General features: G+C 35.4%; 5 protein-coding genes across 20 annotated transcripts in view; 2 read left to right on the top strand and 3 right to left on the bottom strand.

The window, feature by feature from the left end:
* LOC110785690 (4-coumarate--CoA ligase-like 1) overlaps positions 1-3,518 on the top strand; it is a 4,304-nt gene extending 786 nt beyond the window's left edge. Inside the window, exons 2-6 of the mRNA XM_021990174.2 lie at positions 666-1,256; positions 1,854-2,055; positions 2,365-2,510; positions 2,629-2,696; positions 2,947-3,518. Coding sequence (XP_021845866.1) covers positions 666-1,256; positions 1,854-2,055; positions 2,365-2,510; positions 2,629-2,696; positions 2,947-3,178 — 1,239 coding nt within the window. The 3' untranslated portion in view covers positions 3,179-3,518. The remainder of the gene's footprint in view (positions 1-665; positions 1,257-1,853; positions 2,056-2,364; positions 2,511-2,628; positions 2,697-2,946) is intronic.
* Positions 3,519-18,058: 14,540 nt separating this feature from the next.
* Positions 18,059-23,255, top strand: LOC110785706 (squamosa promoter-binding-like protein 2). 3 transcript variants are annotated; one of them, XM_021990195.2, is made up of 6 exons: positions 18,059-18,274; positions 19,826-19,953; positions 20,170-20,895; positions 21,052-21,188; positions 21,916-22,167; positions 22,582-23,255. In XM_021990195.2, the coding sequence occupies exons 3-6, from the start codon at positions 20,237-20,239 to the stop codon at positions 22,893-22,895; spliced, it is 1,362 nt and encodes a 453-aa protein (XP_021845887.1). In that variant the 5' UTR covers positions 18,059-18,274; positions 19,826-19,953; positions 20,170-20,236; the 3' UTR covers positions 22,896-23,255. The 3 variants fall into 3 exon arrangements, with proteins under 3 accessions (XP_021845887.1, XP_021845888.1, XP_021845885.1); XM_021990196.2 differs by lacking the exon at positions 18,059-18,274 and adding an exon at positions 18,988-19,476; XM_021990193.2 differs by lacking the exon at positions 18,059-18,274 and adding an exon at positions 19,571-19,727.
* A 2,986-nt stretch (positions 23,256-26,241) lies between these two features.
* On the bottom strand, positions 26,242-51,677 carry LOC110785705 (uncharacterized). 13 transcript variants are annotated; one of them, XR_002532664.2, is made up of 12 exons: positions 51,501-51,662; positions 48,777-49,838; positions 48,346-48,682; positions 43,921-44,034; positions 41,675-41,718; positions 41,007-41,019; positions 30,315-30,574; positions 29,553-29,744; positions 29,317-29,378; positions 28,537-28,845; positions 28,398-28,444; positions 26,242-26,568 (listed from the first exon to the last, which is right to left on the bottom strand). XR_002532664.2 is itself a non-coding variant. In XM_021990192.2 (5 exons), the coding sequence occupies exons 2-4, from the start codon at positions 49,809-49,811 to the stop codon at positions 43,964-43,966; spliced, it is 1,443 nt and encodes a 480-aa protein (XP_021845884.1). In that variant the 5' UTR covers positions 49,812-49,838; positions 51,501-51,662; the 3' UTR covers positions 26,242-26,568; positions 43,921-43,963. The 13 variants fall into 13 exon arrangements, 4 of the variants coding, with proteins under 4 accessions (XP_021845884.1, XP_056686607.1, XP_021845883.1 ...); XR_008922613.1 differs by lacking the exon at positions 41,007-41,019 and adding an exon at positions 26,854-26,986 and having other exon boundaries at positions 29,497-29,744; positions 30,315-30,550; positions 51,501-51,661; XR_008922614.1 differs by lacking the exon at positions 41,007-41,019 and adding an exon at positions 26,854-26,986 and having other exon boundaries at positions 30,315-30,550; positions 51,501-51,661.
* Positions 51,678-53,077: 1,400 nt separating this feature from the next.
* LOC110785704 (uncharacterized) lies at positions 53,078-59,163 on the bottom strand. Of its 2 annotated transcripts, none has more exons than XM_056830607.1 (4): positions 56,882-59,163; positions 56,662-56,791; positions 54,949-55,236; positions 53,078-53,465 (listed from the first exon to the last, which is right to left on the bottom strand). In XM_056830607.1, the coding sequence occupies exons 2-4, from the start codon at positions 56,678-56,680 to the stop codon at positions 53,422-53,424; spliced, it is 351 nt and encodes a 116-aa protein (XP_056686585.1). In that variant the 5' UTR covers positions 56,681-56,791; positions 56,882-59,163; the 3' UTR covers positions 53,078-53,421. The 2 variants fall into 2 exon arrangements, with proteins under 2 accessions (XP_056686585.1, XP_056686589.1); XM_056830611.1 differs by having other exon boundaries at positions 54,949-55,233.
* Positions 59,164-59,299: 136 nt separating this feature from the next.
* Positions 59,300-61,563, bottom strand: LOC130462420 (uncharacterized). The gene is made up of 2 exons (XM_056830604.1): positions 60,439-61,563; positions 59,300-60,344 (listed from the first exon to the last, which is right to left on the bottom strand). Exons 1-2 carry the CDS (start codon positions 61,561-61,563, stop codon positions 59,538-59,540), a joined length of 1,932 nt encoding a protein of 643 aa, XP_056686582.1. The 3' UTR covers positions 59,300-59,537.
* Between the last annotated feature and the right edge of the window lie 10,526 nt (positions 61,564-72,089).

Below are 72,089 nucleotides of genomic sequence, written 5' to 3'. Positions count from 1 at the left end.
TAATAATACAATGTACATCTTAACACAGTAACCTGTAACCAAAACCTATTAAAATATAACGTATAATTTCTACCAATTGTCTGTTGGTTAAGTGATGATTGAGGCTGAACTTGGTAGGGAGGACCCGTGTTCGATCCCCCACTACGACAATTGGGAGGGGACTGAAACCTATCCACTCAAAACTCGCCTCGAATCCGGATTAGGCCCTAAGGGTGAACCGGGTGGTACACACAAAAAAGTATAATTTGAAATTAATTGCATAATTTATTAAATACTTATTTTTTATAATTTTGAGAAATTAGCAAGAAATTACTTCGTAGGTTTTAATTTCTCATTTTCTTTCGTACCTTCTAATGGAAAAGTGAACCTTCATAATTTGTTTCTCCGTAATAAAGTATAAACCGCAAACCAAGCCGGACCAAAGTTTTGATCCAGTTTAGGGACTTGTATGGTCCGGTTTGGTTTATAAAAATGTCTCGAAACGTAATTACGGTTTGGTGTCAAACCGGACCGTGTTCCTAGGCGGATCGCCTAACATTCTTTCGGATGAAAAACATACTCTTGTAGTATAGATGCGCATGCATTTGGCAATCTTTTGCAAACATAACATTTTGATTTTGAGTAGAAACTACACACTAACACTAAGTACTATACTTGTATAACAGGTGAAGGATTTGAGTCTACCAAAAATAATCCTAGGAGAAGTAAAAATCGGAGGAAATTCAGGTGCAATCTATTGGGAAGAACTCCTCCAAGCAGCCGACAAGACCAAAATCAACCTCGACTCTGATCCCATTCATGAAAACGATCTTTGTGCACTTCCATTTTCATCAGGAACAACGGGACTTTCTAAAGGAGTCATGTTAACACACCGTAACGTAGTCGCTAATCTGTGTTCTACCCTCTTTAGTGTCCCTAAAGAAACCATAGGGAAAGTCACAATCCTTGGACTAATGCCCTTTTTTCACATATATGGTATCACAGGAATATGTTGTGCTACCCTTAGAAATAAGGGTAAGGTGGTTGTTATGGGTAGGTATGAGTTAAGGACATTTTTACATGCCCTAATAACTTATGAGGTTAATTTTGCACCTATTGTGCCACCTATTATACTTGCTTTGGTTAAAAATCCTATTGTGGATGAGTTTGATCTTACTAAGATTAAGCTTCGAGCGATTATGACTGCGGCCGCTCCTTTGGCACCCGAAATCCTTAATGCCTTTGAGAAGAAGTTTCCTGGTGTTCAAGTACAAGAGGTATGATTAATTACGATTGAGTCACATGTTGCGCTTTACGCCTTTACTTAGACCTGATCAAAAGGCGGGTTGACTCGGGGTTCGGGCTGAGCCATGATCCAAAAATTTTATGCCCAATATATCTGGCGGGCCAAACTTTGGGCTGGTTTACCTAGCCAAAATCCACTAGTTTGGGTCAAAATAGTGGGCTTTTGGGGCAAATTTTACAACTAAAATTCTAATTTAAGTTTATCAAAATGTGGGTCGACTCAGGTTTTGGGCCCATTAGGTAGGGCGGGCCAAAACTTGGGCCGTTTTTCCTAACCAAAACCACTAATCTGGGCCAAAATAGCGGCCTTTAATTTGATCGATTTTATAACTAAAATTCTAATTTGAGTTGCCCAAAATCCAACTAAAAACTTTTAAAATTGGTCTGGATCCGAAAAATTTGCCTAAAAATTCTGCCAAAACCGCTATTTTGGGCCAAATTCAAGATGATCAAGTCTAGACTTACCTCCTCCGCGATGCTCGAGTTGCCTAGCGGTGGGGCCTAGGGGGTGAGGGTTTCGCCTTTGAAAATGATGATTTAAGGGTTAATTTTGTGTTTGTTTTTGCTAGGCATATGGACTTACAGAGCATAGTTGCATAACACTAACACATGCTGAACCAAGTCAAGAGCATGGTGGAATTGCAAAGAGGAATTCAGTAGGGTTCATCCTACCAAACATCGAGGTTAAGTTCATCGATCCCGAGTCCGGCCGGTCCCTCCCTAAGAACACCCCTGGAGAACTATGTGCAAGAAGCCAATGTGTAATGCAAGGTACATAATTAACAAGTTAATTAATTATCTCATTAATCCGTATTAGAGTAAGTCGTATCATAATATTAATTGATCGTGTTTGGGAATATAAATTGTAACATGGCTAGCTATTAGCCTATTACAAGAACGACGAGGTTATCCCAGTCACCCGTATTGGAATAAGTCGTATTATAACATTAATTGATCGTGTTTGGGAATATAAAATGTAACATGGCTATTGCAAGAACGGCGTGATTATCACAGTCACCCGTATTAGAGTAAGTCGTATCATAATATTAACTGATCGTGTTTGGGAATATATGTAACAAGGCTATTACAAGAACGACGAGGCGACTCAACAAACTGTGGACATGGATGGATGGCTTCATACTGGAGATATTGGATTCATAGATGATGATGGAGATGTATTTATAGTTGATCGTATCAAAGAGTTAATTAAAGTCAAAGGCTTCCAAGTAAGATTTAATTAGACTTGCATATATACCCTAACATATGGCTAACAGCATGTGAACTACATGTGTCGATTATATTATACGAAGTATTATCTTATGGTGTATGATCTTGATTTTATAGGTTGCTCCTGCTGAATTGGAGGCTATTCTTCTGTCTCACCCTTCAATTGAAGATGCAGCCGTTATCCCGTAAGTACTCGTAGTTAGACTTAGTTATTGGACAGAGTAGCATAATGATTAATGGATATATTCGGTATAGGGTTAGAGTCATGTTAATAGTTTTAGGACAATAAGAACCTAACCTGACTCGCACAGACCCTGATCCAACCCACCCTGCCTCTTAACCATGTCTACTCGTAGGTGTTAATAATAATGTGCCTTTAGTGACGTGTGAACTACATGTGCCGACCATAATGTCTTTTGTTTTTTGTTTTTGCAGATTACCAGATGAAGATGCAGGGGAGGTTCCCGCTGCTTGTGTCGTAATCAACCGAGACGCGACAGAGAGTGAAGAGGACATAATGAACTATGTTGCATCTAATGTAGCAAGTTATAAACGTGTTCGGTCGGTTCATTTTATGGAAACTATTCCGAAATCGCCGTCCGGGAAGATTATGAGAAGGATTCTTAAAGAGAAGATCACCGAAAAGATCAAGGCGAACGTCAAATAAGTTTCAATAAATTCTACTACGTTTCACATAAGACTACAGAGATATACGCTAGATCTGATTTGAACGTCTCTACTACTTAATTTGTTGAAGTTGGATTTATCAAAAGTTTATATCGTTAATTATTAGAGGTTCAATCTGTGTCAAAAATGACAAACAATTAGAATTTGCATTATTTAAATTAAAATCAATATTTCACATACTCATATGTTGAGTATGTGAGAAGAAACTAATAAACTATAGGAGTCGTGGAACCTTGTGCATAATAGATGCTCCGTGTAATTGGAGCATTTACGCGAATCAATGGTAATAAAGCGAAATCTATCTGTTTTGAGTAAGTCAATATTTTCTTACTAGAAACTTAGAAAGCCAATATTTTTTATTTTATTTTATTTATTTATTTATTTTTATTTTTTTTTTGCGTGTGCGAATGAGTTTCGAGGGCAATATAAATTACAAATTGGGACAGTGAGATTCGAACCTGAGACCTATTGTACACAGACCCTCAGTTTTAATCACTAGGCCAAGACATCACTTGTCTTAGAAAGCCAATGGGTGAATGATGGCTTATTGTTTGATTAATTGCCAATTCGAGAAGTGAATCTTAACCTTTCAATACTAGGAAGAGGCATCTTAATTAAACCTTAATTACCGAATAATTAAACATTAAGAAAGCGAAAAGGGAGGAATCAACCTGGATCATTACCACATTTGCTAAGTTGCTGACATTATTAGCCCAAAGAAGAAAAGATTAACACTACAATAATTTGTATCTTTTACGACAACCTAATTACGACGGGTCAAAAACCCCGTCGCAAAAGCCTTTTGCGACGGGGCTAACAACCAAACAATGACGGGAATAACCGTCGTAAATGTCTTTTACGACGGATTTATAACGGGTTTACGACGGGATTTTCTATTAACGACGGCCCCCTTTTATGACGGCTTCGCGACAGGAAATCCCGTCGTTAATCAACAATTATTGGCCTTTCGCGACGGGATTTCCCGTCGTTAATAGTACAATTTCTTGTAGTGTAAAGGAAAGATTATGTAATTAATTAGAACTGTTTCCACGTGATTAAGGACTAACCCAATCATCATGGGTAGCATAAGGGAGTTTAAGGCTTGCATGTAATTCAATTCAATTGTCACAAGTTGAATTGTGTAAGAGTTGGGAAATAATCGTGGCCGCTAATCTTATTAATCTAATGGTCCTTATTGAACCAATAACCAGGCCTAGTTGCTGAACGTCACATTTAAAATGTCACTTATTAGAAACTTGTAAAATCCAGTCCGAACTGTTCATATGTAAAGCCATTTGAAGAACATATAGACCCAAATAAAGCCCAGTACGGCCTAGCCCGGTTGATTCCGGCCCGGCCCAACAAAAATTAAGCTAGGCCCGGGTCCAGGCCTGTTTATTTTTGTTTCGGTCCGGTGTGGCCCTAATCCGACCCGTTGAACAACTCTAGTCACAACTAAGGATGGAGGTAGGTCGTATTAGCTCGTGCCTCATGCTAAACCCGTGTAGTTTGAGTTTGTTTAGGCCAAGCCCTGGCGGATTAGGAACATGCCGAAATTTTCAAAATGGAAGTTTAGGCACGGCTCTAGCCTATGTGGCTATGTGTCATGTGTCTGGCGTGCATATCTAAATCAAATGCGCCCCATGTTAAACTTATGTTTTAGCACACACAATAACGCGTCGTGTTATGTTGTGTTTTTTCATAATGTCCTAACCCAGGCCCACGGGCCCAGTTCTATCTTTAGTAAACCACAGTCCACAACTACCTTTGTCACGCTAATGTGTAGCTTTCACTCGACATTAATTGTGATCATCAAGGTATCAAAAATAATTTTGCATTATAGAGAAAATCTTTATTTGATGAGATTCTTTTTTATTATTATTAATTAGAAAAATAGCAATATGTTAATACAAGTTGATTTTTATTAATAATTGATAAACATATCTTGATTAGGAGACTAATTGCATGAGCTAAAAGGGGAATACTGCCCATAAAACAGTGGGCTAAGAATTAATTAATACTTGGCAGGTCTAATCTGATGTGGGAATAATTATAATTAAATCCCACTAATCATAATTAAATAGCACAATAATTAATTCCAAAAACCTGGGCGAAAAACTTTGAAGGGAAGTACAAGTTGCTTAAAATAAAAACAAGCATATCATCAGCAAAGTGTACTTACCTAGGATAATATTTGCTCCATCCTTAAACAATGTCAATCCTTAAAAAATGGAGAGAGAAAGATTCATTTGCCAATTTGTTGATTTTTATAATTGCATTCCTATTATTTTTATAAGTTTTATCAATACAATTATGTGCAAATGAGCGATAAGGCATAAGGGCATTAATTACAAATAGAAAATGGAGAATTTAAATGTGTGATTTATCGTACAAAGACTCTTCAGTTTTAATCATAAGTGGCTAAAAAAAACTAACATATCATCAGTAAAGTGTACTTACGTGGGATAATATTTACTCCATGTCTCCATCCTAGATTAAAGAATAAAAAAGAGAGAAAGATTCATTAACCAATTTGTTGATCGATTTTATTATTTGCATAACTATTTGTATTATACTACGTATGTTTTAATTTTCAGTGCGATTCTGTGTTAATGAATAACAAGGTTCAAGGGCATTTCATGTAGAAGATGGAGAATTTGAATACTCCATATGTGATTTATGGTAAACAAGGTCTTCAATCTTTATCACAGGTTACTAAATTAAATTAACATATCATAAGCAAAGTGTACTTACCTAAGATATTATTTGTTCCATCCTAAATCAAAGAATAAAAAATAAGAAAGAGAAAGAAAGATTCATTAGCCAATTGCCCAATTTGTTGATTTTAATATTTGTATTAATATTATTATACGTTGATTAATTAATAATTATATCAAAGTTAATATATAATACTACATGAAACTAAAGCACATTATTACATTGACATACCTACCTTTTCACATGCACTATAATACTTTATAGGTGAATCTTCTAATATGAACTTCTCATTGTGTTTTGGCCTTTGGGGGATCGGGGGAGGAAGGCAAGAGAGCTATGTGTTGATTTTTTTTTTAATACTATCATGTGATCTTGGTCGAGAAATAATAGTAGTAACTACTTTATCCATTATTTTTTATATATATATATATATATATATATATATATATATATATATATATATATATTTAATAGATAAGAAGAAGGGACCCTAACTGAACCAGCATCTAGCATAGGTTAACCAGCTCAGCTCCGCAGGTCATCGCTTGAGCCACTCCCAAGCATTTTTGTAGTTGATGGGGCTCGAACTTGTGACCTGCAAGTCACAAGGTGAGTTCCCCACCAACTCCACCAACTTATGTTGGTTAACCCGTTATTATAATATTTAGTTGATACATTTTTTTGGTCGTATTTGTCAATATATATTTTTTATAAATTTTTAATATTTTGAAAATATTTATCAATAATGATTTAACAAGAATCCACATGACTATAATTTAACTTTTGCATAAATAACAAAATCCGATCAGATGAAGATGTGATAGTAGTGATAAGTCAAATTGTGTCAATTTCATTGGGTTAATGCATGGTAAATTCATTTGTACATTTCAAAATATAATAGGAATGTGTAATAAAAATTCACGAGTATGTTTATGATATATTTCGTATGAAGTACTCATATGGTAAGAACAACAAGAATCAAACAACCACGTATCTAAAATCACGCATAGAACTATAGAAGTATAGGACCCTAATACGTGTGTAATACAATTTTTGTTTTTGTTTTTCGACATACAATAAAAGTGCGGAACGAAATTTATAATAATAATAATAATAATAATAATAATAATAAAGTAAGGGTGCGATTATGAGGGCTTCTTCAACGTCCATAATCCGGGGGGTCAGGCTTCGGTGGTTCAGGCGACGGTGGTCGTGGTTTCAGGCGACGGTGGTTTCGGGCAACAGTGCGCAGGGTGCGGTGTTTCGTTCGACGGTGTTGTTTGTTTTGATCAGGTCCGTGTTTGTTTGATCGGCGTTCGTTGTTCCGGTGGTCGTGTCTCGACGGTTTTTCGGTGGTTGCAGGTTGTTCCGGGTGGTTTTTGCAGTGTGTTCGTCGGTGGTTCTCTAAACCTTCAAGCAGTTTTTTCAAGCAGCTTTTCAAGTTGACGGGTGTTTGCAGGCGTTATCACTCAGTTTCCGGTGGTACAGCACGGCATCAGTTTCGCCACCTCAGTTTCACTCAGTTTTGTTTTCCGGCGTTTTCAGTCTCCGGCAGGATCAGTCAGTTTGGTGAGTTCAGTTTCAATTCGAGGTTCAGTTTGGTGATTTGATCAGGTTTTCGGAGTGATTATTGCTGCAGTGTTGGTGTTATTGTCGGTGTTGGTGTGATTGGTGGTGTTGGTGTGTTTCTTGCTGCAGTTCCGTTGGTGTTTGGTGTGATTGTTGCGGCAGTGTTCAAGGCATTGTGATTGTTGATGTTCGTTTCAGCGTGGTAGTGTGTTGATATTGTTGAGGTCAGAGGGTGTATTGTTTCAGTGTTATTTTAGTGCTGCGTTGTGTTTGGTGGCATTGTGTGGTTGGTGCGTTGTGAGGTTGCGTTTCTTGGTGGAGGTTTCAGGTTCAGTGCGGTTGAAGTGCTTTCATATGGCGGCTTCCGTGGAGAAATTTCATTGCCCTTTTGTGGGTCTTAACGGGTGCCAGGATGGAGGTGGGCGTGGTATGGTAAGGAGTTCTCTGATCACTCACTTACGGGATCGTCATTGTTGTTCTGGTGTGCGGGATGTAACCCGTCATTCCCTTACTACCAATCCGCAGGTTTTTTCTACGGCTGAGGTGACCTTTCGTCGTATGGGAATTTGGCTGTGTGGAGATTGTTTCAAGACACATACTCATCGTACTAGGTGTCGACATGGCAGTGGTTCTAGTACTGTTTTTGTGGACCCACCTAATTCTGGGGATGGTATTATTCGTTTTATTCTCTACGGTATTCAAAAGCCTCAAGCTCCTACTGTCGAGCTGTCTTCTTCTGATGCGACTCGAGAACATCATTTTTCTTTTGATGTTTCGCTTCTAGACACTTTATTGTCTAAGCGGTTGCGTTCTGTGAAATCCATCCCTCACAAATGTCGTTTGGGTTTTTCGCGAGTTCTAAAAGGGGCGCTTGATAAGGTGATTTGCAGACCAGATGACATCGCTTGTTGGGTTCAGTTGCTCGTGTTGCCTCTTTGTGTGTTCTCGAATTTTTCTCCGCGAAGTAATCGTGAGTGTTCCTCTGGTGTTAGGCGGCGACGACAGGAAGAGAGTATCACCTCTGCTATTCGTTCTTGGGGTGAGCCTGGTGGTTCTGAGCAACTTGTTATCGACACATTGGCCAGCGTGTCTCCATTGGATGTTGACGAAGACCATGATTTGGTGGAGCGTAATATTAAGCAATGCAAGAGAAAGATTTCTGACGGTCACTACACTGCTGCGGTTAGAGTTCTTTCGTCCTCAGGTCTTGCCCCTTACAGTGATGCTACTCTGGCAGATTTGCAAGCAAAACACCCTTCCTTTCCGGACCCTACCTTACCGGATATCCCTGTTGATCATCATCTGACTGCTACCTCCGTTGTTGTGTTGGAGCAGATTAGGGGCTTTCCGCGGGGTACTTCGTGCGGTAGAGATGGCTTGCGTGCTCAACACCTTTTGGATTGCTTGGGTGGTGCTGCTGTAGCTGTTTCTGATGAGTTGGTGGATGCTATTACTCAGGTAGTTAATCTCTTTCTTGCTGACAAGTGTCCTGGTGTGCTTGGGGGATATATTGCTAGTGCTCCTCTTACGCCACTTGTTAAGCCTGGTGGTGGTATTCGGCCTATTGCTGTGGGCACTATGTGGAGGCGCCTTGTTTCTAAGGTCGGGGCTGCTTTGATTGGTCCGCGTTTAGGAAACTACTTCGGAGGGCTTCAGTTTGGAGTTGGGGTTCCAGCAGGTGGTGAGGCTATTCTCCATGCTGTCAATCGCTTGGTTGAGGCTCGTGGGACTGATGTTGGCCTCTCTATGTTATTGGTGGATTTTCGGAATGCGTTCAATTTAGTTGATCGATCGGCTTTGTTGCGTGAGGTTCGGCTACATTGTCCTGCTCTTTCGCGTTGGGTTGAATTCTGCTACTCTTCTCCAGCGCGGCTGTATTATGGGGAGCATACATTGTGGTCTTGTCAAGGTGTGCAGCAAGGGGATCCTCTCGGCCCTTTGCTTTTCTCTCTGGTTCTACATCCTCTGGTGTGTCGAATCAGAGACTCTTTTGATCTATCTCTTCAGGCTTGGTACTTGGACGATGGCACTATCGTTGGTGACACTTTGGTGGTTGGAGAGGTCTTGGAGTTGATTTTGGAGGAGGGTCCTCATTTAGGTCTCCATGTTAATGTTGAAAAGACAGAGGTTTTCTGGCCTTCAGAGGACCCACGCAGTCGTCTAGAGGGTGTCTTTCCTTCAGATATTGCTCGTCCGGCGCTTGGTGTTAAGTTGCTTGGTGGTCCAGTCAGTACGGATTCCTCTTTTTGTAAGGAGTTGGTTTCGCAGCGTGTGTCGAAGACTGTTGTGTTGATGGATGCTGTAGCTAAGCTTAATGATCCCCAGTGTGAGTTGTTGCTTCTTCGTGCGTGTACTGGAGTCTCTAAACTCTACTTTTCTATGCGCACTTGTCCGCCTCATCTTTTCGAAGCAGCCCAATTATCCTTTGATGTGGCTCTTCGGGCTTCTTTAGAGCGTATCGTGACTGCTTCGGGACCTGGGTTCGGTGACTGGCAATGGCGTCTTGCCACCTTGCCTTATTCTTATGGAGGATTGGGTGTTTATTCAGCTGGTGATGTTCGGCATTATGCTTTTCTTGCATCCCGTTTGCAGTCCTCTGGTTTGCAGGATTCGCTTCTTCGGCTTTCAGGTGTTGATGGTCGGGGATCGGCCTTTGAGGATGCTCTTGGTCTTTTTAATAGGACCGTGGATACCGACCTTATGAGTAGCCCTAGTGAGATCGTTGCCCCCACACTCATGAAGAAATTGGCAGACATATATTTCACGAAGGTTACTGCTGATGCGGTATCCGCCTACTCCTTATCTTCACGTCATGTTGCCTTATGGAAATCACAGCAGGGGGATCACTCCTCAGCTTGGTTGCGGGCAGTCCCCATCTCAGGTTTAAGCCAGACTATGAACGGTAAGACTTATCGTTCGGTTCTTTGCTATCGGTTGGGTATTCCGTTGTTTTCTGATTCGACGCCGTGTTCTGCTTGCTCTCGGGTTTTTGATGGGGACATTTATGGGGATCATGCCGTGTCTTGTGCTGGGATTGTGGGTATCAAACATCGACATAATGTTGTTCGTGATACCCTTTTGGATATTTGCTATCGGTCGGGGATTTCTGCTCGCAAGGAGGTTGATGTTGGGCTGACTAGTGAGGGTGATGGAGCTCTTCGTCCTGCAGATATATTGCTTTATTCATGGGATGGCGGTCTAGATGTGTGTGTTAAATTGACTGGGTCTTCCCCTATGACGCAATCGGGGTTGTCAGGCTTCGTTCCGGGTCGGGTTGTGGCTGTTGCAGCGCAGCGGAAGGTGGATAAGTATGCGGCACGGTGTAGGGCATTGGGTTACGGTTTCTTTCCTTTTTCCTTCTCTTCTTTTGGGGAATTAGAGAAAGGGGCTGTTTCTTTGCTGAAGCGGGTCCAGACGTACTCCAGGGCTCAAGACATTGAGGCGCGGGCAGCTGCCCACATTTTCAGCAGGATCGGGTTCGCCATAGCTAGAGGAGTGGGGGCCCAGATTGTATCTCGGCTACCCTCCAACTTCTTGTAGCTCACTTGATCTTTGTAGCTTGTTAAGCTTGTAACGTTTTGGTATTTTCTCATAATAATAATAATAATAATAATAATAATAATAATAATAAAAATAATAATAATAATAATAATAAATTTTAAAAAAAAAAAAAAAAAAAAAGCTAGAGTAAATGTAGCAAAGGTTGCACCTTCGTTGATTGATATCTTTGCCAAAATATGTGTCAAACTTACATGATCACGGCCACCTTACAATTGCATGTTATAACCTCTATAGTTGCATGTTAATTTGAACTTTTTAGAGGTCTAATTAATTAATTCGTATATAGATTTATAATGTCTCACAAGTGAGTGACAATTATGTAATAAAGTAATTCTCTTTCAAAGTAGGAAAAACTTGTTTTTTCATTTTAAACCGAAATCGCGCCAAGTGTTTGTAGTAATTTGGACTAGATATTGAGTTTTATTGTTATGAAAACCTAAAATTAAACTTTTTAAATTTTACATTTTTTTTTATCACGGTGTTTATAATATTTTGACTATTTACTTTTCAACTTTCACTACAAGAAATTGATTAATTTCTGACCGTCAAAAATAGTTGGTAAAACACGAAAAACGGTTGGTAAATATTTTAGCGACCGCCAACGGTCGCAAAAGGGCGGTCAGTATTCACCTGGGCGGTAATTAAGGAAACTCCGACAAGAAGACGGTCGCTAAAAGGAAAATCATAATTTATTTAGACCCCATATATAAATTTCTGAATCCGCCCCTGACTAACAACGAAATATTTTTTCCTCACTGCAGCATTACTCCCTCTGTATTTATTTAAGAGATACACTTGCCTTTTCCGGCCGTATTTATTTAAGAGATACAATTGTCATTTTTAGTAACTTATCAACCCCACCATCTATTTAAATTATATATCTACACCCCACCCCCACCCCCACCCCCACCCCTTAAAATAACACGGTCCCTACTTATTTTATTTATTAAAATATTTACCAGACCACCCCACTTATTTTATTATTTTATTTCATTCAATTTTTCTTCTTAATACCGGTGTCTGACTAAATATATTTTTAAATAAATACGAAGGGAATACATTAGTCGTCCAGTGGAGTTGTATGTCCGTACAATTCCCGGGATGAGATTAAACACAAGGAACGACCACTATTTTTGGTCAGAGAAGAGTGATAATGTAGTACGAAGTACTGTATAATCTAATAAAATAAGTTATCCAATATATGGAAAGAAATATAGACCTAGTACAAGTGCAAACTTTTGCAACCAAAAATGAATGAGTTGTAGGTGGTACTAGAGCTGTCAAAAACTGACCCGACCCGAAAACCCGACCTGAACCGACCGAATTTGTAACCGACCATGACCCAAAATTACGGTAAAATAGGTAACCCGAAACCCGACCTGTACCCGACCCGAAAAAACCGATAACCGATTTTAACCCGATGTTGTAACACCTGAACCCGAACCCGACACCCGACCCGAAAATGACCGATAACCGAACTGACCCGACCGAACAATGACCCGAACCCGATTTGATACCCGACCCGATGTCAACCCGAAACCGATTGTAACTCGATGAAACCTGCTATTGACCCGACCTGTGAGAACCCGCTACTCGATTTACCCGAGTTATCAATGACACGACCAAATATTAACTTCATTGATATATCTATTTTAATTATTTATTGCTAAATATTGAAAAATTTAACTCTAAAATAAGTTAAACAAAATTTTTTAGAATATAAAATCCTTAAAATGTATAGGTTAATTATCAGACCCGAGTTTGACCCGTCCCTGAGAGTGACCCGATCTGAATTCTATTTGATCGGATTATTATCCGATCCAAACTAAGACCCGAACCCGAAAATAACTGTATTGCAAACCGACTTAAACCCGACTCGATAAGACCCGAACTCGAAATTATCTGCTACAAACCGACTTAAACCCGACCCGATAAGACCCGAACCCGAAATCAAACCTGACCGAAATGTGACCCGACTCGAACCCGACCTGAACCCGGGATAGGAAAAAACCCGATATGACCCGACCTGAAATCGACCCGACCGAACCCGAACTCAACCCGAATGAAATATTGACCCGACACGACCCGACCTGATCATGACCCGAAACCCGAGATGACCCAACCCAAACCCGACCCGATGACCTGTTTTGACAGCTCTAGGTGGTACCACCAAATTTTGCAAGATTTGGAAACACCAGAAAGCAATGAAGATAAGCTATAGCCCTATAGGCATGGAGTACAACTATGGACGAAACAAACAATGTAATTAGAATTAATCAACTGAATTGGAATAATAATACACGAAAAATAATTGCTTCTTTGGTTAACCTTAAAGATGAAATTCATGAAAATTGGTAAATGACCGTGATTTTTTGGTTGACAATAAAATATGATAAGGAAATAGGCATTCACGAGGATTATAACTGTTATAACAGACGAGGGAATCAAGGGGGAAACAGAATGAATAACCCACTAAGGTTACTCCGTATAAACTACTATGTATAAGCTTTTTACTTTATTTTTCCATGCGGGACACAATTACTCACACTTACTTTTTAACATTAACTTCCTTCAATATGTAATACAGTAAGAATAACCGAGTCTAACTTCCTTCAATATGTAAGGTAACCAAGTTTAACTCTGACAATACTTTTAAGACAAACTTACTTATCTTTGTTTATTTTACAAATTATCCACTTGAGGCGAGGATTTCGCCTTTTATTTTGGCGGAACCAATGTTTTAAATGTGAGGTGTTGCCAATTAGCAAAATTATAGAAACTACTCCCTCTGTCCCTTAATAATCGCACCGTTTTGACTTTTTGCGCTATTCACATAATTTACTTTGAATCTATTTTATTTCTAGTATATGAAAACAAATGATAGTATATAATATATTGTTGGCTTTATCTTAATATACATTTTTAAAATATTAATATTTTATAAGTTTTTATAATATGTAGTTAAAAATATTGGTGGTTAAAGTTGTGCATTGACAAACGTGTTCAGTCAAAACGGTGCAATAAGAGTATTGTCCCATCCATTATTCACTTTATGACTCTACTTCGTACTCTGTATGTTTCTATAAGTGTTTTACTTAAATAAAAATGGAGGGAGTAATTAGAAAGAGTTTTGTCCCATAATCATAATTTAAATTTTTTTAGGGTGTCCCATGAAAATTAAGACCACCCAAAAGAATGAACAAAAAAGAAAAAATAAAATAAAATGAGGCTGTGAGTCACAGCCACTGACAATATGAGTCAGCTACACATGATTCTTCCACATGTCACCATCTTATTCAACACAAATTTCATGATTTTATTTTTATTTTCTGAGTCTCTGTTATTAAACCTTTCGGCCTTTCCCATCTCTCAATCAATCACCTTTTGGCTTTTGCAACTTGCATCCCTTTGGTTTTACAGTGAAGGCCCCCACACCTGAATATCTCCCATTTTCTTCATAAAAGAAAAAAAGAAAATCAATAGAAACTAAAATGACAAAAATGTCCTCGACCATGAAATGTTGAAAGTACAAAGTCTTAAAAGGGCAAGTTTGTTGAGTAAATTTAAGTTCACTATTCTTATTGAGGTTGCACAAACTTTTCAGGTAGATAATCTAGGTTCGAATTCCTCTCCCTTATACTTCATATAATTTATATTGTCAATTCAAATTATATTATTTCTCCGTATAATTTTAAGTTCACTATTCTCCGTATAATTTATATTGTCTTTGTGACTTATTTATACTACGGAGCATAATACATATATTACTGTATACTCTCTCCGTCCCTTAATACTTGCACCGCTTTCCTTTTCGGGCCGTCTCTTAATATTTGCACCGCTTTTATAAATGGAAATTTATATCAATATTATATTATTTCTCACACTTACTTACTAACCCCACTACACCCCTATTTCCTAAAAAAATCATTTAAAAATTCCCACCCCCACTCACCACTTTCCACCTCTTACACATTTCCCACTAACTATATTAAAAAAAATACCCCACTATCAACTAACACCCATTAAATTAATAAGTCAATTCAAATGTCTTAAACTCCGCACCGGTCAAACCGGTGGGAGTATTAAGGGAAGGAGGGAGTAAATAATATCGTGTCGTAATAATACACTTGGTTCCCTCAAACCATCACAATATTGTTTTTGTACTAGTACACAATTGAGTGAATACCCCTTTAACTCTTGCATCCACTTCCTTGGACTAGAATGGCATAGTAGGCATTTGGGATACTAAATATAGAAATCCCCCAAGCCTTATCGGCTTATCCATATTGTCTTTATACACATATACTCATGGACCTGTAAAAAAGTGTTGTATTTTTTTCAAAATGTCAAAATAATAAACTCACAACTTCATAAGTAATACTGTCTTGAATTATTCAATGTGACAAATGACCCTTTGTGTTTACGTTTGTCAGTGCATGACATCAACAATTAATGTTTTTAATTATCAATAAGTAAAGAATAGACAAAGATGATATTTTGAAAATATACATTAAAACAAATCTAGCAAAATCTCACATGACTATTTTTTCCTTATTTAATCACGGAATACATAAGATAAGCAAAGTAAAATATGTGAACAATGTAAAGTTCAGTGTGGTAAGTAAAATGAAATAGATGAGGTATATTTAATAGGGGTACTCTAAATTGGAATAGAGGGATTTATGTTGTTTATAATTGCTCTTCTGTGTTCATAATTCGTTAATTTTACTACTTCCTCCATTTTTTTTTATTATTGCACCATCTACATTGGGCACAAGAATTAAGAAAGGTGGTAAAAGGTGAGAGATTGACAAAAATACCCATGTGATTAAGTACAAGTTGTTGGTAAAGAACAAGTGGGGTTTGGTCCCCACCACCCATACAAGGATAAAAATATCATTTCATGTAAGTAAACTTACTAAAAAAGGAAATGGTGCAATTAATATGCAACTTCCGAAAAAGAAAAATGGTGCAATAATAAAAAAATGGAGGAAGTATATTAATAATAGAATGTAATAAAATAGTTATAGTTTAAACAATACTCAAGGTTGTATAAATTTTAAACTCAATTTGAGCTTTATGGTAAGTTGAACTTTAAGATTTAGGCTCGAAAATGCTCGAGACTTCGACCCAAATTCTGTACGAAGGTATCACGAGCCAAGGTCCAAGGTCGAGCAACCCCAATTAGCCCGATGTCTGTTTATCACTTCTAAATGCGGTAGGTTTTTTTTTTCATGTCATTTATAATTGAGTTAAGCCCATTATTGAGGTCTAAATTTTGCAATAAATCACCAATTGGGACCTCATTTTTTTTGGGTCAATAATTGGGACCTAAGGTTAGATTTTTGGTAGTTTAACCCACCTTTAACTCAAGGTTGACTATTCAAACTAATAAAATAAATCAAAAATAAATTATAAGAGTTATGACTTAATAAGTAGTATTATTTGCCAATTTTTTTAGGGGTTTTATTGGGTTTTGTTTTGTTCGTCTTTAAATTGTGATTTTTTGTGAGATTGATGATTGAATTGGTTAATTTTGTGATTTTGTATGATAATGCTGCTAAATTTTATTGTTTTTGTGTTGATTTTGATCGATTTGTTATTGTTTGATTTTTGATTTTTGATTTTGATTTTTTATGTTTACTTCGTGATGTTTATACCTTAATCAGTTTAAGGAGAGCAAAATTTTTGCATACTTTGTAAAGTGATTGAAAGTAAAATGAGGTTCGACCATTGTTTAAAATGAAGATGCCTTTTAAAGGGGTGACATACAATGAGAAGTATGATAGATTGATACAGACTACGAAGTATTTTTAGGATGTGACTCGTATACTCATTTTCTTTTAAAAAAACATGGGTCGGAACGGGCTGGGCTATGCTAAATAGGGCACTTGAACTGACTAAATATGACTTGTTTATGACCCGAACAGACCAATTTCATTAAGTTTGGGCCGGAGCCGCCCTTGACATGGCCCATTTTATAGCTCTATGTTAAAACATTCAAGGGAACATTTTGGTTTTGTTGGTTTCGAAGTAAAATTATGTAAATATTAGAAATTAGTTACTTAGCATTTTTTTTTATCAATTTATCGCTGAACTGTGAACTATAAATCTATAATGGACGAACTTCATTAATAAAGAAAATAGAAATTAATGTGGTGTTGGTAGTTTCCGATGATGTTTGTTCAAGAGGGGGATATTGGAGGTGTAAGAATAACAATTAATTAATTAAATTAGTTTTGTATTTTTACAAAAATAAAATGTTATAATTATATTTCTTATTTCTTAACCCAATGACTTAACATTTTTTTAACCACCATAGTTAACTTTGGCTAAAAAAAGTAAGATGAGGTCCCAATAATTGACCAAAAAAATGTGAGATCCCAATTGGTGATTTTTTGTAAAACTTGGACCCCAATCATGGTGTTAACTCTTTATAATTGGATCGATATGAGTACAACCTATCGAGTAATATATTTTATCCGGATGAAAATATATGTGTACAACTTATTAAGTACTCCCTCCGTCTCTTTTTGTTTTTTACGTTTGATGTTTTTCACGCGATTTGACGAGTATTTAATGTGCATTGAGATTCCTCAACTTTTTTTTATTTAAACAAGAAAAATTACGTTTATTTATAATGTTTTCACTTTTATCAAAAATCTGACATTGGGAAAATGAGAAATATTTAATGTCCAATGAATTTAATTGGTTAAAATAATACTTGGGCATAAATTTTGATAGAATATTAATGCATTATGTGATAATATAAAAGGAAATGTAAAGAACAAAATGAAACACCCAAAATGGAATACGTAAAAAACAAAAAAAGACGGAGGGAGATATATTTACTTATATGAATAGAATCGTTCTAATTTTATTAGATGCGTGACAACATTATAGTCCAAGCTAAAATAGTGTTACTAGCATTTTGTTTTTATTTTTAAAAAAAATCTAATTTCACACACCAATTGTATGATTATTATGAGCTGTCCTCACACAATCTCCCCAACCAATAATTCTCTTTCACCTGTCTCTCTCTCTCTTCCTCTCTCCTCTCTCTCATGGCGTCTTCTTGAAATTGGTGAAAAGTGGGATTGAATTTACAGAAACAGTAATTATTAAATAAACCCAGAAAATTAAAAGCAGGGTAAGATTCATTTGTGCTTTACTTTCCCTAAATTGATGAGATTTCTAGAGAGAGAACTAAAGGGGTTTTAGCTAAAAGGTAAGAACTTCCAGGTTACTCATTTTTTTTTTCTAAATTTGGGTTGTTCTTCTTTGTTTCTTTATTTATTAAACTAATAAAGTACTACTCGTATTGATTCTACTGTTATATATTTATTTAATTATTTATGAGTAATTTTTTTGGGTTATTTATTTATTCTCTGTAATTCTTCTGCTAGTTCTTTGTTTCAGTGTGTTTTTCAGTGCAGATTTGATGGATTGAGATAGTTTCTCATTTGGCCTAAACATTTTTTCTGGTTTTTTGTTTTTCATTTCCAATTTTGGTCAAAATTACCCAGAAGAAAGTAGCTGAATTTTGTTGTTAGTTTTTTTAATTTTGATTTCTGGGTTGTATTCATCGATTGCTGTGAATTTAGGGTACTTTATGAAGAAATATGAGTGAAAAACGATGTCGTTTCGCGTCTTCTCCTTTGATTTCCCCAAGTCAATAAATAAATAAAATAAATATTTTTTTTAAAACCAATTGAAGCTCTTGAAGTTGAGCAAGAGGCAAAACCCAGAATTTGGGTTTTTGTAAATCTTTTTTTTTAACGATGATTTGCGTGAACGTGTGATGGGTTTTTATTCTCTCCAAAAGCTGGGAACTTGACTTTTGACTAGTATTATTTTTTTAGAAATAAATAAATAAATTTGTGTTGGGTTTATGGGAAAGATCAAACTCACCTTGTAATATGTTTATTATTATTTTTAAAACATAAAATATGAAATTAAGAATCCACTTTGTTCATTCTTTAATGTTGTCAATTGGGTTTCTCAAGAAAGGGTAATTGTTTGATTAATAATGTTGATGGGTCATTGAGGTTTAAAAATCAATTAGGGTTTTTGGAAGATGGGGTCATTTTAGATCTACAATGATTTGGTGGGCATCCTGTTTTATTTTATTTGCCTGAAAAAGTGAAGGGTTAATTTTTTTGTTTGGTGGTTGATTTTTAGTTGGTAGTACTCATCACTCTTAACGTCACACTATAATAGGCCACATTTCTTTCAAAATATCAGTTGATCACTTGATCCTAAGGAGTAGTTAAAGTCTAAAGGAGGAAAGGTAAAAAAAAAAAGCTATCAATTAATTGTAGGGTGACTAGTTGCAACAAATAATTGGAGAGAGAGAGAAAGAGAAGTTTGTGGGGGTTGGATGTCCTGGAAAAATGAAACAAGTGAGGCAACTCTTCTCTGTAAAATGAGGTAAAAATGTCATCTTTCAAAGGTTTAATTAGGAATGGTAAAATTTCTATAAATGGGGTTATAAAGAGTACGAAAACATAGCAATTTGCATATAAGTAGTACCTTTTCCACAAGTGTGAAAGTGAGTCATGTTATGGCTGGCAGTTGTGGAACAGGGAAATTAGGTTTTCTTAAGAAGATAGGATAGAATTCATCTTCTTATTGTACTTCAGCTTGAGAACTTTGAGAAAAAAAGTTGAAGAAAATGATTGGTACTGTAGATTGTTTTATATTGACTTTGTGTTTTATACCTTGATTTTGTGTTCTTATACTGTATTAACCTTTGTTTTTGTGGGTTTATTGTAAATAGGTTCATTTAAGCCGTCTCTGAATGCTACGATGAATCGAAGTTTTGGTAAGAATTGAGGCGTCGATCATGAGGGATTTGTGCTGCACAACTGCTGATTGTACTCTTGCTCGTGTTCATTTGAATTAAAGGTATGGCTTATCCTGATAATTGATGTTTGGTTATAGGGATATACCGTTGTTGCGATTATAATGGTTAATTCCTGTCTGAAACATAAATTTGTTCTGCTGTTTCTTTTCTTGTTGCTCAACTTTTCACTTAAAGCTGTTTCTATGACCTGTTGAGAAACTTTGAAGATCTTGTTTGTTCTTTTTGGTAACTTCAATTTAATTTCCATTGATATGCAGTATAAATAGCCGAAAGATCTAGCTTGTTCAGTAGCTTCAGGATTAATCTGCTTTTCAAGATTGTTTCATGAGTGCGATTTCGATGATGGAATTGAATGCAAAGAGCCCCTTCTTGTGGGACTGGGAAAACTTAGTGATGTTCAACACAAAAGCAACCGAAACACCAAAAAAATTGCAGTTAGTAGAGTCTGAAATCGAGGGAATAGAAGGATTTGAAGTCGGGTCATTCTATTCTTCTGGAGGTCGTAGTGATGGTGGTACTGGTTCTGATCTGGGATATGCTTCTTCATCAAAATCAGCTTCTGTTGATTCATCCACAGATAGAGAGATCAAAGGAAACCAATTCTCACAACAGGATCTTAGAAGCAAGAGAGATTTGGTTAATAATTCTGGGACAACAATAGAAAGTTCAGTGGCTTCTGGTGAATCTTTGATTGCCCTGGAACTGGGGAAAAGGACATACTTTGAAGATGTTTCTGGGGTCAGCAATGCGAGGAATAATAATACTGCTCGAACTTCTTGTATTCCGCCTGATTCTGTAGCAAAGAAATCCAAATCTTCATCTCTGGGTACAGAAAGTCCACGTTGTCAAGTTGAAGGATGTAATCTTGACCTTTCCTCTGCTAAAGATTACCACCGGAAGCATAGAGTTTGTGAAAGCCACTCAAAATGCCCAAAGGTTGTTATAAACGGACTCGAACGAAGGTTTTGTCAACAGTGCAGCCGGTAAGTTTCCGTGGTAGCCGGGAATAGTATTTTTTTATTTTTTATTTTTCTGTTTATTGCATTTCTAGTTTGGAGCTTGCATAATTAACTAAACTTTTGCGGGTATTTTGTGGGATCACAAAACAATTAACTAAACTTTTGACCCTGTAATTGAAGGTTCCACGGGATGTCGGAGTTTGACCAAAAGAAGAGAAGCTGCCGCAGGCGTCTTTCTGATCACAATGCACGTCGCCGGAAGCCAAAGCCAGAGGTCATCCAATTCAACTCGATGAGGCTAACATCCTCCTTATATGGTATTGTTTGCAGCCTTTTTCCCCCTTAATTTTGATTTTCATGGTCATACATGCGCATATAGGCGATATAGCTCTCCAATTTCTTCATTGCTAGTATGTGAATAGTTCTCATAAGGGGATTCCCTTGTTGGAGATCAGTTATGACCATTTTAGTCTGTTTTATGTTTGGGTGTGATCTTTCAAGTACACGTGTAAGTAGTCTCTCAAGTACTGCATATGGAGTATATAACAGCAGATGGTGTATCTTAAATTCCTGATTCCCATTATTAAGCATGTTCAGTAAGTGTCTCATATTAGCTCTTGTTAACAACAGTCTTTGTGTTTGTGTGTAGTTGTGGTCTTCTCTAACCCGTCCGTGTCCATGCTCTCAATCCGAGTAATATAAGTCAATTTATTCCATGTGCAGTCATTTGTTTAGAAATGATTTGTTCTCCCCGGCACGCTTTTAATAATTTGTGGAATGTCTGATTCAAGTGATTCAGATTTATCACTCAGAACTTTCTGCTGTCATATTGGCCTTTGTAGGAATATTTTGTTAGCTCTGATCACCTTCTAGGCCCGACCTCATTGAGTCGCTGACTGGTTTGATGGGTCCCACATATGTCTGGCCCAACTTAACAATGTGCTGATCTGTTAAGTAGGTTTGAAAATGTAGGCAGGTTAATAGCGAGTGACACGATACTTTTTAACTAATACGAAGTACATGGTTTGTTTTTGATGGGTGCAGAGGGTAGGAATCAGCTGAATTTTGCTTTCGACCAGGTACCAATGCTTCAGAGTAGGCATGATACCTGGAATAGTGGAAGCGAATCCAAGGTGGTTACGCTGGCAAAACCTGGTTTTTTTACAACCATAAAATCCGGGGGTACTGATACTACTGATGAGCTGCTGCATTCAACCCACAATAATGGACTGCAAACCCTGGAAACCAAAATCTCTCCTCACTTATTTCCATCTAAGGGTGATGTCTTCCATCGAGGTATATATATATACTTTTCTTGTTAGATTTCCGTTATCTAAATTTAAATTTATCCTACAAGTAATTAGTTTACAGAACTGAGATTTTCATCTTTTAGCTCTGAGGTACAACTGAAGGGTGTAGCTGTAAATAACCCCCTAACTTTGTTCGCCGGTTTTGCTGGGGAAAGGGGTTAACATTGGGGCTCTTTTTTCAGTGCAATGGAAAACACAATTCCAAACTAGTTTTTCTTTGTTTGGTTCCTTGAAAGAAAATGAGAGAAATGAGGGGAAGAAGGGAGAGGGAGGTAAAGAAAAAAAGGAGGAAATGTGGAAAAGTGGGTTCCACCTTTGAGATAGTTATGGAAAATTGTTTTTCATTCCTCGCCAAACCTAACAGAGTTGACTGACTAATAGAGTTGTATACATGATGTAGGTGTAGCAGTGTCGGTGCCACCAGTATCCAACAACTTGGGTGCAGCTCAAGATTTCCGTGCTCTCTCTCTTCTGTCAACAAGTTCATGGGGTTCATCATGCAACCCAGAACCTTCCGCACTAAACCATCATCCTATGCACACAAATCACACCGCCTCTTTAGGTAGCCCGTCTATGCCTCTGCCTCTCGGTGGCCCGTCCATTTCATCGTCAGAGTTCTGGCAAGCTGCTGATCAGCCAACCGCCTCAGCTAGTCATGGATCGACTTTCCAGTTGTTCAAAGCGCCGAATGATTCCAGCTTTTATCTCTACTAAATTGCAGCTTATTTGTCTGTCTTAGTAGTAGTAATTTGCTCCTAATCCTAGACCATTAAGTGTATGGAGTTTTATATGGTTAGGTGTTGAGCTTGCTGGTTTATCATATTTTCTGAAAATTTAGCAGACTATTCTCATTTTCTGTATGATTGTAGGTGAGGTTTCCGGCAATTGGTTCTTGTCTGGTTTTTCAAGACTCGTTTACCAACTACATTAGTAGTAGTAGTAGTAACCCAAAGAAGATGTAGGGTTGTCGGGTTATTCTATGAACCATCAACTTTAGAAACTTGGACATGTTATGCTTTTGTGTGTTTATTCGTAGTTTTCGGTAACCTGTTTCAGTATATCTTGATTTGGTAACTGTTGTGTGCTATGGAGTATATTGTTTTGACACTCTGGTTGGCGGAGGGTGTCAATTGTCGAGTGTTTTAATCCTCTGATCATCCAACACGAAACATGATGTGACGATTAACACGAAACATGATGTGACGATTGAATATATAGTGGTTTTATATGAACTTTGTTACATTCAAAAGTGTTGGATTCTCCGATCTCTTATCAATCCAAATATATAGTGGTTTATAAGATTTTCCTTGGAAATTCATTGAAGGCTCCTATTTTGACCCATTTGTAGACTCGTTTGTAAGAGTCAAACTCATAAAGTCATATTCGCTTTCAAAATGTGCCCTGCAATTTTAGGTCGTAGGGATGTTAGGTCGTAGGATAGGGGCGTAAAAATAACTCATACACTAATCCAAACAATATCTAACATTGGATTCATTTTCTAGTTCGATTTTTTTTTTACGGTCTTTTTAAAAAAAAATCGAATGCTTTGACCTAGCTTTAAAATAACTCAAATAATCAAATTAGAACTGAACCGAACCAAACCAAATCAAATCGAACAAAACCGAAATTACTAATAAGTAATAACTCCTAAAATTAGACCCAAATTTAAACCTTAACCCAAAATAAAGGCCAGAAAATTATAACCCTAATCAAACAATAACCAATCTCACAACTCAACTCTCTTTTCTCTCATCACTCTTCGTCTTTATGTATAAAAACCAAATTCAACTCCGATTCGATCATTGTAAGGATTTCAAGGACTCGTATTTGTAGATTGAATTAAATTAATTTAAATTAAATAATAGAAAATCGCTCCGTACATTAGCGTCTTCTTCGTCCTCAAGTCAGTGGCGTCTCTGCCAACACCTCTCCTTCACTGCTGCTGCTGCAATTCTCGGTAATTATATTTCTGTTGATTTTATTTCTAATTTTGTTGGCTTTATTATTATATGATTGGTTTCAAAATGAGAATTGTGTTCTGTTGGCTTTTTTTGTTAGCTTTGTTTTGGTGTTGTGAAATTCTTATTCTATTTTGTGAAATTATGATTAATATAGTTTGGGAAATTATGATTAATGTAGTTTGTGAAATTAGTATATGTTTTTATTGAAGAAAAAGAGAATTATTTCCATTATTAATGTTAATAGCTGCAACAGAAAATGCTTATGAAATAAAAAAGTGCATTTTTTGCGTAATTTTAAATATGTTCCTCGTACTTGATTGTGATTTGGTTTCCCAATGTAGCGAAAACAATTTGCATAAGTTAATCTAAGTCTAAGAAACATACTTAAGTTTAATTTGTCATAACAAAATACCAAATATTAAAACTCAATTAGTTCTAATTGGTTAATTAAGCATGAATTATGCTACGTACGTAAATTACAAATTTAAACCTTGTTAATTTATTTTCATTTTTTTCAGGGAAAATTGAAAGGAAACTTTGTAGGTTTTTTTGGGATTATATTTAAAATTAAAGTTTTAGTTAACTAAATTGATATAAATTTAGAACATATATTGTACTGAAATACAACTTCAGTCTAGGTTAATACTCATGTTGTATGTTAAATTTCATATAATTTTATTATTGTCATATTTAGAATATATTTTTAAGCTTAAATTAGATCCATCTAAATTAACACAAGATATGTAATTTTTTATTTTATTTTTTTTGTGAATATCATTTGTCATTCATAATTATTATATTACTATCTAAGTAAAAATTTGTCAATATATTTTTGGGTTTAGATGAACACTTTTGTTATAACTTATTGAGTGTAAGTTATGAACCATACAAAACATATTGTAGAAACACGGTCAAAATTAGTACAAGATGTGATATGATTTTGGTAGAAATTTATTTGTCATTACTTATTATTTCACATGAGTATATTGTTGTTTTGACCTAAAATACGTCAATAGAATTTCGAAACTATGCTAGGACCCGCATTTTAAACTAAAAATGATACTACTTTTAATGTCCAGTGTATTGGTCAAAATATTATTTAAAGTTTAGGACAACTGTGTAAATATTTCAAATGTCAGATTGAAGCATTTTGGGAAAAAAGATATTCAAAAAAGTTTTTGTTAAATCTGACAGTACTTACTCTCATAAAATTTATTTCAATAATATGGGGGGAGAGGAATCAACTTGTATTAGTATCATTCAAATTCTTATTAGTTGATAATCTTTTAACACAAAGTATATTTTGAGAATGCAATAACACATAAATATGTATTTTTATTATTGTAATGATTTATTAAGATTGTAAAATCAGATATGTTTATTATACTCCCTCTGTTCCTAAATGTTGTTACCGTTTTCGTTTTTGGTGTTCTTAAATATTGTTCCCATTGTGAATCTTTACTATATTTAGCCATGTTTTTTTACCAAAATACCCTAAAATTCTTTTCTACTCCCTCCATATCTTTTTGTTCTTTACGTTTTCCTTTTTGGGTGTTTCAAAATGTTCTTTACACTTCCTTTTATAAATGCTTTAATATTCTATCAAAATTTGTATCCAATGATTATTTTAACCAATTAAATTCATTGGGTCATTTAATCTCTCACACTTTTCTCTTGGGACATTAAAATTTTCTCATTTTCCCAATATCAGATATTTGATAAAAGTTAAAACATTATAAATAAACGTAAGTTTTCTTGTTTAAATAAAAAAATAGAGGAATCTCAATGCACACTAATTAGACGTTAATAAATGTGCAAATTGCTAAACCTAAATAACAAAAAGAAACGGTGGGAGTAATTACCAAAAAAACCTTAAGATTCTACACATATTCTACCCTAAATTTCACCACCTTCCTTATTTTATTCATTCACCCTTCCCTATACACCCACCCTCCCTTATTTAATACATTTACCATTCCCCATACCCACTTTAATAAAACTAGTTGGTGGTCCGTGCGCTAGCGCGCACGACCCCCAAGATATTAAAAACTATTTCCCAAAATGTTGTATAAATCACGAGTTTAATTGCCCTATGGAAGTAGTTAAAAGCGTGGATATAGTAAATGATAAGAAATGTAGTTATTTCCTAGGAGCATAAAACTTCAAGTGGTCTATGTTCATATGAAATACCCTGAATTCCTAGACCACGTAAGGTAATCTAAATACTAAAATCATTCAACATAAACAATGTTGATTCTAAAAGAGTTATAACACACTGTATCAAAAGTTTACTGTATTATAATTCTTTAACATACAACCAGTGATTTGATTCATGACCAAATCTTGTCCAACTACATGTTGGCGGTTACAAAATAGCCGGGGTAATTAAATGATTTCCCTTCATTTTTCGCATCCCTCCTGTGTCACTGCAACACAAACAAAGAAACAAGGATTAGGGTTCTGGTAATGCTTTATGACACAAAATCTTAATCAAAGACTCGTGTATGTGTATACGAATGATATTTTCCTAGTTCGAGTAGTTCTTCACCAGTTTGACAAAAATATAATATTAAGCAGCCGAGATGACTCTATTGACAAAGTGGATCAGCTAGCTTTAGTAGCCTAGCTAGTTCTTCCCAGACTACTGTATGTGTGTCTATGCCCAATGAAACTACTGTCTACATAGGTAAAAAAAAATAAGAGTCTCTTACACTAAGTTTCACCCATCCTTTGGTAATAAGGAAAGCTAAAAGAACCAGGAAATTTGGCCAGTTTTAAGCTTTCTGATTCCTCTAATGCCTTGGAACCTTTAGTTTATCCAGGAAAACAAGCACATTATCCCACCTATCACCTCAGCAAACAATATGAGATTTTCTTGAAATGAAAACAATGTCAAAAAAAATCAGTTCATGCCAAATGCTCAAGTGATGGAAGCTAAACACCCAAAATGCACAAAAAACCTTTATCTCAGATATTTTATGTAACATTTTATGTAACAGACAATTTTCGTAATCTGGTGAGGCATGGACAGTAGATTACAACTCTTTTACACAAAAAGGCATAAATCATGCAAGAGAGTTAACTTTTAACATGAATCATGTGTTACAAAAGGAATATATCAGTTCAGAAATGATATTTGGAATAAAGACCTCCTAAAGCAACGTTTGGAAGTTCTTTTAACATGAAGCTATGCTAACATCAAACTATAATACGCAAGTATGAATATTGAACACAAGAAATAACACACATACACATAAATACATAGAATGAACCCATGCACTTGCAAATGTCGCACAAGGAAGGATGATAAATAGATGACCCTACCAGGCTGCCATAAGTCCCTCAACATTAAATAAACTCAAGATGGTTCCTAGCTATATTTACTTCTTATTTTGTCCAGCTAATTATAAACGACGTCACCTAGCTACTGTGTAGCTGAATCTTTCGAGCATCATAAAAACTGCATGAGAACAAGCAAGTTGTTGTCCACAAGAATCAACCAAGGAAGCAATTATATTCTAGTTCAAGTTTCAAACCCTAGTTCTAACTATGGGTCAACACCAACCCCATTAACACCAATTTCTAAATATCATACATCCACAGCTATAAAGATTACGATTTCAGGGTACAGTCATTGGAAGAAAGCAAGCTAATTCTACATAAATCCTTCGACCGTCATACAAAACAAGCAAGCTATTGGCTACAAGAATCATCCACGTAATTAAGTCTCCCTTCTAAGTTGTTACTCTTCTAAGCCCTAGCCAGAGTCTCTAACTATGGGTTCAAAACCACCCCCAATAGTACAAATTTCTAAATATCATACGGCATCCATAATTTTAAATTACGATTTCAGGTTACAATCATAGAACGAAAGGAGCCCCTCCCCCCCTTCCCCATAAGTTAGAGAATGAAATCATAGAACGATTTCAGGTTACAATCATTATTCGTATTAGATTCTAAACAATAAGCTTTAAGAAAATGTAAAAATTGCACTTGAAATTCACATCAAGATGTTACCAGTTCATCGAAAATCCACAAGTCTAAACAACCATACAAGTCTAAAATTGCAAAAGAAAATCTGGACCATGACCCAGGAATTGAAATCGGGGATAAGTGAAAAAAGGCTAAAATCCCAATGAACCAGAAATATGAACCTAATCAACATCCCAGTTGAGAAAACACATAGAAACCTACAAAACAAAACAATAAACCTATGAATTCTATACCAATTAAGCAAATCAGACAAACTCCAAACCTTACGAAAATTTGGTAATTGGTATTATCATCAGCTTCATCCGCTTCCTGTCAAATTTAAGAAAATTCAGAAATCCCTAATTAAATTTTTGCATAAAGAACCCTAGAAACTACAATCCTCGATAAGAAGAAAAACATACCTTAACCTCACCATTCTTTGAATTGTTATTCACTTATTACCGTCTTCAACTCACGTAGATCTCTCAAGGTATAATAGATTATCCTGTTGGGGCACGGTCAATCATGTGAGCGAGTCATAACCGGATAATAGATTATGGGGAGTCATAATCCAGCTTATGTATCCAGTTTAACCACTTTGAACCAACATCACTTGGGTTTGCACCACTTTGGATCTGCATCACTTGGTGGGTCTGAACCACTTTGGATCTGCATCACTTGGTGGGTCTGAACCACTTTGACTGCATCACTTGGGTCTGCACCATCAGAGCCTGCAGAGGCCACGTCAAATAATTTGCAACAAAGCAAAAAATACTTTGTCAGATGCACACTGCCTCAATTAATTAATTACCAGAAACTCCAAAAATAAAAAAGTGAACTCCTTTAACTTCATTCACATGCAGACATTAATTAATCAAGTAGAAAATTTGTAGTGGCAAAAGGAATTGATTAACCCACCGCCAAAATGAACTTCAGCACTAACTAACAAATTTCAGTAGAACAAAACATAAACTTGAGAAATATAACAACAACAGAATTGCCGATACAAAACAGCAGCAACAAACAGCAACATCCACAACACAACATATTCAATCAAAACCTAATCATATCCTATTAAAACAAAATCAGGGAACATAATTGTTGCAATATATGTAAACTCAGTCACCCTAACACCAATTGGATTTTATTTAAAAATTCTCCAAAAATCAATATAGTTTAGTATCACAGACCAGTAGATGTACCTTTTTCAACCCAAAAATATTATCTTCATCATCAATTAGCTCCCTAAAACTCAGTTTACCACCTAAAATTTAAGAAAATAAATTAACATTACTTTCAATAATTCAAAATCTTCATATTTAATCAATAAAAATATTTAATTCTAAATAGGACGACAAAGGAGAAAACATAAGATGCCCTGCCTGCATAAAAAGCTAAATGAATATCTCACTCAGGTCCATAATGAAAGAAGACTAACAAATCATTTTGGATCTGCACCACCTTGTGCCCGCACCACTTTGTCTGCATCACTTGGGTCTGCACCACATGAATTTTCACAAAGGTCTGCATCACTTAGTTCTGCACCACTTTGGATCTACATCACTTGGGTCTGCACCACTTTGGATCTGCATCACGTGGGTCTGCACCACTTTGTGTGCATCACTTGGGTCTGCACCATCAGAGCTTGGTCATATATGATTACACTAAAGTATGAAGATCTACTGAAGCTGCAGATTCATGACAGCTAAGACGATAAGAAGATGATGACGCAGACAAGCGGATTTGAAAAACCGGAGCACGGTATGCAGTAAGAGTCGGAACAATGCCGTTGCATCCTAAAATCACACCTCACAAAAGAAAATATGAACTTTTATTCTTCGAAAACACCAACTTCATATAGAATGCAAACGAACTAAGAAGATATATTTTAAGTACGTGAGATTAACATATGATCAGATTGATCACAAAACTAAAATAAAAAATTAAATCAATTTGTCCAGACTAATACATTTCCTAATACAAAACATGAAATTGGAAAAATTCAAAACTTTATTACATGAACTAATTAGACATGAACAAGTCAGATTTCATATGCTGTGTCAAATAATCAACTTTGGTGCATTCAATACAAGTTATAAATATTGCAAGAAAGTTAAAGCAGGAAGGTCAAGAACATGCAAACATAAATGTGGAAATCCGATAACATTATATCTTTAAAAAGAAATAGGGTTTTTCTTACCATAGGTAGATTTTCAAGCAGTTGAGACTGCAGCCTTATTCGATCTCGGCAACTGGAACATTTTCAGATACCTTCATCTGAGATCTCAGTCTTATAGAGCTAGAAGGCTCTAACTTTTGAAGAAAGTCTCTTCTTGGTCTGCATTGCCAACGTGTGGATGCTTTGGACTTAATATTCACCCCACTTGAGTAAGATTCCAAATACGGAGGTCGATTGAAAATCCTAACAAATGTGATCTGTGTAGATAGACAATTATCTGCTGAAGGAAATAATGCCCTTGGTCCAAGTATGCATTCTATGTTAAGTCTAATAAATGCGGTTCAGTATTAATTGACAAGTTAATAATTCAGTGAGATCAAGTGAGCTGAATGCCTAGCTAGAGGCCGCTTCAGTTCAAGTGGAATTAATGATATTAATCCACAGCTTACTCTTGACTGAACCCGTAGGGTCACACAAATAGTACGTAAACGGATCAAGTATCTAATGGCATTAGATACTCTATCTATGAATATTCGGAACCGACGGATCTTGGTTTCAGTGGGAGCTAAGATCGTCACAGGCAAGAAGTGAATACTCCGGAAACGATGATATTGCCGGAAACGGAAATATGGATCGTATCGGAAATATAAATATTATCCAAGTCGTAGATGTTGCCGGAAACGGAAACATGGTACGTATCGGAAAATATTATCGGAAATGGAAATATTGCCAGAATCGGAAATATTGCCGGAAACGGAAATATTGTCAGAATCGGAAATATTACCGGAATCGGAAAATAATTCCGGAAACGGAAATATTAAATATTTGTTCGAAACGGAAATTAATTCCGGAATCGGAAATATTAAATATTGTTCGTATCGGAAATGAATTCCGGAATCGGAAATTTAATCGGAAGCGTATCGTACGAATTAGCATCGGACGAGGCCTGCCGGACGAAGGCCCAGCACGAAGCCGGGCCATCGCCCAGCAAGCACGCGCGCCACAAGCCCAGCCAAGGCAGCGCCCAGGCCTACCGCAAGGCAGGCCCAGCGCGCGCCAAGGCCACGGATGCGTGGGCCGCGCTGCGTGGGCTGCTGCTCGCACGCGCATGGGCAGCCCTTGTGGCTGCCGTGTGTGTGTGAGTTTGTGCTCATGCGTGATTCCTAAATCTACAAGAGTTAGTGTATGATTAAATTCCTATTCCTAATTGGATAAATTAATTAAATAGAATTCATGTAGGATTCTAATTTCAATTAATTCGTATCCTACTAGGATTACGATTCCTTTTCCATAACTCTATAAATAAAGGCATAGGGGTCATTATTTATACACAAGTTTTAAGTATTCAAAACTAAGATTTTTAAGCAGAAAAATCAGCCAATATTCTTGCCTACCTAACCGAAAATATTAGAACCTTAAGGGCGATTCTAGTTGGTCAATCTTAAGGCGGATCCGGACGTGCTGTGGACTATCTACGGAGGGACGACACTTGGAGTCCTAAAGACTTGTTCTTGTTCGGTTCGGGCGCAGCTAGGGAAGGCACGCAACAAAGAGTATGCATCTAAACTATGCTAAATGATTATGTGTAAATAATATGTTTCCTGGCTTTATGGTTTTTCCGCATGATTTATGAACTGTCATATGAATCATAACCTAACAGTGGTATCACGAGCCCCTTATTATTTTCATAATCTAAATTGCATGAACATGGTTAAATATTACAAATTTGCAAGAATTAAAAGGGGTGATTAATTTTCGTAATTGTTAATTAATTGCAAATTGCGTTTATTTAATTATACGTACGCAGTTTTTCGGCAGTTTCTTCGTTACTCATCCAAATCGAGTGATTTTTGTGTCAATTCCGCATGTAAAAGGCATTCTAAAATTTTGACAAAAATAGTATTTTTCTGCCGAACCCAGAATTCTCAAATTCGAAGCCTAACTATGACTTTTCGAAGGTTTTAGTTTTTCGAATGCAAAATTTCGTAAATTTAAGATGTTAAATTAAATATTTGCGATTCTTGTTGATAAATCTTGAATTTTTGATTGACCTAGAGCATATGTTTAACAAGTTTGAATACCTAGTCTTGTTAATTATGCAATCTAATTTGTAATTATGATTAATTTGTTGAAAATTAGAATAATTTAGAATTAATTTGATTTTCATAATTAATTGTAATTTAATTAGAAACCTATGATTAAAAAACCACCATAAAAATTGTAAATTTACGATAAATTTTAAATTTTTATGACCTAGACTTGAATCCATAACAATCGGAAATCAACTGGATAATAAATTTTCGATTTTTTCGCCCTAAAATTATGAAATTAATATTATTTATTAATTTGTCATTAATTTTAAATATAAATTTTAAAATTTTATGCGATTCGTTCATATAACTTGCACGCACGAAGCAATGGACGCTTCGTGTTACCCTTAAGGGGTGTTGTATAATGCGGGCATGCGACGACGAGCAAGGGAGCTCGTCGCCCGTGCGGCACGAATGCAATGAGCAAAGGCGTAGTGCACGAGCACAAGGCAGCAGCCCTGCCTTGTGTCGTGTGCCACGAGCAATGAACGAATGGGCATGGGCGAAGGGCGAGCCAAGGCAGTCGCGTGTGGGCAGCAAGCGAGCTGCGCCACAACGCGCGCTGCCTCGCACAAGAGCGCGCAGCCTCGCGCGCAGCGAGCGCAAGCTCGCGTGCCACGAGCGCTGCGCCCAGCATTACTCGCGCGCACAGCGCGCGATGTCGCCCGCCCAGCGAGCGATGTCGCGCCCCAGCGAGCGATGGCTCGCGCGCACAGCGAGCGATGTCGCGCGCCCAGCGAGCGATGTCGCGCGCCCAGCGAGCGATGTCTCGCGCCCAGCGAGCGATGGCTCGCGCGCCCAGCGAGCGATGTCGCACGCGCGCACTGCGAGCGATAGCTCGCGTGCGATGAGCGCTGGCGCGCGCAGCTAGCACCAATGCGTGCGGAGGCTTGCGATAGGGAAGCAGCAGCTATGCGACGAGCGCATGGGCTGCACGCACATGGCCAGCAATGGCTGTGTGCGTACGGCCCATGGGCGTGCAACGCGTAGGGTGTTTTGCGTTACGATTAGATCGTTTTGAATGTTTAATTTGAAAATTTCAGTTCACGTAATTTTAATTAATTTTAAAATTAATAATTTGAATTATTTTCTTGGATTTTAATTTTGAATATTATAATTATAATAAATGTTATTTATTCTAATTATTTTACTAAAATTAAAATCATGAATTAATTTAAATACGACTGAAATTAAATTAAATTTTTGGATTCAATTATAAATTGATATGAGCTTTAAATTTTAATTAAATTTGTATGTTTCCGGTTGGACTAGAAATACATTTTTATGTTTGAAATTGGTAAAGCATATGAATTTATTGGTTTAAGTGGGAGCGCTTTTTAGTCATAAACTCTTGATTAGGTCTACAAATCCTTAAGGTTAAAACAACTTGATTAGAATTAATAAGGACTGAATAATTGGTAGATTATTGGTGCCCTTGATTAATTGCTGCAAATGTTTACGTGATGCATAATGTGTTTTACTAACCAGCTACGTGGGCCATTCATGATAATGAATGGGTGAATGGTATATATTGTATATGTACTGTTTTGCAGGTTATGAAGTGACTAGTATGGCCCAAATAGGATAGAAAATATGGTCTGCGTACCATTAATTTGAATGTAATTGGTCTAAAGTACCAAAGTTATTTTTCAATTCAAATATGGTCTGCGAACCATCAAATAGTTGTAATTAGTTATAGCTTATCCTATTTGAAGAAAATGGTGCCTCCCACGGAGATTTTCAAGACGGACTTTGAAGTCAAAGCTTCAAGATGAAGTCGGGCCATACTAGATCACAAATATCTTATGCATGTTTTAAGTTATTTATTGCTTTTAAATATGTCTTAAAATGCATGAGATCAAAAGCTTGATTATGTTGCATGATTAAGGATTTTAGTTCACTTAAAATCTAACCAACATAGTAAGAGCCTTAAGTTCCAAACTTAAAAATTGAGTTAAAAGGTGCCATGCCAAAATATACACTTGCTTGGATATCCTTTACATCAATCTAGTAATAGTTTTCGCTCAGCGAGGTGTTACTTATTGGTCCTAAAGGGGCAAGGTACACAAATAATTGTGAGTACATGTTAGTTTTGGTGAAACTCAACGATATAAGTAAGGAGTCCTTTTATGTCGTGGCAAATTCGATAGGTTTACCTAATAAGTTCTTAGACGTACCTATCAACCAAGAATAGTTTCTAGACTATTAGCAAAAGGCTTTTGCTTACCTAAGATGTTCTAGGATTAAGTCGACAAACTGTGCTTAGTTCTTCAATGATTTTAGGATCTTGGAATCATTTTATTCACACCTGCCGGAACACATAATTCGAATAAAATGCTAATGACTTGTTTAAATTGCATGATTGCTTTTATTTTCAAGTTATTATTCATGATAAATGTTTAGACTTTGCATGCTTCAATGTATGTTTTAATTATTATTTATAATTAAATATCTTGCACTGCAATAAATCCTTTTAGAAAGGTAACAGTAAATTTCCTCGATTGGTAGTGAATCCAAGAACGATTCACGGAAAAGAGAGAAAGTGAGCAATTTAAAATGTACGTTTCTTATAGCGACTTTTATGGTTGTTTTCGAATATCAAAATCGAATGGCAAACCAATTGGTGCTTGTGAATTCAAAATACACTGTAGTTTTGAGATCATGAAGCATTGAGTTTAACACGCTCAGCTTTACCAATGGTTAACAACCTAATATCTTTTTCCATTTAATTCTCGAATGAGTCTAGTCCCTAGACATTCGAATAGATCGATGCTTAGAGAACTTTAGAAGCTTCTGGTAAGATCATCTAGTTGAAACAAAATATTCAACATAAATGGTAAAGAACCTTGTTGGGGTGACATTGGACATGTCTAACAAAGTATAAAAGTCAACACTAAAGAATTCAATTCTTAAGACTATAAGAAAGGGTACAAGAAATAGGAAAACAAAGGAACAAATGAAAGGAATTTACGATTCCGGTTCTACCTATAAGTTTAAAGAGAAGTGACCTAGCAATCAAACTTCCTTGGTATCATATACCGCTTGAGGTTCTTACTTCGGTAATAACTCAAACAAATGAAGCTAGGATACACTAATGACCTACAAGTGGGAAATGAAGCATGGAAATGCTACATTAGTTGTAGGGTCATCTAGTTTGTTTTAAGTCCTTTCAAAGGCTGGAACTAAATGGCTATTTTATTCCATAATCAGCATACCTAAATTTCTGCTTCAAACACAGAAAGACTCACATTCAGAAGAACAAAAACAATGTTTGTTTGTTTATTTGAATGAAATGGTCAATTACAGGTTGAGTCAATATGCTTGATTAAAACAAACAACTCTTTAAAGAACTTTACTAAGGTTCAAATCAACCCCTTGATTTGAGTTCCACTAATCTTTGGCATTGTTGCTTAGACCATATCAACAAGTTAACATTCAAAAACTCTATTTTAATGGACTTTTGAAAGTTGGTTGATTTCTAGATCAACTTAAGACAAGCTAGTCTTACTTGTTGAAAGTAACAAAAGATGTGAACTATTGTTAGAACGCCTAGACAATAGAGTTCAAAGCTAAAGAAAGATTTTATGACTTTATTATTTCGCATGGATTTGAGTGAATGTAGGTTTATTTACTCAAATGTGATATAAGTTGAATCTGTTTGGCTAGTTCAAAGATTCAGAAGTATAAAATCCACTTGGCAAGAAATCATAAAGATCTAGGTTAGATCATGTTGATGATTACTTGAGACCAAATATGATCATCAATGATTGTGTGTTGTAATTTCACAATCTAGGTCCATAAGATATGGCATATCTTAGTTGGAATAATCGAAGTCAATTAGTACTTGATTCGATCAATGATGGATCATAAAAACTTTTCCTATAATTTCTAAAACAAAATGCTCAACTACCACCAAACTAAACCAAATTCGTCAAAGCTATTGAAAAGTAATTTCAGGATATCTTTTCAATTATATATCTAAAGAGTTGCTAAACTCAGTGGGAGCTTAGTGTTTGTTATTCAACAAACTAAGGCCCAAGTCTAGATATATGTTTCATTGTGATTTATTCAAATGAGACACAAGGGTATTGTTTCTACCACGAATTTTTGAGAACATAATGTTTGTTTGCTCGAAATAATGTCCTTTTGGAGATTCGTTTCCAAAATGACAAGTGGGAGAAAATAGACCTCGAAAGTTTTCGAGGCGAACAACAAACATAAACGGACATTCCGGAGGCTTTTCGAAGTACTTCAGAAAATCCGAACTTATTCTTTAAGGACTTTAGAAGTGGCTTTAAAGAATAGATATCTCTTAGAAGACTTTACAAGTGCTTCAAAGAGAACAGAATATTCAAAGGACTTTCAAGTGGCTATTGATATTCTAATGTTTGATGTTCTATACCCAAGTAGGCATAGAATTCAAGTCACTGAAACTATGAGATTCTTCTATTAGATAGTAAAGAAACATAGAGATCAGGTCAATGAAACTATGAGATTCTTCTATTAAATAGTGAAGAAACCTACAACTTGCAGTCAAACTATTATCATGTAGATTAATGAGTTTGTGACTTGTAAGAAAGCTATGACGAAACCTAGATTCCCTAAAATGGTTAGAGGCCATATATAGACTCAAATGTTTTAAATGGTTAGAGGCCATAAAACATACTCAATGTTTTGATGACAAAATTGAAATTTTGTTGATTTGCAAGAATGGGTTCACACCTATTGGTTGCAAGTTTGTTTTAAGGATAAAAACCATCAAACATGGAATTGTGTTCACACACAAAGCTAGATTAGTTGCTAAAGGTTACAAGCAAATTCATGGTGTAAATTGTGTTGAAACCTCATGCATAATCGTAATGCTCAAGTCTATAATTCAAGCAATGATTGCATATTGGTACATATAGCAATTGGATGACAAAACGTATTCCTCAATCAAATGTTGGAATAAACTATGTACATGGTATGTCATAGGATTTGTGGATCCAAATAAATGCTTGAAAGAGAAAACTAGCTTATAAAATCTAAGTACAGATTTAAGCAAGCAATTGGGAGTTGGAACTGTATTTTAGTGAAGCTAATAAGTATTTTAGTTTCATAAAATGTACATGATTCTTATAGATGTATAAGAAGTTTAGTGGGAGTACATAAAAACTTATTTGGTCCTATGTGTATCACACACATATCTCTCTATTGTGAAATAACATTCAAATGCTAATGACTTAGATTTGAAATTATTCATCAATGATGGACCATGGCGAAACTTAGTACATATTGGGTATTAAGATCTATTTACAAAGATCTTATAATATTGTTTTAGATTAAGTAATGGCATTTACTAAATCAAACACGAAAGTCTCCATTGGAGATATTCGACCCATGTGAATAAATCTAAGTAAAGAATGTTTGAACTATGTATAAGCATTTACTAAGTTAAACATCAAAGAGTCTAAATGAGATTCTTAACCTATATTATATGTCAAAGAATTTAGCTGGATTCAGTATCTACTAAAATTGAATGAGCTAAAGTTACATGAATAGAATTCAATTGGGAATTATTCTGCAAAAGAATTTATCATGTATGATATAATATGAGGATCGCCAAAAACGTATCGTATGACTTTAGGCATGACGAACATATACCAATCTCTATTGATCTAAGTGAAGATCAACTAGATTGAGATCAAGGATACTTATGGTACTTGAAAAGGTACATAGGAATAGTTCTTGATTCAAGGAAATAAAGATACGCTAAATATTGATGCTACACGCATAAACACTGGCAAAGGATCAAGCAAGACCCTTTGGAGTTAACCATTGATAAAGACGAGCTATAGAGCATCATGTTTTGAAATGGCAACATGGATTGGGGACCATGAGTTGTTGCGTGGGAAATTAAAATATTAATTTCTATGTTCTAAGATACAGCTGGAAAGTCTTCCACATATCTGTGAACTGCTTGGATAAGTAAATCCAAACAAAGCATCACTAGCAACCTACACAGTTGAAGTAAAAGTAATTATTGCCTAAGAAGCAATAAAACAGGGTTGTTTAAAGTTCCTCACTGAACTTGGGTAGATCACCTATCTGCTGGCTTGATGGTTCTTCATTGAAAAATGCGTAGAACCACTCTTGAAGCAAGAAAAACGTCTGCTATCTTGATGGTTCTTCATTGCAAAATGAGTAAAACCACCATCGAAGTAAGAAAGACTAGATCACATAATAAACAAACTCGAAAAGATCTTATCATCATATCTCAAAGAACATTCGATGAAAAGGATGTTAAGATTGGCAAAGCATGATAACTAAACCTATGCAACAAGTGAGAAGCAACACTCACATTGTCGCACTGGAAATCAAGCATAGCTTTGAATTCCATGAATTGTTTTAGAAAATGGGTTTGAGGCCCATGGTTGTAAAACATTGGGGTTGAACATTTATCATATATGAAATGTATTTTCATATTCCATTTAATCTTGGTTTAGTATTAAATGATGAGTCCCTTCAAATTTGACGAAATATTCAAGATAGACTGTCAGGACCAGTCCTGTGACTAAGAAATGTCTATCAAGTGAACTTGAATGTCAAAGGTTGAAAATGGTCCCTAGTCGGAGTTTTCTATAAAATTGGACGCATAGAAAACGTTAGACGACTAGAATGCAAGATGACTAGTAGTTCTGTTTCTTGAACTATGTGGACATGGCAATGTCATAATCATTTGCGTAGATACTTACTTTGGGAAGACTAGTATCGGACAAGACCTATGAAACTTTACTGTAAGAGATGAAAGTCTGTCATAAGTAAATTTCATTAAATTATTAGACACTAAATCCTCAATACCTGAGTGATTTGAGATTACTTGTTTGAGAACTGGTTGCTTTGACGTTGACCAACCGTCGCACCGTAAAAGGAGGCTATAAAGGCAACGCTCAGGTAATCACCTATCAAACGAAGTCTAATCTCAAGATCGCAAGATTGGGATTGTCCTCCCATAAATCGGGATGAGATGCTTAAAAGTTGTACAAGGCCACTCGGAGAGCTAGAAACTGTGAAATGCATGGCCGTGCTCGGATGAATCATAGGCTATGATTATCTGTTTATTTGATCAGTTGAACTCTGAAACCGAGGAACACCTCTGGACATAATAAGGATGACAACTCTTACCTTATGTTCAAGAGCAAGCATCGAGTGACAAAGGAATTAGGAAATGCACACTTGTCCCTAAGGACAAGTGGGAGACTGAAGGAAATAATGCCCTTGGTCCAAGTATGCATTCTATGTTAAGTCTAATAAATGCGGTTCAGTATTAATTGACAAGTTAATAATTCAGTGAGATCAAGTGAGCTGAATGCCTAGCTAGAGGCCGCTTCAGTTCAAGTGGAATTAATGATATTAATCCACAGCTTACTCTTGACTGAACCCGTAGGGTCACACAAATAGTACGTAAACGGATCAAGTATCTAATGGCATTAGATACTCTATCTATGAATATTCGGAACCGACGGATCTTGGTTTCAGTGGGAGCTAAGATCGTCACAGGCAAGAAGTGAATACTCCGGAAACGATGATATTGCCGGAAACGGAAATATGGATCGTATCGGAAATATAAATATTATCCAAGTCGTAGATGTTGCCGGAAACGGAAACATGGTACGTATCGGAAAATATTATCGGAAATGGAAATATTGCCAGAATCGGAAATATTGCCGGAAACGGAAATATTGTCAGAATCGGAAATATTACCGGAATCGGAAAATAATTCCGGAAACGGAAATATTAAATATTTGTTCGAAACGGAAATTAATTCCGGAATCGGAAATATTAAATATTGTTCGTATCGGAAATGAATTCCGGAATCGGAAATTTAATCGGAAGCGTATCGTACGAATTAGCATCGGACGAGGCCTGCCGGACGAAGGCCCAGCACGAAGCCGGGCCATCGCCCAGCAAGCACGCGCGCCACAAGCCCAGCCAAGGCAGCGCCCAGGCCTACCGCAAGGCAGGCCCAGCGCGCGCCAAGGCCACGGATGCGTGGGCCGCGCTGCGTGGGCTGCTGCTCGCACGCGCATGGGCAGCCCTTGTGGCTGCCGTGTGTGTGTGAGTTTGTGCTCATGCGTGATTCCTAAATCTACAAGAGTTAGTGTATGATTAAATTCCTATTCCTAATTGGATAAATTAATTAAATAGAATTCATGTAGGATTCTAATTTCAATTAATTCGTATCCTACTAGGATTACGATTCCTTTTCCATAACTCTATAAATAAAGGCATAGGGGTCATTATTTATACACAAGTTTTAAGTATTCAAAACTAAGATTTTTAAGCAGAAAAATCAGCCAATATTCTTGCCTACCTAACCGAAAATATTAGAACCTTAAGGGCGATTCTAGTTGGTCAATCTTAAGGCGGATCCGGACGTGCTGTGGACTATCTACGGAGGGACGACACTTGGAGTCCTAAAGACTTGTTCTTGTTCGGTTCGGGCGCAGCTAGGGAAGGCACGCAACAAAGAGTATGCATCTAAACTATGCTAAATGATTATGTGTAAATAATATGTTTCCTGGCTTTATGGTTTTTCCGCATGATTTATGAACTGTCATATGAATCATAACCTAACATCTGCAACACTGGATAAACTAACAGGCAATGCAAATTGATGAAAAATATGGCAATAAGATAGTAATGTTTAGAAAAAGATGAAGCGAGATGAAAAATAGTTGGATGTAAAAAGCTATTCAACCACTCCAGCCAGTAGAGTGAGTAGAAACTACAGTTTAGAGTCAATTCTTATGATATACTTCGTAATAAGTTAATAACTATGAACTGTCAGTAAGGCACGGTATATATGTCTTAATCTTATGACTTGTTCTGGTTGATCAGTTGCTCAAAATCTTTTCTACCAAAGGCCGACATGAAGGATCACATCAATATTACAGTCAAAATGACACCTCATATTATTTCAATTATCTAATGCAGACATTTAAAATTCGTACAGTTAGAGGAGACGGAAACCAACAAAACCAACTAACATGGGGCAAAACCTTGTTAAGCACTTCAGATTACTGTCTATGTATTTTCCAGTAATCCTGGGAAAAGTCTTGACACAATGAAATTTTGGCAGCTTACTGAACCACCCAAAACCAAAAAAGAACATGATCCAAACACTGCTGATTTATTTATAACTTCCTTTAAAAATAAACCAAAAAGACATGCAATTTGATCCCTTCAATTCTGCAAAAATATATATACAGCTTTTCCAAGCTCAATCTTCAAACAATGAAAGAGACTCACCTTCACGGTTCGTTTACTGAACTTCTCAATACTTTATCATCTTTCTGCAGCAGATATTAAAGCAGCCTTTTTTGGTTAGAGAAGTAATGTACAAGCTGGGCAGGAATTATATATATATAACACGAGGAAATGTTATAACTAATAAGGGTCGTAAAGCTAACAGTAAGATGAATCACACGGAGCTAACGGAACTGGATATGTGATAGTAGATTAGTAGATGTCCGATATCACTATGATACAGCTTCATAGACTATGCACAACAGCTATAGGAACTTTTAAAATGGGTGCAATAAATCATAATTCACTGCTGAAACTTCAGATTTACAAGAAAATTAGATCACTTGCTCCACCACCATTCTAAAGGACATGAGAAGCACTGAGGCCATAGGTGGTTACCAGCTATTGTTGGCTACTCCACTATTTCTCACGTCTTTACCTATAGCCTATATCCCGCCATACTTTCTTGACCGTGTTACACATCTACCTTAATAAATTATTAACATGTTACTGTGTTAGAGATCGAGGGGGAGAGGTTTGGAGACCAAAACATATGGTCAGCGATCCCTCCCTTTTTTTTCCTCAATCTTTTTCTCTATTCACACCCATGTGTCGAGGAGAGATATAGAGATAAATGGAAAAAGTGCATGTGTGATGAGGAGAAAAAGAGAGGGAGAGACCACAAGCAAAATAATTTATTGTCAAGAAATAAGAAGTGAATCAGTTGTATCAAAATCAATTGGCTTACAATGCAAAGCAAATCATACCATCATAAACATTATTCAGCTTGTAGATTCAACTAATGAGGGAGAAAAGAGGCAATCTTTCAGTCACTCGGCTTATTAGTTAAAACGGGATCAAAGTTTGGGAGCTCTACAGATCAACCAATGAGGTAAAAGAAATCACCTATAGAGCTATTATGACAGTGTTAATTAATGATTACTGGTCTAGGGATAGCATATTTAACCACATAAAGCTCTATCAGAAGGCTATCTACAAACCCAAGGAAACATGCCAGAACCTAAAGAAAAGGTATGAATAGTTTTAGCTCAGAGACTTGTATTATGCTTAGACTCCTAGAGATGTTATATAGAACCTGTCACCGACGATAACTTTTACCCCAATCTGTCAGAGTACTCACTACCATCCATAGTTCATCATAATACACCAATAAAACGAGACAACAGTAGGAACCAACAAAAGACATCGGGGGATCAAAACAGCCAAAACTAACAGCCTTCAAAGAGATCAAAAGTGAACATAACTTTTATCTAACCAGCAGGTAGATAGACTGAGTATATGTAGAAACATAACAAGTGGATCCTATTAAGGAAATAAGATAGCACATATCTTCATCTTTCTATGTAAGATTTTAAATGCAATCATGAATATCATTATGCCAGACTTATTCTATCGTATCCGCCAGTAGCAACTTTCGACATTTCAGAACTTCATATTAATACAAATACGGGAAAATTAGGGAGAACATAGGGAAAATCTGGCACTAAAAACAAACAAATTTTGAATATGCCCTATTTAAACTATTTCAACCAAATATACAATGGAGGCCATTACGGTCAAGTTCAATTGAATTTGATATCCAAACAACGAAAACCTAACTAAAACTCAATCCAACAACTAACAACTAAAGTTCCCAACTTTCAAACCAAACTTATCCACAAATTCAACAATGATGAAAGGGGAACGATCACTCCAACAAGAATTACAATACCCAGTTGAAAATCTAAAACTGTAAACTAAATAAATAAACAAAGAAAATCATCATCATCATATTAAAAACACAAAAAGCCAGAAAAGTTCATCATCAACTTAAACAACTGCCACTAAGGTGAGAAAAGGGATGATAATTTAACTTTTGTTTGTGTGGCTGTCAAAAAAAAAGAAAAAAAAGAACAACTTAAACAACGCAGACAAATTATCATTAAAATTCACAATAAAAACCAGACTATTCCACACTCCATGAAACTCATTCGAATTGTTAATTTCAACTCAACTATTAATTCCCTGACACTCTAGCTAACAGATAGGAAAAACCAACTAATTGCAACAATCCAAATCTAACCCGCTTGACTATAATCAAAAAATTAATTGATCAAGCAAGAAATGGCTTAACCAAACTTCAAATTAAACACAATAGACAATCTAAACACCAAATTTATCCAAGAAAAAAAAAATCGAATTCAAATATGAAATTGAATAGAACAAATATTTCAAGATCAAAAAATCACCTAAAAAAGAATCTTGATTCGTTCAAGAGGGGCTACGTCAGTTTTAGCGATGCCGCCGGAAACTCCACCGGCGAGAAGCTCCTTGGAGAAAATAGGCATGGCTCCGATAAACTCCTGCATATGAGAAAAGGAAAATCTCTGAGGCTGCTCTCGACATTTTGGCTTTGATCGGCGAAACTCAGCAGAAACTGGGAAGGGAAGATAAAAAAACGGAAGCACCAGAAGGGAGAGGAGGGAAGGGGGAAACCCTACAGAAAAAAAGAGAGGAAGGGAAGCATTGAAGATGGAGAAGTGGGTACACGTGGCACAATCTAGAAAGAAGGGCAAATGAGTAATATAGAGATATGAGTGGGGGCAAAATAGGCAGCACACTATTGCTGCAATAGTAACTACAAGTTTGTATGTTTTAAAGTGTTAGGATATATTTCATTTTCCTTATTTCTTTAATAGTTTCTCTCTCCTTACTTTATTCTTTACATTTAAAATCTCTTACACAGTTACACCCCAATCATTACTCATATCTCCATACAACCCAATATTCCATTTTTCTTAATTGACACCCATATTCTTTAGGGGAACAACTTAAAGGGAGTAGTTATTAGTAACATACAATGCAATATTAGGAAATCAATGGTAATAGCGCAAAGTATAATTTGTAAGTTTTCCCATGTTAAGTGATTTATATTTTTCATATCAATAACAACACATTATCTTTGATTCTTGCCATAATAAATGAATTCGTAATATTTCTTATCATATACTCCGTATATATTCTATAATATGGAAGGAACAAAATTAGAAAATATACAATTTTTAAAAGTTTATTTAATGGAGTAAATATTATAAAATAAAACAAAATAAAAAAAAGTCAAGGAAACACCTAGAGAAGACACGTGTCAGTCATGTTGTGTCTTTTAGTATATAATTATTGATGATTATGCAATTCCGTTAGTGCTACGCAGCGCGACAAGGCTCTCCACAAAGGACCTTTCACCCAAATCTACCCGAGACGTCAATCGCCATAAACGACAAACTTCTTAAAGTTTCCTTTTATTCAATTGTATATCACACGTTTCTCAACAATCGTCTCTTCATTCTTCACAAGTACCAAAACAAGTTCATTGTACATAATGAAAGCTTTGAGCAAGGAAATTTTTAGGAGTTTGTAAAAATTTAAATGCAGAGATGAAACTAAAACACATAGATTATTACCATTAAACTCTATAGAATATAGAGTAGTGTTGAAAAACTCCAAATAAACCTTAGAAATTGCATCAGGAAAATTATCATAAAGTTGTGCATCAATTGCTTGTTGGTAATTCAAACTTTGAAAGAACAGTAGCAAATGAAGCACTAATTCCTATCTCATCATAGATGATATTCTTGATTTGAAGTCTAATTTTGTTAATGTTTGTTGGTTCTATGTCAAGCATAGTGTTAATAATGTCTACAATAAGTTTGTGAACATCCGTTCCCTATTTCCCTTTCTTCAAACTCAAATGGAGAAAGTTCTGCTTCACATTCCCTTCTACCGAGTTAGTTGACATCACAGTTCCTTCAAATGTCAGAAAAAGCACTGGATCAACAAGTCTTTCCTCTCATAATCTCATTTTGTAGGTCACGTTTCTGGTGCAAGTCACTCTACTATCACAGAACACTAGTATAGTTTACTTGTGTATTCTAAGCTACCTTCTACACCATACCTTTGTTGCAATAACAGAAAATCTGTCAGAACCCAGTTTCTTATTCTAAAGCAGTTCATGATCCTAGGTGGGTAGAAGCTATGGGCAAGGAGTTTCAAATTCTACAAAAGAACCACACGTGGATTTTTATAGAACTTCCAGTAGGTAAAAAGACAATATATTGTTAAAGGGTTTTAGTAGTAAAATTTAAGGCCGATGGAAGCATTGAAAGATTCTAGGCTAAACATAAGGGTTGTAATCAGAAGTGGGGAATTGACTATGATAAAACCTTCACCGAAATAGTTCATAATTCGTAAGGATACCAATCAACTTGTGAGATTTTAGGGAATACCAGGATACCGAGTAGGAGGAGAGGGAGGAAATCAACTACTTTCTCCTCCCCGCAGCTATGCTCTCGCCGCTTAGATAAGTTCTTCAATTTTTAATTTAGAAGTTTTCATTTTTTGTGTATTGTTTATACGGATATTTCATGAAATACCCCCGAGTTTTGCCTTAATTCACCAAATGCCCATCAAGTTCCAATAATTCACCAAATACCCCTCACAAATTACTTAATACCCCAAATACCCTTCCATGACGTCATCATCCTCATAATCAACCAATTACGATCTAATTACTCACCTAATCCCTAATTAACCCACCCATTAACATATTAACCCACCCATTTAACCCATTAACCCACCCATTTCCTTTTCCTTTCTCACTCCCCTTTCTTCTTCCATTAACCCACCACCCACCTCAAGGATTTCCATGGCTTCCCCCCTTCTTCACTCTCTCTCCTCACCACCTTCCTTCCCCTGACCTTCCCGGATCTTTCTCTCTCCCTCCTTCCTTCTTCCATTTACGGCTAATTCACACACATCAATTGCAATCCCAATATACAACAATTCGGGTGAGAAAAATAATACCCAAAATCGAGCATTGAAGAATTGGGTGAAGAACATGGCTAATTTTGATGAAAATGAAAGGGGGTTTGTGCGAAACAGGTGTTTTTTGTTGAGAAAATTGAGTTTGGGATTGATGGAGGAAAGAAAACCCAACTTCGTTCATGTGGGTTGTTCTCTTTAATTCTTCCGGCGTCGATTTCGGTTGTTTGTGGTTCTGGGTTTGACGACGGCAGCGATTGTTCTCTTTGATTCTTCCGGCGTCGATTTTGGTGTGATGTTGTCGGAGGAGGATGGTGGTGTTGGTGTTTTCGGAGGAGGAGATCCGGCGTCGATTTTGGTGTGGTGTTGTCGGAGGAGGCTTGTGGTGTTGGTGTTGTTGGAGGAGGGGTGTTGTCGGAGGAGGCTGGTGGTGTTGTTGTTGTCGGAGGAGGAGGAGGAGGAGATCAGATGATGATGATGAGTGACGGCGGTGGTGGTAATGTAGGGAGGGAGGACGTGAGGGGGGAGGAAAAGGCGAGGGGCGACAAATGGTAAATGGGGGCGAGGTGGTGGCGGCGGTGATGGGGTCGAGGAGGGAGAAAACGGGGGCGATGTGGTGGCGGAAGAGGGGAGATGAAGAAGGGGTGGTGGCGGAAGAAGTGAGAGGAAGAAGATGAGTTAATAGGAAAAAATGGGTTAATTAGGAAAAATGAGTAAATGAATGGGTTAATTACATGGTAATTGAGTTAATTGAGGATAATGACGTCATGGGGGGGTATTTGGGGTATTAAGTCATTTGTGAGGGGTATTTGGTGAATTATTGGAACTTGATGGGCATTTGGTGAATTAACGCAAAACTCGGGGGTATTTCATGAAATATCCGAAAACATTTATAATTGCTTAAAGAAATCATCCGGTGAGATTTTACGACTCTGATATTTACTACTGTACAATTATTGGATGGGTGGGAAAGCTCACTTAATATTGAGTACTTGTGTGATATTTTGTATGTGCTCATTGACTTTGGTTTGAGCTTCACATTTAATTTACCAGAAGACAAAGCAGTGGACTTGTACGTATTTATGTACTTGGAAGGGAAATTAAATTATGCATTCTTCTTGTGGAAATGTGGTAGGTTATATTACAATATATACTAAGGCTTAACAATCTACCGAATAATCATTATACACCATAGAGAGATAAATATACACACCAAAACAAAAAACAATTGTTCAACCTTCAATAGCAAAAGGTAGATACAATGTAATCACTCTGAAGATAAAAGTTTGTGTTCTAAAACATTGCTCAATTTCTTTTCTTAAAAGTTTGTGTTCTAAAACATTGCTCCATTTCTTTTCTTTTTTTGTTAATAGCTAATAAATCAAATCATGCTTGACTCCATTTGACACTGATGTTTATGCGAAATAAATCTCCCTCAATAACTACATCATTAGAAACATTACCACCAACTTTGAATTGAATTGTGTCCTTTATGAATCCACTGAAACTCGGGCATTGGCAACTCAAATCTACTGCTATATGCAAGCAGGAATTGTGCGGAACAGCAAACACGTTTTTTGAAAGCTCCACATCCATATCAAAATCCTCCATACATGGGATTTCTAAAGGATTTTCTTTAGGCCTCTCAAAAATCACATTTTGATAGTATAATCTCTCATAAGTTGATCTACGCCCATACTTATCATTAAAAGCAACCAGACTCCCATGAATTCTGCTAATTTCATTAGAATAATGTTCATGCCCACCTTTGAAGAACAACTGAACTTTTAACGTAACCTTTATAGCATAAGCTATGACTGTGTAATGAACAGCAGCAAAACTAAGTTCATGCTTACCTTTAATAACAGAACACAAGAGCCGATTAAACCAACCACCTTGATGATGATCAATTCCATAACCTGACGATACAATCCCTTTGATTGACACAAGACCATCAACATCCTCAAGGTCCACTGATATCTCAAATGCATCCCCGCCTGCTAAAGTAACATTTGGGCCTTTTAGAGGTAACAAATTTCTGCCAGGGTCCAAGATAAACGGATCATCCTTGCATCTGTTAAAAAGTTTAAAACCACCCGGGCCACCGCCAAAGGCAACCATTCCATGGAGTCGCAAGGGCTTGTCAGTTTCCCGGCCAATAAAGATTGAAAACACCTCCACTGCATGAGGAGCCTGAACATAAATGCAAACAGCATTATAACAAGTTAGAAAAATGTAAAATTGACGGATTATAATTGAGAACAAAAGCCAAAGTAACATCACATACCCAAAAATGGGAATGAATTCCACAATTGATTGATTTTTTGGCGACCGGATCATCCAACTTGAACGGCTTCTCCCAAACAATAGTCACTTCTGCATCTAAATTACTTAGACCAGTAATGGTTTTCTCAGCCCTGTGGTTCGTAGTTTCAAACTTATTGCTGCCCTGAACAATTAGCTTCTTTGTAGCAAAATCCCATAATTCTACTTGAATTGTGAGAGATGAATATGCAGGCACTGCCACCACAGATCTAGACAGGGCGAGAGGACACCCCAATCTCACCCATTTAAAGTCATTAGAATCCTCCTTAGTCTCAAAAAGCATAATGCGATTAACTTTACTTTCCGAACATAAAAGATTATAACTGGCAGAAATTGTCCCGTAAACCTTAAATCCTTTCTCTTCCTTTTCTTCTCCTATTCTCCTCTTGTTCCCCCTTCCTTTAATGAGTTGGACCTCGACAGTGGCAAAAACACCAAAAGTTAGTGCAAGGTACTCCAACTCTGCGGAACAGCCAGACTCATGATGGCCATGAACCATAAGTTTGTTGAATTGTTCAAACGTATGATTTTGTTTTGCCATATCAACAGTCTTCACCAAAGGTTTAAAACCATTAACGATGGTTTCACCTACAACCCTGTCGAAGATATCAAGACCAATAAATGGTCTATCCATTGACATAATATCATCAGGCCCTGTGAGGCTTAAGGTACCACCATCGAAAGGGATTATCTCTGGTTCATGACCTTGAACATTGCGTTCATAGATAACACATTTGGTATTAGTCTTATTAGTCATACTATCAACAACAAAAATATTAGCATAAATTGCCCGTGATCTCATGATATTGCTGTTCTTATTAATGTTGCGGAGACTCACAGATAGAACCTCAACCACAGGTTCACACCAAACACCCACAGAATGTTTGCTAGCATCATTTCCAAAGCCTTCTATTTTACTGTCTGCTTCAGAAACTGTCTCATCCAGAAACACGTCCGTCATCTCACCCTCTTTCGGCACCTCCATCATCTCGTCCATGATAAATGGAAACACAGGAAATACTGCCTACAAGTATCAGACATAGTTCAAAAACAAGACAAATGTATGTGTAAATGATTACAGAGAGTGAAGGATGGTATTGTATCAACTATGAATAAGACATCGGGAACAAAATTGCTTAACTGACAGGCATGATTTGGTTCACAATACTGGAATGGACCGGTATAGATGACCATACAAAGGAGATATCTACTATCTATGGTGGAATGGAGGTTGGAATCTTAGGGGTTAGAGGGGTTGCAATTCATTTGTTGTTTAAAGATTGGTGAATAAAATATTCAGGGGAGGATCAAGGTAAATTCCCAATTTTCTCCCCTTTTTCCTCTTTTATCTACTCCATCTTCAATATGCACAAGAAAGTTATTGTTTTTCGAATTTGATTGGGGATTTGGTGGTGGCAAGTCACAAAATTAAGGTAATTTTCCATACATTCGAAAAGCTCAGATGATGATTTGTTGCTGATTTAAGTTTTCGATCTGTTTAGTTTATTGGAGCATGCTGATTTAACATCTTATGTGATTTTTTACATTTCTGCCTTGGTCTTATTCTGGGTTATGTGAGTTTATGTTTGATATCTTTGTGCAAGATTATTTAGTATTGACAATTCTTCTGTTTGCTTGTCTGTTTTTTGGTTAAGTTTACACTTTGCTTTGCTTACTTCCCTGACTTGTGGTAAACTGATTTCTCAGGACGTGTTATTATTATGGTGGAAGAGGCCGGCTTCTCAGTTTTAAGCGTGCAAAAAAGGCTCGTATATTGGTAATTATCCCTTTTCTTAGGCTAAGTTAAATCTGATTAAGTCGCACATTGAGGAGAATTAGGGCAGGTTGATTTAATTTTCCCCTGTGACTGGTATAATATAAGTGTGATAAGCACGGAGTAATTATGTAAGTAGGGCTTGATGTGACGATATATGTTTTTGTAATACGTAATGAGCATGATTCAACTCTAAGATTTCTGAGACCTAAAGCTTATAGGGTTTGCATGACAATATAAAATTTGCTTGCAATAGCCTTTATTCGCTCACTGCATTAAATATATGGTTTAGCTAAAGACGTCGTATACTCGTAGAACGAGGACTGAAACCGGAGAGGGAAGATATATCAATTCTTGAAAGTCGGTTTTAGAATCTCAAATCTTCCAGGAAGGTGACCTCGACTACCTAGGAAAACCGAACCTGATCCATAGACAAAACATCCTCTCTATTTTGGCAAAGCCATTTGTCTTCAATTTGATGGATGTTGAAACTTTTAATTTAATTTGTTTAGTAGAAAGTGGTATAGTTCAACATTAATGAGGAAAAATGGAAGCTTAATTGCGTATTTTTGCTTGTTTATTTTTTTGTTGGCACTAATTCCTTATTTTTGGCATTTGGTTGATGTTTTCAGATGCAAACAATTTTTTTTTCAACAAAAACCTATAATAATTACAAAAACTATATTAATCATAATTTCACAAAATATATTTTGATAACTGGGGGAACAGCGCGCGTTCGTCCAACAAATAGCCATATATAAAACTGATGATGATAATAAGAATTTCACAACACCAAAACAAATCTAACCAAAAAAACCCCAAACATAACACAGTTACTATTTAGAAACCCATCACTATATAAAAAAAGCTAATAAAATTAGAAATAAAATCTACAGAGAAATAGATAATTACCGAGAATAACAGCAGCAGCAGAAGCGGCGGCGGCGGCGGCGGTAGAGAACCGACTTGAGCAGTTAGGTTTTAAGAGGACGAAGAAGACGATAAGGCGTGATAGGATTTTCTATAATAACTTACCTGAATTTGGTTTTTTTTTTTATATGGTAGAGACGATTAGATGAGAGAAAAGAGGGTTTTGACTTGTGAGATGGGTGATTACGGAGTTCTGGGCCTTCTGGCTTTTATTTTGGGTTAAGGTTTAAATTAGGGCCTAGTTTTCCCTTTCAAAAAAAGAAAAGGTTGTTCCGCATTACTCATTTGGATTTTGTTCGGTTTGGTTTGATTTTTTTTTTTTTTTTTATGAAAACGGTTTGGTTTTGTTCGTTTTATTGCATTGGATTACTATTATTTTTTAATTCCACTTTAAAACGATAATCAATTTTTTTATTTAAAAAAGACTGAATAAAATACAAGAATCGAACTTAAAAAAAATCCAATCCAAAGTCGATTTTGCTTGTACTAGTGTAGGAGTTATTTTCATGCCCTTACTACCCTTACAATGTAAAATCGTAAGACGCATTTTGAAATAAAATATAAATACATGATTTTATTAGTTGCCTTTTTCAAATGAATCTACAAATGGGTCAAAGTAGGAGCCGTCAATGAATTTCCAAGGAAAATCTCATAAAACCCGTGTTTTTCATCAGGTCCGGGACTCTGGATAGAGACCAAAAATCTTGAGCGACCGACCCGCAGAACAACTCAAAAGATAAAGAAGTATCATTAATTTCTTCATAACTATATGTTTAGAATGATAAGAGATTGGAGAATCCAACAAGTTTGGATGTAACAATTTTCATTGGTTTTCATGTTATTTCATGTTGGATGATCAGAGGATTCAAACACTCAACACCCTCCCCCAACCAGAGTGTCAAAATAACATACTCCGTTGCACACAACAGTTACCAAATCAACATATACAGAAACATATTACCGAAAATTACAAATAAACATAGAAAGCATAACATGTCCAAGTTTCTAAGTTGATGGTTCATAGAATAACCCGGCAACCCTACATCTTCTTTAGCTTACTAGTTAGTACTAATGTAGTTGGTAAAACAAATCTTGAAAAACCAGACAAAAACCAATTGTCGGAAACCTCACCTACAAATCTACAATCATACAGAAAATGAGAACACTTTGCTAATTTTCATAAAACTAGTTGTTGGACCACCCCCAAGATATTAAAATCAATGTCAGAACGAAATTAGCAAATAAGCAAAGCGATTAGGGGGTAAAAACCCTGAGAAAAAGAGCTTAGCGGAAAAAAAATTAACAATGCATTATAGCTAAAGTATTTAGTTTATCAGTTGATCTGTGTTATCAGAATATTAGATTATTCTTTTGTGTTTTCTCAGGAACTCCTTAAACCATGAACTTCATAACACTTTTGAAAGAAGTGTAGCACTCTCGAATAGCACATGACATATATGGGTTAGCTTCTATTCTCTTTATCAATTCCTGATGCTTGTTGTCCTTCGCCTTAAGCACAGGAATCTGAGGCACCAATATGATCAAAAGAAAATAAGGTATGAAATGCATGCTATCAAAGTGTAAAAGCACAATGGAAAAGATTGACCAAGCAGACTCGTATCCAGAAACAAATGCACATTCACGACCTTATTACAGTTTGATGTTCTCTGCTCACGCGAAAAAATGCACAGTACATAGACCATCACAGAAAATCTCAAAACAAAACTAAGTATCCTACTCTTACAAACTGATCGCAGCAGGAAGATGGGCCACTAAATTATGCATAAACCATTGCACATTTCTAAGACCCCTGCATTCATCCATCTTCAACTGATTGAGCATTTCCAACAGTGTACATGCAACATATACCACATCAAAGGCCCCAATTCCATCATCAACCCAATTAGCCATTTGCACCCCTTTCACCATTCCTGACTGTTGACAAAGCTGCAGAAACAACAACAAACAAGAAATAGCAACACATCATCAATAGGTATCTCAAGTCAGCTTTGGTCCTTTTGACAAAAGTAACCCCAAAATACTGAGTAGGTTAGACCAAGCTGCAACATATACCTACTCCATCACCAGTTCACCACTCAATAGACTGCATCAAACAAACCACAACAGAAATGAAATCACAACGTAACAGCTGCACCAATCACACAAAGCTAGCGGAAGAAACTCCAAACAAATGATACAACGAATTAAAGCAGAAATTAAATAAAACATTGAATGGTAAGTTAAAAAATGATACAACGAATGAAGACATAAATTAGAGCTGAGGCTCGTAAAAACATCTAGGTCCATGGAAACAAACTTGTACGAATCAATCAAAATCCAGAAATGATCAACATATGAGTTTCATTGAAAACCTGAAAATAACATTTTGCAAAAAAATCACAATCCCAGTTTCAACTTCAGTCATAGTTTCACTATGAAACTACTTTAGTATTATGAGAAATAATTTTTTGTTTACCAAATTAATCATAGTCTTGCCTCACCCATCATCGGATCAAGTATCATTGATCCTAATGGAATATACCATTAGTTTTTATAGTGAACTTGCTAAACAAAAGGTTTCTTGTGAGGTATACCACTTAAAGTAGACCCATTTAGGTTCGCCTCTTCCCCCTGCTCCCCTTTCCTTCCCTCTCTCTACCCCCTTTCCCTCTAAATATACATATGCATGTTGAAGAGTTTGTCAGTGCCAGAGTAGATTCTATATTATGTGCAAATGAAGATAAAGCTTGACCCACCTTGCAATATAGAACAATTTGCTACATAGTACTCGATCCCTAGAACACATAGCAGCAGGATCATCAAAACACTATATCAGGCAACGAAATCTAGAGATTATATATTTAGACTCAAGAGCATTAACCCCCTTTCTAGAGTGTTAGGACCAAGTACTTTTATATGGAGCCTTAATAACACTTACTTCAGTGGGAGTATGGTGCATTTCCCGGAGGACTATGGCAGAGAAGTAGTTGTTTTATGTCTCTAGAAACCTACCTTGGCTAGGAAGGACCGGAGAACTATGTGGTGTGCAATGAGAGCATTTATCTCTCTCCTCCCCTCCTTCTCTCCCTCCCCTGCGCGCTCTCTCTTTCTCTCCAGTCCAGAATGCAACACCTCAGTCACCCAAATGACAGAAAAAGATTTTTACAAAAATCAACCAGAGGTGAATAGGCAAAAATCACCAACTGCAGTTTGAGCAAGAAGAGTATTAAGGATAATTGAACACCAAAAATAAGTTTGTGCCAAGTTGTATCCAACATAAATCCATACAAATATAATCCCCAGATTTGTTTCTCTCAAAATATGTAACTTTCATGAATATAAATAAAATATAGCAATAAGATTCAACATTTCACTCACATCATATGCAATCATAAATATTTCTGCAATAAGTGAAACATTATAAGCTTACTGAGAGCATGTCGTTTCTGGAAGGATATTGTACCACAGGTGTAAGCTGGGAGAAACTTGGTGTTATCGACAGCTTCTTCGTCATATCTGAGATCATCTGAGTCTGAAAATAAGCTCTTAGGATCAAACACCCCTGCATGAGGGATGTTGTGGGTTTCTAGTAATTCGGTCTTAGAGGTGACAAAGGAGTGGATCGTTGCACAAACATGCCACTTGGCAGAGAGAGCAATGGTTGCCAGTGCCTTATGCGTGATTTTTGTAGTTCTTCTCAGTATTATCATGTTCCCTGCTAGTAGATCATAGAGCAAAGCCGCACCAGATAAAAAAAAATATACAAAATTATGCTGTAGAAATTTCTAGTTCCAAAACATTGAAATGTTCTCCTGTTAGGGTTAGATTATACTATGTCCTTTAAGTTAATCTATTACTCTATTAGACGTTTACGACTTTCCAGGAAAAAGTTATGCTATTGCTCTATTACTTTGTTATATATTTCAAAAACTTGATTAACTGTATTTAGGCGTTTCTGGAATAATATCCTGTAATACTCATCATTCATTATCATTACCCCATTGCCTCAACCTGTAATACTCAAGATGAACAAAATTTTATTGTATCCTTACCTAAAGGGAAAGCACATGCGAAAGATTCTTGATTAAATAAAACACGCATCAACATTCAAAACAAACCCCTTCTCAACATCATTTCTTTCAAAGTAATAATCAAACCATTGAAATACTAAATAGTGTAGATCTGTATTGAACTATAGCAGGCGAGACAAGGTCAACCAATCATGAGAAACTCCATATCCTTGAACAAAACACGGACTGACTGTAGCGATTTGTAGACTTTGTCATCTGATAAATATTTACGTTTTATCAGAATTGAGATGTCCTGAAACTCTGAAAGTGAGTTTATTGTGAAATTGTTGTGGTTTAATCATCAAAACTCATAAACAATATAACACAGTAGACATCTAGTCTAAAGCTAAATTCAAATTTTAGTTGCCTCCTTGCTCCTTTCTTATGTAGAGAGCATACCCCGTATGTATTATTTTGATATTGGGTTCTTTTGTACTCTTCAGTGGACACTCAAGTAACATCGTTCAACAGCTAATGAACACAAAGCGTACGTTTTTCTATATCAATTCAATCTCTCTTATAATATTATATTATCACTTGTGTATACTTGGTATTTTTCTTTGGAAAAAAAAAAAGTCCATTGAACAGTCCGACTGTCTGAGAATGATAATAGTTAAGTTTTTAATAACCGAAACACTGTCTGAGAATGATAGCAACAGATGTACTTTTATGTAACTGATGATGGGAATTGCAAATATTGTTGTCAACCGAGTACAAAACCACAACATACTCATTCAACATAGATGTTTGAACACAACTTCAAAACCCCCCTAGCATAATACTAACCAGAACACGTTAAATCACAACTCTTCACAAGAAATCAACTCAAAATTGATAGTGAACTCCTACACCCATAGACTATTGAGTATAAAACCATGGAAATCAATCAACCTACATGTTTGCACACAACTTCGAAACCCCTAGCATTATACTATCATAAGGTTTTTCATTGAAACTCTTCACAAGAAATGCTTACTGATTGTACAGTGTAGTTTAAGCTTATTATACATATCCCTCCTTAGAGCTACAACAGTTACTTTAAAATACACAAAACAGTTTCAAAAATACGATACCTGTCTCACTACATATCATGATCAGTGCGGATGTGCTTTGGCCAAATTTTCTGTTGGATATAAACTGCACTTAGACAGCTGGCTATGCTCCTCAACCTCTGGAGGGATGGTGTCCTTGAAGTTGTTGTTACTAAGTAATCAGTAGCAATAAATTAGATTATGGTTATTTATTACTGAAGTACCAAAACTTATTGGTAGAAGATTTCATAACGGCACTCACAAGTGTTTCAGTGATTCCATGTTTGCAATCTCTGCCGCAACCAGACTCCCATGAATTCTGCTAATTTCATTAGAATAATGTTCATGCCCACCTTTGAAGAACAACTGAACTTTTAACGTAACCTTTATAGCATAAGCTATGACTGTGTAATGAACAGCAGCAAAACTAAGTTCATGCTTACCTTTAATAACAGAACACAAGAGCCGATTAAACCAACCACCTTGATGATGATCAATTCCATAACCTGACGATACAATCCCTTTGATTGACACAAGACCATCAACATCCTCAAGGTCCACTGATATCTCAAATGCATCCCCGCCTGCTAAAGTAACATTTGGGCCAAATTTCTGCCAGGGTCCAAGATAAACGGATCATCCTTGCATCTCTTAAAAAGATAAGGTAGTATTTGCACCATTTTCTTTTCTTTTTTACCTTTTTTTTAATAACTAGGATATGAGAGATCGAATAAAACTTGTACCTAGTCCACAAGGTGTTATTTGGCGCCTGGTAGGGGAAAGTCTACATATACACAACCTTACTGTTATTTTAATAAAGACGTCGTTTTCAGGGACGAATCCGTGAACTAGCAAATAGCAAGTAGACATTTCACCATCCAAAAAACATAACCTTTAATATTATGAGATCGATAGGGAAAAATGATCAAGTGAACTAGCTAGAGATCATTAATTTCCCACAAATTTTAAAGATATTGACCTTGTTGGTATAGCTTTGCCGTGCAAGGTCCTCAACATTGTCACTAAAAAAGTCAACACCTTTTAGTTAGATGATCATGATGAGTTACCTCATTATTTTATTAGTACCATGTACAGGATAGCGTGTCTTACGTTTCATGCTAAGAAATTATTCAAACTCCTTATGACACTAAATAATTAAAATTTTAGTAAATAAAGGTGGAGAAATTGTTTTAAATAATTCAATCTTTCGACGATTTTTCGTTAATAATCCAACATTTAGATTATTATTTAATAATCTAACATTTGCAGCCCATTAACTTTTATTGCCCCTAAGTGACCGGCTAAAAAGTCAGCTTTTTATTTTTTATTTATTTATCTTTAAAAAAAATATATGAAAAGAAAGTAAAGGTTGATATTTGAATTTATGTGTACATTAATGGGTTTGAAGACCCATACTTTATGAGGCACGAAACAAACTAAGGAGTAGAAAATGGCATGGGCTTGCATAAGGTGAAGTCGAGGTGGTTAACTAGTGTGGCGGTGCACCAAAGGAGAGAGAAAATGGGGAATGTGCGTGAATTCGTATTACAATTTTTGGCTATTGAGTGCTTTAATTAGTTGAGTGATATATAGTGAGAGGAGAAAGTGACGATGAGTTACGGGATGGAGGAAATGGGAAAGGAGATGAGCGTGGTGGTATTGGAGGGGGGTGGTGGAAGAGCGGAGGAAGGCAGTGATTTTATATGGTGGTGGTGGTGGTGGTGGTGGGGAGAGAAAGAGAGTGGGGAGGAAGGCTAAACTCTCGACTAGAGCAAAAATTACAGGCATGAGTGAAGAGGAACGAGATGAACAAAGAAAAATCAGAAATATGAAGGAAAAAGAAAAAGAAAAAAATATTTTAAAAATTTAAAAATTGAATGGATTCCTGACACATGTACATGTTACCTGTTATATTGGGTTAGTGACCGGTTGAGTGCAATAAAAATTAATATGGTATAAAGGTTGGTTATTAAATAATAATCTAAAGGTTGAATTATTATAGGAAAATCGTCAAAAGATTGGATTATTTAAAGTAATTTTTCCAATAAAGGTAATGTAGACATTTTATATATTCACACCAAATTCTCGACACTACCAGTAAAACTCTTTGATGGACACAAATTTGCAAGTAGTATTACATAAAATATTTTCACTTCTAAATCATCAACTCATCATAAATTGTATCTCCGTATATAATTTTCTTAGATAACATTCAAACTATTGGAATTTTTGTCCAAGTTAACTTTTTGTGAAATTATTCATAATATAAGTATTGAAAATCCAAAGGAAATCGGCATATAGATGGAACAATCAAATCCAAAGGCCCAAAAGCCCAATTTGACCCACCTTTTAATTTCCTCTAAAAGACTTCTCAACTATCACGCCATGTTCAGAAAACTCGATTACTCAAATGAATATACGATATGTCACTATTTGCCTATTTGATAATGAAATTACGAGTAATGAGGTCTTCGCCTAGTTCTCTAGTGGTTAAGACCGAAGATCATAGATTCAAATTCTCTCCCCATATTCGCTATTATAAAAACCAATGATGTTCTTTAGTGATTAAATTTATGTACGATAGATCACATGTTCAAACTTTAATTAACATAACGTATACTAGCACTCATAGGAGATTTTAATATGAGTATTGATTGCAAGAAGCATCTAACAACAAGTCTAACAACCGAATATTAATCACTTTTTCTATAAGTTCTTACTACACACAACTGATAAAATTTTGTTAAACATTTGAATGTCTAAACCCAAAATTCATGCGTTTGTCAAAAAAAAGAAAAGAAAAGGCAATATTCATTAAACAAACAAACATACAATGTAATCCCTCTATTTAAAAGGTTTGTCCTCTAAGAGATTGATCTACTTTTTTTTCTTTTCTTTTTGTTAATAGCTAAATCAAATCATGCTTGACTCCATTTGACACTGATGTTTATTCCAAATGAATCTCCCTCAATAACCACATCATTACCAACACTACTATCAACTTCGAATTGAGCAGTCTCCTTGATGAATCCAGTGAAACTCGGGCATTGACAACTCAAATCTACTGCTATACACAAGCGGGAATTGTGCGGAACAGCAAACACCTTTTTTGAAAGCTCCATATCCATATCAAAATCCTCCATACATGAGATTACTAAAGGATTTTCTTTACGCCTCTCAAAAATCACATTTCGATAATATAATTTCTCATAACTTGATCTACGAGCATACTTATCATTTAAAGCAACAAGACTCCCATGAATTGTGCTAATATCATTAGAAGAATGTTCATGCCCACCTTTGAAGAACAAGTGAACTTTTAACGTAACCTTTATAGCATAAGCTATGACTGTGTAATGAACAGCAGCAAAACTAAGTTCATGCTTACCTTTAATAACAGAACACAAGAGCCGATTAAACCAACCTTCTTGATGATGATTAACTCCATAACCTGACGATACAACCCCTTTGATTGACACAAGACCATCAACATCCTCAAGGTCCACTGATATCCCAAATGAATCCCCGCCTGCCAAAATTATATTTGGGCCTTTTAGAGTTAACAAATTTCTGCCAGGGTCCAAGATAAACGGATCATCCTTGCCTCTCTTGAAAAGTTTAAAATCACCATTGCCACCACAAAAGGCAACGATTCCATGGAGTCGCAAGGGCTTGTCAGTTTCCCGACCAATAAAGATTGAAAACACCTCCACTACATGAGGACCCTGAACATAAATGCAAACAACATTATAACAAGTTAGAAAAATGTAAAATTGACAGATTATAATTGAGAAGAAAAGCCAATGTAACATCACAAACCCAAAAATGGGAATAAATTCTCCAATTGATTGATTTTTTGACGACCGGATCATCCAACTTGAACGGCTTCTCCCAATCAATAGTCACTTCTGCATCTAAATAACTTAGACCAGTAATGGTTTTCTTAACCCTGTAGTTCTTAGTTTCAAACTTATTGCTGCCACGAACAATTAGCTTCTTTGTAGCAAAATCCCATAATTCTACTTGAATTGTGAGAGATGAATATGCAGGCACTGCCACCACAGATCTAGACAGGGTGAGGGGACACCCTAATGTCACCCAATCAAACTCGTTAGAATCCTCCTTAATCTCAAAAAGCATAATGCGATTAACTTTACTTTCCGAACATAAAAGATTATAAGTGGCAGAAATTGTCCCGTAAACCTCAAGTTCTTCCTCTTCCTTTACTTCTCCTATTCTCCTCTTGTTCCCCTTTCCTTCTTCCACTGGCTGCTTAATGAGTCGGACCTCGACAGGGGCAAAAACACCAAAAGTTAGTGCAAGGTACTCCACCTCTGCGGAACAGCCAGACTCATAATGGCCATGAACCATACGTTTGTTGAATTGTTCAAACGTATGATTTTGTTTTGCCATATCAACAGTCTTCACCAAAGGTTCAAAACCATTAATGATGGTTTCATCTACAGCCCTGTCAAAGATATCAATACCAATAAATGGTTTATCCATTGACATAACATCATCAGGCCCTGTGAGGCTTAAGGTACCACCATCAAAAGGGATTATCTCTGGTTCATCATCTTGATCATTCCTTTCATAGATATCACATTTGGTATTAGTCGTATTACTCATACTATCAACGACAAAAATATTACCATAAATTTCCCGTGATCTCGTGATGTTGCTGTTCTTATTATTGTTGCAGAGACTCACAGATAGAACCTCAACCACAGGTTCACACCAAACTTCAACAGAATGTTTGCTAGCCCATTCATCTTTCATTATTGAACAATATATTGATTTGTATACTTCAGCGTCCTGTCTAAAATATTCTATTTTACTGTCTGCTTCAGAAACTGTCTCATCCAGAAACACGTCCATCATCTCGTCCTCTTTCGGCACCTCCATCATCTCGTCCTCTTTCGGCACCTCCATCATCTCGTCCATGATGAATGGAAACACAGGAAATACTGCCTACAAGTATCAGAAATAGTTCAAAACCAAGATAAATGTATGTGCAAATGATTACAGAAAGTGAAGGATGGGATTGTATCAACTATGAATAAGACAACGGGAACAAAATTGTTAAACTGACAGATATGAAGGGGTCATTTGGTTAGAAACACCCTGATATCAACTTATCAAGTTCCAGTGCAAATGATGATCAACCAAACGAAAAAACTCTGATATCAAGTTCCAGTGCAAATGATGATCAACCAAACGAAAAAGCATCGTAATTTAATCAGGGAAAACGAAAAAGAAGCCCGTCCCTGAACAAAGAGGGGCAGGAGGGCCTCCAGGATAATATGAATTTCAACTAATTAAACATAACACAACACCAAAACAAAACCAAACAGAACAGAACAGAACAGATTTACCATTTTGAAACCTGATCATATCAGAAAAATCGTATCAGTAATCCTAATAAATGTTATTAGAATCATGTCAAAAAAGTAATACGAAATTCAAACACCAAAAACATAGCTAATAAAATTAATAACCCCAAAAGAATTGCATTTTAAAATTTGAAACCCTAGAAAAATCAATTAACCCTGATATCAAGTTCCAGTGCAAATGATACTTAACCAAACATTAGAATCCATTCAAAAAGCCTCGTAATTTACAGGGAAATTCAACAGGGATATCCAAATTGACACAGAAACGAAAAAGAAACCCATCCCTGAACAAAGGATAAATGAAATTCAACCAATTAGACATAAAACAGCACCCAACACAATACATTTAACAATCTGAAACTTGATCATATCAGAAAAATCGTATCAGTAATCCTAATCAGAGAATCATATAAAAAATGATTATGGTAAGATTGTAAGAATTTCACAACACCAAAACAAACAAAAAAAAACCAACAGAAAGCAGTTACCAATTTGAAACCGATCATATAATAAAAAAAAAAAGTAATAAAATTTAGAAATAAAATCAACAAAAAAAACAAAACAGATAGAAAATAGATAATTACCGAGAATAGCAGCAGCAGCAGCAGCAGCAGAAGAGAAGGAGAGGGGTTGGCAGAGACACCACCGACTTGAGCAGTTAGGTTTTAAGAGGATGAAGAACCGAATCCGAACCGAATACAAATCGAAATCCGAATTAGCCAAGATAGAAGAAGGAGTATAATAAACTTAAATTTAAATTAAACAAAATCGCGTGATTCAATCTACAAACACGAAAATCGAAACCTACGCTTGGTGAATTGGAGATGAATTTGGTTTTGTGAGATTGGTGATTATTTGATTTAGGATTATAAAATTTGATGGGCTTTATTTTGGGTTAAGTTTCAACTTGGGCCTAGTTTTAAGAGTTATTATCTATCTATCTATATATTATATTAAAAGAGAGGAAATCAATGTGGAGCTGACAAATGTCGCTCTCTGATTTGCCTCTCTTTTAGTTATATAATATATTTTTTTAATTATAAAAATATGAAAGATATTATTGTCTTTGTTTTATTTTTGTTAAAAAATATATTGTAATATATAAACATATGGCGTATAAATCATAGACCTTTTTTACTCTTTAAACTGAAATCTTATCGGTTTTTTCATGAAATGCCCCTGAGGTTTGCAAAAACGCACCAAATACCCTCGCGTCTTTTGAATCACATAATATACCCCTATTTTTGCCTAAGTTTGCACCAAATACCCCTAAGCCGACCTTCCGTTAGTCCTCCGTTAAGTCATGTTTATAATTCATCAAATGCACCTATTTATAAACGTATTACACAATATACACCTACTTGTAAACTTATTTGCACGAAATACCCAAACTGCTTTTAAACGGCAGAATTTGATTCAAATGGCTAGTCCAGTAAGTTTTATACTATCAAAAGAAAGAAAGTTGCGTAACAACCATGTTTAATACAAGTGGTCTGCAAAGTAGCTTCTACCAGTAACATTTTGAATTCTAAGCAAAGCTACAAACAAAATGAATTCACTAGTAATTCGGCCTGCTGTGCTAGGATAAAGAGTAGCAGGAGATTGTGTATTCCAAGTTGGAAAATCGAACTCACTGCTGCTGCTAGAAGAGTAAATATTTTCATAATTTGATGCAACATTACTTAATTGGTACTGAGCATATTCCTCTGTCAAAGTATCCCCAGAAATGAAGAGCAAAAGTAACATAGCCAGTGACATATCGGCTCACCATCACCTTATAAAAATTCTAGAACTGCATATTGATTTTAAGGCCAAAATTCTAGAGCTGTATATTGACCACCAATCCACCAGAGCCACCAGCATGTTACAACAAAAACATCAATCTCAGGATACTTTGACAGAGGAACATCAACAAAAACATCAGACCCTTGCAGACTTGCAATCAATCTCAGGAGAAAAAACCAAATCCATCCCTAGAACAGATATAGAATTCAAATTCTGGCAATTTTGTAAAGCAAAAGCAAACCCAGTTTGAGTCACGAAATTGCAATTGTTTACTATAATCTCCTCCAAATTTAAGCATTTCTCAGAAAGATTAATAAGAGATTTATCAGAAATGAAGTAATTACTAGACAAATTAACTTTTCTGAGATGAGGGAGCTTCGAAGCAATCAAATCAACGCCTTCATCAGTGATCCCTAAAGCAGCACCACCACCACCAGAAACACCAGTAACGCAGTAATCATCCTTTGGATTACTTACATCCAACTCCTCCAAATTTGTGATGAACTGGGAAATAACCCCCAAATCGGAATCAGTAACAATTGAAAAATTGTGCAACTTGAGCGATTTAATCGACTTGAGAGATGAATTGGGAAATTGTTGAATCGAATTCGAAGGGAAATCGGTGTGATTAGATAGGCCAAGGAAAGTGAAATGAATTGAAGAATGGTTCGCCATGGAAATCGGAAAGGGAGATATGTTTGAGGTTAGGGAATCGAAGGAAGAGTTTGGAGAGAAGTTTGAGAATTTTTTTTTTTTTTGATTTTAGGTCGAAAAATATATATTAAGGGCAAAATGGTAAACTGCAGCTAACGGAGGACTAACGTCCGTTAACTCCAAGTGCATCTCATGAACAGTATGAAAAAATAGGGGTATATTATGTGATTCAAAAGACGCGAGGGTATTTGGTGCGTTTTTGCAAACCTCAGGGGCATTTCATGAAAAAACCGAAATCTTATTAAAGAAGATAAAGAGCTAGAGAATTAACTATAGGAGGTATATAAGGAAAATATATTACAGATACATTTTTATCATTTATAACTAACTGCATTCATTGTAAATGATAAAAATGTACTATGGATAATGCCATAAAATTTCATCAATATTTTAACTAACAATCTTTTACTAAAAATTTTACAACATTGCTAACATATACGGAATATATGTATAACGGATCCCCTCAAAAAAAAAAATTATGTTTACTGAATATGAAAACTATATCTTACTAATATGCAAGCATAACAACGAACTTTGACTTATTGAGATATATAATCTCTGAGTTCTATAAAAAAAAATATGCATTTTGCATCAGATGCTATCTAAATTATGTTGATATATGTCTAAGTATTTAGGGTTTTTTTTTATAATATTGCACATATTTGAAAATATCGATTTATGCATATCATATTGGATGTTACGGAGTATTGTCTAACCCAAATATTTCAAGAAATCGGGTGTAATATTGAATGTCGGTTCTCTTTTTTCTTTTTCACTCCTCTATTTTAGCTTTCACCTCTCACATTCTCCATTTCCACTCTAATATAGGATTATGAACTGAAAACTGAACTTAAACACTTGCGCCATCGACATAGTGAGAAAATTCAAGCTTGAACTTCGTCGTAGTCTCATAATATAAGAGTACTTAACTTTGTAATTTTATTAGGAAAACTTTATAATTTTTAATTTTCTTAGGGAAACTTTATAATTTTTTAGGAGAGGAAATCTATATCTATATATCTATATAATATACTAAAAGAGAGGAAATCAATGTGGTGATGACAAGTGTCACTCATTGATTCGCCTCTCTTTTTAATTAAAAAAAAAAAAAAAATTTGAGGGAATTGGAATATTTTATTTAAGGAAGTGTATTATTTATTTTGATTACAAATCCTAAAGATTCTGTTTATAATATACATTCTAAAAATATTTTCCGGCAAACAAATCAATTATACGGAATATATATTTCAGTTCATTATCATATTTCGAAATATGTTTTAGCTTATAGTTCAATATCATATTACGAAGTATGTTTTCAAAGTACGGTTTATGAAATTTTTCTCTACAATTTAAAGAAACAATTCCCAAACTCTTCCCAATGTAAGACCACCAGTCCACCACCCAAACCAATGCAAACCGATCTATAACATAAAAAACAAAAAAAGTAATTCAATACCAACAATGTCAATAATCCATAAAAGAGCTTCATTGTTCAACATTAAACAACACGAGTAACAACCGAACAAGGTTGAAAGAAAAGTTTGTTATTTTTATTAATAGCGGCATAACGCCTGTTTGATAGAATCAAACAACTAAGACACTATTTCTTTTTAATAGAATTTGTTAATAGAATCAAACAACAAAAAGTATTGCATACTAAATATTTACGTTCAAGTAAATTTGAACTATCTAAGCTATTGTGCAAATAGTTTGTCGTCTCTAAATAGATTAAAAAACACGAGGAACAACCGAACAAGGTTCAAAGAGAAGTTGGTTATTTTAAGTTATCTTATTTAAGGAAAAATATGAACTAAAGAAAATATTATTGTTTTCCAATATAAATCTTAAAGATTCTGTTGATAATAAACATCCTAAAAATACTAAGTAAAAATAGAAAATAGAAAAAATAGAGAAGTTAATATTCTAAATATGTTTTAGCTTATAGTTCATTATCATATTTCGAAATATGTTTTAGCTTATAGTTCAATATCATATTACGAAGTATGTTTTCAAAGTACGGTTTATGAAATTTTTCTCTACAATTTAAAGAAACAATTCCCAAACTCTTCCCAATGTAAGACCACCAGTCCACCACCCAAACCAATGCAAACCGATCTATAACATAAAAAACAAAAAAAGTAATTCAATACCAACAATGTCAATAATCCATAAAAGAGCTTCATTGTTCAACATTAAACAACACGAGTAACAACCGAACAAGGTTGAAAGAAAAGTTTGTTATTTTTATTAATAGCGGCATAACGCCTGTTTGATTCTATCAAACAACTAAGACACTATTTCTTTTTAATAGAATTTGTTTAATAGAATCAAACAACAAAAAGTATTGCATACTAAATATTTACGTTCAAGTAAATTTGAACTATCTAAGCTATTGTGCAAATAGTTTGTCGTATCTAAATAGATTAAAAAACACGAGGAACAACCGAACAAGGTTCAAAGAGAAGTTGGTTATTTTAAGTTATCTTATTTAAGGAAAAATATGAACTAAAGAAAATATTATTGTTTTCCAATATAAATCTTAAAGATTCTGTTGATAATAAACATCCTAAAAATACTAAGTAAAAATAGAAAATAGAAAAAATAGACAAGTTAATATTCTAAATATGTTTTAGCTTATAGTTCATTATCATATTTCGAAATATGTTTTAGCTTATAGTTCAATATCATATTACGAAGTATGTTTTCAAAGTACGGTTTATGAAATTTTTCTCTACAATTTAAAGAAACAATTCCCAAACTCTTCCCAATGTAAGACCACCAGTCCACCACCCAAACCAATGCAAACCGATCTATAACATAAAAAACAAAAAAAGTAATTCAATACCAACAATGTCAATAATCCATAAAAGAGCTTCATTGTTCAACATTAAACAACACGAGTAACAACCGAACAAGGTTGAAAGAAAAGTTTGTTATTTTTATTAATAGCGGCATAACGCCTGTTTGATTCTATCAAACAACTAAGACACTATTTCTTTTTAATAGAATTTGTTTAATAGAATCAAACAACAAAAAGTATTGCATACTAAATATTTACGTTCAAGTAAATTTGAACTATCTAAGCTATTGTGCAAATAGTTTGTCGTATCTAAATAGATTAAAAAACACGAGGAGCAACCGAACAAGGTTCAAAGATAAGTTGGTTATTTTAAGTTATCTTATTTAAGGAAAAATATGAACTAAAGAAAATATTATTGTTTTCCAATATAAATCTTAAAGATTCTGTTGATAATAAACATCCTAAAAATACTAAGTAAAAATAGAAAATAGAAAATATAGACAAGTTAATATTCTATTCCCGTGCTTATGTAAACGACATGTAAATAGAGCTTATAATCTAATTAAATTATATCGTAATGAGATTGTTTATGTTAAACTGCCTATATATTGCAAGTTATGCCTATTTATTATATTGCAATTTTTTTTTGACATATAAATTGTCAATATTCAATATTAATATGTAGATTCTATTACGTGCTTATCTTAACATAGAGGGGAGATAAAAAGAGAGCAATTGTCTGATAAATATCAATTTAATGTATAGGCAATTTAACCATGCTTATGTTAAGCACTCTTACGATTAGACAATAGAGTTTAATACTCTTACAATATAATTTAATTAAACTACAATCATTTAATAAAGTGTTTATTAACATAAGGGATGTTTGAATATGTATTTACTTAAATCAATAAATGACATTCTTAATCTCCTTGATCTAATTATTTCACACTTTTAACATATTTCATAGGTTTGTTGTAATTATTTCACACTTAGAACATGCTTCATAGTATCGCCTTGATTTAAGTATGTACTATAGTATTTTTTTATAAAAATTAAAATTATTAAAACAAAGATGAAGAGAGAATCAAATATATCGTAAGAAAATATTTCATATTAAAAGAAAGATGAAGATAGAATCAATACGGAGTATATTGTACGAATATAATATAAGGATTTTAATTTTAAAAAGACATATTTTGTAGACTTGCATAAAAATTGAAATATTGTTGATTATATACTAACGAGTATCTATATGAAATGCAACAAACTACCAAAAAATAAATTTCAACAACCTTTGACATAAATAATTTTTTGTCCAAAAAATAATTATCTTATACAATATTATGGAAAACCTGTATATTATCTTATATCAAAAAAATTGAACATGCAATATGTGTACTATGACGTATATTAATACTGAAATATTATAGCCGCTATTATTGTATGGATAGCAAAATATGTTTTTATTACACAACATAGAAATAGATTAGATGAAGAATATACTACTCTGTATCTATCAACCAAACAAAGCCTAAGTTTAAAAGGAATAAGAAAATATGCAAACGAACAATTTAATTGAAACCTAAACGTATGTAAGGATGACACATTATGTGATTCAAATTTTTATATGTTCTATATTGATATTTTCCTCTTTACCTCCTCTGTAAGTTGTGTATTGCGAGACTTTGTTGCAAGTTAAAAAATTAAATATATGAAATTACCAATTGGATTTACAATTTTTTGTTGTTTACAACAAATGACATATTAAAAAAGGACATAGAACGGGTTAGGGTATGAGTTACTTCGACTTGAAATCTCCTATTGTTCGATTGCTACCGCTTTGCATTTGTTACGCTATTATTTCCAACAAGGGTTGTATTTATTAATTAAAATGTAAACATCTTCACTATTACTCAATAAGTAGATTGATTTTAAATTAGTGCCTAAATTGATATTAAAATTTTATCGTGAATCATGAAAGTGATAATGAACTATTTCATATATATGTAACTTAGTTATCTAACGCAGGAATGAAGGAAAGTTTTTGACCCTCAACATGATTGACCCCATCATTGATCCTAGGTGGCTAGGGATGGAGATAAGTTTTGTGGGTTATGGGAATGAAAAGTTTATCTGATGCGGGTGATGAGGTTATCTGCCGTAGGTAGTACCTGACAGCTTCAATTATCCTTTATCTAATTGATTATAAGTATATCAATATTTTTTTAATACTAACCTACATATTATAATTTCGCACATTTACTCAATCACCTAATCAGATAACTAAGTTGCCAAACACTCTAGAACAATGTTTTAAAATTCAAAACATTCATACCAAAAAAAAATTGTCGGACCAAGGGTGAGCTTGAGGCAGGTGTAGATTTTAGGGTGGGTGAAGGAGCGGGATGAGTTTTATTTTGTGCCCCGCGAGGGTGGGATCGAGATTGTGTTTGCGATGAGGATGAATATCATATTTATCGTGGGTGGAAAGGATAGGAACAAGATAAGCAAGTACAGTTATGGAGTGACCACTACTACAAAAAAGGGCAAAGAGTACTGTTGAAATATACTTTATAGAACGTCTTAGAGGCGTTCTTCAACTCAGCGCACTATAAAGATTATAAAACGGGTAAAAGAGGCGTTTTATATTTCTAGTCATAAAGTACGGTGATAAGAGATAAGCGTCCTCCATTCCCTTCCTAAAATCAGAAAATAAAGAAGGAATATAGAACAGTTACCGTACATAACCGTCCAATAAACAATATAATATAGAGCCTCCTACGTACATAAGCGTCCCATAAACAATAAAATATAGAGCCCCTTCCGTACATAACCGTCATATATTCTTGTTGTTTAACATTGCAAAAGAGAACAGTTGCCCCAGACAACCGTTCTCTATTCTACCATTTTTTTTGAAAAAAAAATCGCAAATTTTACAGCACATGCCACCCCTTTTGAGGAATTTATTATCAAAGCTCCTATACTTACACCAAATTTAAATAAATAAAATAAAATCGCATTCATTGAATAATAAATCCTATTATTTATTGACAAAATAATCCATAATAGTACAACAACAAAAATCAAAGACCTATCTAATGTCAAAAAAATAAAATACAAAAATAGATCAATAACCAACTCCTTGAGCTAGCCCAACTCACACTTGATCACCATCATCTTTTCATCTTCATCGTTATTTGGTTGATGATATCCGGTAACATACGAGATTCAACTCTGCCTTATCTCGTCAATTGTATCTTAAACATACGTGAGAGGATGTTTGTTAAAATACTGCAAGAAAAGGTAAAAGATATAAGTTAATGCATAACATATAATTTAGAACCTAAAACAGTAAAACTACAATGTTACTTTGTAATTCTGTATCATAGTAATGCTCTGAAATGTGTTATTATTTACTAGTATTGCACTCTTAATGACTGGATTGAGTTATCCTCACATAGAAACATTCGAACTGAAATCTTCGACAAAGTTAAGAATTTGGTGATACATTATTCCTATACCAGAGGAGGCCAGTCAGATATTGAACGCGTCTAATACCTTACTGACTGCAGCACTCCTTATGATGTGCATCTCACTCACCTACTCTATCACTCTATAAGCAAGCTAAAAGTTTTAATTTGTCCACCCCAAACACTTTTTTTTTTTTTATTCAACTTCATTCCATTACTTTCTAGTGGAAAACAAGTCACAAATGCAAATGAGATTTACAGGAACGCATACGTCATACGTGATATTATACTACAATATTCCAATCAGAAAACTGGTATATTGAGTTGTTATGCTTTGGAGTTTGGACTATTGGGCGAAAAAGAAACGATTGTGCAGGTTTTATTATTCAAAGTTTCAAACACATAATGTCACCCCCATTTACACTTGTTCAAACTACAAAAATCAAAACTTTAGATGAGCTCTCATAAAAAGCCAGAAAATTGAATATTATTTCACTTACTTCGGGTTCTCTTCCTTGCTCTTTCTTTCCCTGACTGTCAATTATGGATTTCCCCCCAAACTATGAGATACATTTTCCCTTCCACCTCTTCCTTTCTCTAATTGGGAATTTCAGTTTAATTTGACTCAAATCATACTAAATTAAATATTCAATTAAATAGGACTATTATTCTACTTAATTATTCGATTTAAGAAATTATGACCCTACTCTGTGTATTCGTCAAGAAGCAATATTTCAACCAAAAACATGAATTAAAGTGCATAAGGAGTTTTTCACCAAGAAGTCCATAGTTAGACATTACAATTTGATTATTAAGAATATCGAATACAATGGCTAGGATTATTAGGTGAAGGATAAATATCAAATATGCAGAAAAGATTGTAGGAACATATAGATGCATAAAGCGGAATTTCAGGAAACAATTTCCTAACATCTATCACAGGATCTCATGCATAACAATAGTATAGATCAGATTAAGTCGAAAGAATAATCACCTTTGAAGCGTGTACTCCCGTTCGTATGCAAGCTTCGAAGATCTTAGAGCCCCACTTGTTGCTCCTCTACTCAGTCCACAAGCACGAATTGAATCCCACGTATGCTAGTACGGAAGAGAACGATCACAATCTGTCTCTTGCTTTGTTTGGGATGTACGGCGTTTAGAGAATTAGAATTAGGGTTTTTGTGTTTTCCTTTTGTCAGATATTGAATGAACGTGATTTCTAAATCCCTGACATTATAACTATTATAATGTGAGAGTTTTAGGTTAACACAAAACCAAAGCCCAACATTCTTCCCTTAACAGACC

This window comes from Spinacia oleracea, chromosome 1, assembly GCF_020520425.1.
Source record: "Spinacia oleracea cultivar Varoflay chromosome 1, BTI_SOV_V1, whole genome shotgun sequence".
NCBI classification, from domain to species: Eukaryota; Viridiplantae; Streptophyta; class Magnoliopsida; order Caryophyllales; family Amaranthaceae; genus Spinacia; species Spinacia oleracea.
The sequence above is the reverse complement of the archived record's forward strand: the minus strand, read 5'-3'. Positions and strand labels throughout refer to the sequence as shown.

Excerpts from the sequence above, each read along its gene's own strand:
- LOC110785706 (XM_021990195.2), top strand. The coding sequence starts at position 20,237 with ATGAGTGCGATTTCGATGATGGAATTGAATGCAAAGAGCCCCTTCTTG. Across the intron at positions 21,189-21,915 it reads GCTAACATCCTCCTTATATG|AGGGTAGGAATCAGCTGAAT; the intron begins GTATTGTTTGCA and ends TGATGGGTGCAG. Across the intron at positions 22,168-22,581 it reads GGGTGATGTCTTCCATCGAG|GTGTAGCAGTGTCGGTGCCA; the intron begins GTATATATATAT and ends TACATGATGTAG.
- LOC110785705 (XM_021990191.2), bottom strand. The coding sequence starts at position 49,811 with ATGGACGAGATGATGGAGGTGCCGAAAGAGGGTGAGATGACGGACGTG. Across the intron at positions 48,683-48,776 it reads GAATTCATTCCCATTTTTGG|GCTCCTCATGCAGTGGAGGT; the intron begins GTATGTGATGTT and ends ATTTATGTTCAG.
- LOC110785704 (XM_056830607.1), bottom strand. Across the intron at positions 53,466-54,948 it reads CCAGAAACGACATGCTCTCA|CTTTGTCAACAGTCAGGAAT; the intron begins GTAAGCTTATAA and ends TTGTTTCTGCAG.
- LOC130462420 (XM_056830604.1), bottom strand. The coding sequence starts at position 61,563 with ATGGACGAGATGATGGAGGTGCCGAAAGAGGACGAGATGATGGAGGTG. Across the intron at positions 60,345-60,438 it reads GAATTTATTCCCATTTTTGG|GGTCCTCATGTAGTGGAGGT; the intron begins GTTTGTGATGTT and ends ATTTATGTTCAG.